Source organism: Thalia democratica, chromosome 6 (assembly GCF_965202585.1).
Source record: "Thalia democratica chromosome 6, ktThaDemo2.hap1.1, whole genome shotgun sequence".
NCBI lineage: Eukaryota > Metazoa > Chordata > Thaliacea > Salpida > Salpidae > Thalia > Thalia democratica.
In genome coordinates this window covers 27,979,171-28,051,259 of record NC_139170.1, presented here as the reverse complement: position 1 = coordinate 28,051,259, position 72,089 = coordinate 27,979,171, and the positions used below count along the sequence as shown (strand labels likewise).

The 72,089-nt window shown below is 25.9% G+C and overlaps 1 protein-coding gene across 1 annotated transcript; it reads right to left on the bottom strand.

The window, feature by feature from the left end:
* Positions 1–25,488: 25,488 nt before the first annotated feature.
* On the bottom strand, positions 25,489–53,152 carry LOC145837737 (uncharacterized). Its single transcript, XM_082945170.1, has 37 exons — positions 53,089–53,152; positions 52,762–52,815; positions 52,249–52,413; positions 50,857–50,946; positions 49,536–49,664; positions 48,735–48,863; positions 47,953–48,057; positions 47,573–47,710; positions 47,101–47,220; positions 46,068–46,205; positions 45,638–45,742; positions 44,999–45,136; positions 43,987–44,091; positions 43,679–43,816; positions 43,155–43,247; positions 42,481–42,612; positions 41,006–41,095; positions 37,994–38,922; positions 37,614–37,782; positions 37,088–37,333; positions 35,924–36,034; positions 35,471–35,618; positions 35,113–35,278; positions 34,575–34,714; positions 34,353–34,451; positions 34,007–34,174; positions 33,635–33,807; positions 33,493–33,573; positions 32,962–33,156; positions 32,479–32,646; positions 32,310–32,418; positions 31,851–31,970; positions 30,870–30,950; positions 30,665–30,785; positions 30,364–30,519; positions 29,957–30,115; positions 25,489–25,776 (listed from the first exon to the last, which is right to left on the bottom strand). The coding sequence occupies exons 1-37, from the start codon at positions 53,116–53,118 to the stop codon at positions 25,770–25,772; spliced, it is 5,445 nt and encodes a 1,814-aa protein (XP_082801296.1). The 5' UTR covers positions 53,119–53,152; the 3' UTR covers positions 25,489–25,769.
* Positions 53,153–72,089: the final 18,937 nt, after the last annotated feature.

Below are 72,089 nucleotides of genomic sequence, written 5' to 3'. Positions count from 1 at the left end.
TTTATGCTAACTAAAAATTTACCTGTTAATTTTATTTATAAATACTAAAGACTATTCTAGACTACTTTATAAATTGAAGTAGTGAGTCTATATTATAAAAGAAGTACAACAAAATTGTGTAAGAACTTGATTTCAAAATGTAAGTTAGTTTTAAAACTTTTATAAATCACTTGGCAAAAGTGCATCCTTATAATAAACCAAGCATAATGAATTAAACTATGAAACAATTAAATAAATGGCTACTGTTTAAATCTATTTCAAAGGATTTTTAACAATTAAGTCAAGCTTAAATAAAACCTTTTAGTGAGCAATAAACTATTAAACATGTAGATGTATCAGAAATATTGTTTAAACTGGTGTTTAATTGCTTAAATGTTTGTGGTACATTTACATGTTTAATAGTTTATTGCTCACTAAAAGGTGTTTGATTGCTGAAATAACTTTATATCTGAACAATATTTACAACTAACATGCTAGCTATCAAATTAGGGATTTTGACTGAGAATCGCAGACTGAAAATAAGCGGCCCTCGATCGTTTTTTAAATTTTAATGGGATCTGGCCAGAAAATGAACATGACCGGCCCGCGAGCAAATTGACAGGCACGCAAAGGGATCTTTTTATTATTATTACATAGATATTACAAAAATTGTAGAACTATGTATCCAATTATACAATAATCTTCCTTTATTGTATCAAAATATGTTTCTGTGTGTTAACGAATCAACACATTTCAACTCGGTTAATTCGTTAACACACAGAAGTATATGTTGGTACAATAAACTAAATTAATTATTTAAATTATTATTAAAATTATAACAAATTAAAACAGAATCTTTTTAGTAGACTCTTCTCTTAGCTACACAAAAACACAACTAACTGCACAAGTCAATGTATTTGTTATGTTCAGTATTTTTCACTTCTCACTAACTCGGTTTTCATTGGCTCATTAGATCGTCGAAAGGTTATGAGTTCACTCCCGAATATGGCCGTTGTTGTCTAGCTCTCATATTCAGGGTTCAAAATAATGAAATCAAATGAAGTACTTCTTAAGGACATATCAAGATACATGAATACAAAAGCAGATAGATGCTGAAGTAGCTATAGTTATTAACAGTCGGAACTAACATTATATAAACCATTAACCTAAAGTATATAATTTATTGAACGACAAAAAAAAGATGCTAAAAATATTTGGTCCTAGGACCTGGTGCACAAAGTACCTTCCGGTTATCGAGTCGCACACCACGGATACCTTTTAACGTCTTGTCCAGGACTTAAAACAGTAAAGTAATAATTCTTATTTTTAGTAAACACATATGTACACCTACTTTAACTTCTATTCTTTCCATACAGTACTTATTTTTCTAGAGCTCCTTTGAATTTTGTTAACTAGTTAACACACAACAACATGTGTTAGTTTAATAAATAAGTACTTATTACGGCCATTATCAACAAAGTTGAGATGCTTCGTGCAATCAATGATAAATATTGAAGCTCACCACACGATCAACAACAACATCTCCCAATATAACCTACGACCGGTTACGTCCTTGTTAGGACTCATAAGGCAGACATAGTCGCGAGATGTCGCTATTAGGCTTTTACCAAGCGGGATTAAGTACAAAACACCAAAGCTACCGTTTGTGGGTAATGTTGAAAAAAATTTTGTTGATCGTGTGGTGAAGTTCAATATTTGTTATTGATGGCGCGAAGCATCTCAACTTTTATGATGATGGTCATAATAAACACTGGTTAAAACTGATCAAACGAGCATAGACTACGATCTCAGAAAAAGCTGACAATGTCAAAGACGTTGAGCTGTGTCAATTATTTTCAATTTCACCCACAAACGGTCGATTCAGTACTTTGTATTTAAGCCCGCTTAGTATAACATCATTAGCGAATCCTGGTGAGTCCTAACAAGGACGAAATCGGTCATATGTTGTCTTTGAAGCTGTTGTCGTTGATCTTGTAATGAAGTTCAATATTTATTAGTATAAGGAAAAAAAAGTATTGTGTATTTTTGTTATTATATCTTTTAAAATTTATTTAAAAATAGGTTTTCCTATTCTCTCATGTAAAATTAGTTTATCGATAGAATACCAAAGACTATTTTTTGCGTGATTATACATTGTAATTTCTGACCATTTTAGATTTTCCATATCATATATTAAAACTTTTGATTCCTTGCTAAAAACATAGAGCTTTTTTCCAAGTGAAAATGCTTCATTTATGAACTTTAAATACTTGTTTAAATAATCTTTAGGTTGTTTTAGCAATACAAACTTATTGTAAAAAGAATCAAAAACTTCACAAGAAGCTCCATCTTCAATAGCTCCATATTCTCTTGTGTAATGACCACTAATTACAAACAGTTTGTTCCTTACAGCAACTAGTTTGTGATCGACTCTACTTTCAATCATACTGGGCATGTTTGACCATGAATCATCTACATGATCATAAGCCTCGACGGTTTTTAAATCCATGTTGTCGTGAAAACCTCCAGAAACAACAATTCTTCCCTTAAATACGCAGCATGAAGGGCAATATCTTGCTGCTTTCATTCTGGCTTTAACACACCACAATTTATTTTTTGTTCTCAACTTAACACATGAACCCAGAGAAATTCCTAAACGCGAAATTCCTCCTATAACAAATATATTCTCCATGAACGAACACGCGCAATAATCTTCACGACCATCCAACATTTCAGTAATAGTTTTCCAAGTTTTAGTTATGGTTGAATATTTTTCAACAGACATTATCGGACTTTCGTTGTGATCACTGCCACCAACTACGTAATATTTACCTTTTATGCGGAATACGTTGTAACGTGAAAAACGTCTTTTACCTTCAAGCTTAGCCAACATACTGACAGTAATAAAATTGTTAGCTCTACTGTTGTATACGTTACTAACAATTTTATCTGTTCTGAAAAGTTGATTGAAAAAATATATGTTACAAAAATTTTCATTGCAGTACCTATTAAAAGTTCTTGAATTGCTGGAGGTCATACTTTTTTCACTTTTTAAAACTTGTTTTATAAGATCAGAACACTCATCATTCTTGCTTAACGACGTTTCTTTATTCAAAATGTAGTTTAAAGTAGGCAATGACAACAATGCAAGACGAATCTTAAGCAGAATCTTTTTTGCGTACTTGGTACGTTTAGTTATATTATAACTCAACCACTTGTCTGCTGCATTAAACACTTGCAGTTCTGAATCAATAAACAACTCTGAACCAGACATGTTAAAAAGCTCTGCTTTGTTTACTCAAGCGTGAAATTACTAACTTAAAACAAACCAAAAATAAAACACTTCATTGCTGAATTACCATAGTAACTTTTAGCATTTTAACATCTCTGCTCTGAACTTGCTAATATTTTTACGAGAGTGGTGAATTCTAGCTGTAAAAAGTTAGGAGAATCAGATATCATTAGAAAAAAACGCTCTACAAAGCACATATATAATTTAAATAAAGTAGAGTGTTTGAAGACTTGTGATGTAGAAATAAGTGTTGAGGCGTTATTAATATTTATTCTCCAACTCATCTTTTCAAACAGGTCTTCTTCAATATCTTCATCTAGCAAAATGTTATTTGTTTTTAGACATTCAATGATCCCCTGTTCTTTGGTTTTCCTCCATCCTATGACTAGTAATATTATGTTTAAAAACTCATAGAACATTTTATCTTAGGCAGTTTAAATAAAACTACTGATACTAAAACTTTTAGATGCAATAAAACTTCTGAATATACAATACATAGATGTATCAAATTTATAAATTTAAAGTTAAATTTGATAATAAGATGAAATACCATTAAAAACTTACACGTTTATAATCTAACAAAAATTTGTAACACGTTATATTAAATTAGGTTAAATTTTGTAAAATTTGTAATTAAATAAAGATTAAAAACTGTAAAATTTTATAATCTAACAAAAATTTGTAACAAGTTATATTAAATTAGGTTAAATTTTGTAAAAAATTTTATTCCTTGAAATGTACATTAACTGACTAATACATAAGTACAGTTAAAGCTATTCATAAGCTAAATATTCTTATTGTTTTAATTTATATTGTTAGTATTTTTTAAAATTTTATCGCTTTAGATCTAAAAATTAATAAACTTTGTATTTTATTCAAAGTACTAATTGGTTTTAATTAAGTTATATAATTTTTTACAAATTTTAGCTTATTTAATAAAAAACGAAATAATAATATCAAAGCCAATTGATTAGACATATCTTACCTTGTCTTGAGAGAGTAAATTTTTCGACAATATTTTCTATTGATGTTAAGACAAAATCATTTACTTCATTAGCTGTGCAAAAAAAATTACTACTGCGTAGACAACTTTGAAAGTCTCTAGTTTTCATTTTCTTTGTATTACAGCTACCATACAAAGTTACGTCTGATGAAATTTTAGTACTTTTTGAACTCCTTTTGTTCATTTTTTTAATTTAAATTTGAAACCTAAAGTTTAAAAGTGTAAATATTTATGGTGTTTTTATCTAGTTACTAAGACAATACAGCACTATTTTGTGTATTTAATACTATTTTGTTAAATGTATTTTATTTAAAAAAAATATTTGAACATAAAAAACTTAAAACCTATTAAAAATAACACTTGACTGAAATATTAAAAAATAAGCATATAAACAACAAAAGTCTTATAAATAAGCTGGTTTGTTCAAAATATCTTCTTGTACTTCTACCAACTACACGATCCAAGTCATCTATTATTTCATTTTTCATTTTATATACACTCGGTTTCTAAAATGTAAAATGCAAACTGCAGCCCGCGAGAATGTTTTTTATTTTTTATGCGATGCTGGCCATAAAGGTAAAACTGCGTTTTGAAATATTTACTACGTATTCTGGAGGAATTTAAATGGTAGCATAGAAAGGTTTGTTAATAATGTATTAGAAAACTTGTCTAACAAAAATTATATAATTGTACAATATTGTAAATCTAATTAAGTGTTTAACAATTGTAAATCTAATAAAAATTTAAGTACAATTCTAAACCTAAAACTTGAAAAAAATAAAGAACTAAAAAATATTCTTAGACTTAAAAATTAAGTTAATCTATAAAACGAGATATGCAATACGTATAGCAGACATAAAAACACTTGAAACATAGGACTCAACATTTTTAAATTAGGTAAAATTGTAAGAAGTTGAAATACTTTTGGGTTGAATTTTGTCAGTATTCTATGCTAAAAGTTTAACTATTTTTTTAAATAATTGAAATAAAAAATAAATTGTATTTGAATAAATAAAAAAATATTATATAAATTCTATTAATTTAATAAAAAATAATTTAATCATAAATCAACTAAATTTTAATATATAATGGTATGAAAATAAGTACTGTAACATTTACACAGTATGCATTAGGGTGCATCTGTTGCCCCGACATTGGAATTTCGCTTAGTCCATTTTTTGTAGGTGGAAAATAACATAAAATAAACAGCACAAAAAAATTAGCTTCCTAGCTTTTACAACCGTCACGCTATTTACATTTTTCTGAAATCCTCCATATGTAAATTGTATGAGAACTTATAATTTCGACCACCGAGTAGTTAGCTGAAAACTTTTTACATGTAGCAATCATCACAAAAAAACATTCTATGCGTTTTCAGACCATTTAAAGAAAGTTTCAGGTATTATAAATTTTCTGTATGTTTCATCATATTTCGTTATTTTCAAGTTTTTTGAAGAAACCAATATATTCCTATAAGAAACTTCTTTAAATTAACTGAATACAAGTAGAATGTGTTTTGTGATGATTGATAGATGTAAAAACAGTTTCAGCCAAAAAGTCGAAGATTTAAGGTCCAGTACAATTTACATAGGGGTTGTTTTCAGAAAAATGTAAATAGCGTGATAAAGGAAAAAGCTAGGAAGCTATTTTTTTTTGTTGCTTATTCGTGTCGTTTGCAACGCACAAAAAGTTAGACTAAGCTCTACTAACAAATTTTAATTTTTAAAATGGCAATAGATGCATCCTACTATGCACTTAATGGGAGAAAAAAACAACAACGAATAATTAAAACAACAGAAAATTACGAGCATAAAGTTATTGTTATAGGAAAATTTATTAATTTTTCAAAAAACATAAAACTTTAATGTCAATTATTTTCCTTATCTTAAAAGCTATCTAAAATTTTTTTTTTTATTTTAGAGAACGCACCTTTGCCTCTAATTTAAAAAAAAAATATTTAATTTGGGGTTGGAACTATTTCATGGGGTCCCTCCAAAAATAAAGGTTTTTTTTCGTTTATTTTCATCAAATGGTATTAGAACCAAAAATAAATATTTTTTTTTAATTTTTTTTTTTGATTTCCCTTAGTTTGCATGTTATAAAAACTCTTAAATAGTTATTTTATAAATAATGTTAATATCTTTTACGATTTGGCCCAAAATCAAAATGTAGTATATTACACTATCATTTGCCTTGGCCATTTCCTAGATAAAAAATTGATAAAAGGAAAACAAAAGTTAATAAGAATGTGAATTACATCAAACTAAATTAAAATAAAATAATTTAATTAAATTTGTTGTAATTCACATTCTTATTAAACGAAAAAAAACCTTTATTTTTGGAGGGACCCCATGAAATAATTTTAACCCCAAATTAAATAATTTTTTTTTAAATTAAAGGCAAAGGTGCGTTCTCTAAAATAAAAAAAAAATTTTAGATAGCTTTTAAGATAAGGAAAATAATTGACATTAAAGTTTTATGTTTTTTGAAAAATTAATAAATTTTCCTATAACAATAACTTTATGCTCGTCAGAAAATTTTCTTCTTTTATTTTTTGTTTTGTAGCCCCAAAAATATCACTACAAAGAAGCAAACAATTTTTGCAAACATAAAAAATAAAACAATTTTTTTAGGTTTGCTCTAAAAATTAGATTAATTTATTATAATTTCACGTGAAACAGTAACCTCAGCTTATCATTTATTTATATGCTTAAGTACCTGTTAAAGGGACTCCTATAACTAAATTTTTATATAGCTATACTAGAGAAATAAATATATATAGAAGTTAGCAAATATAATAAAGTTAGTTCATAATGATAATCTTAATAAACAATCTTAGTCAGATAGAAAATACTACAATTTAGACTGAACCACTGTTATTGTAAATGTAACAAACAAAACAAACAACTTCTGAACTAAAGATTTTGGGTATTATTTGAAAATTATTATCAACTCATTAAACAAAAGTAAATAATTAAGTACAATGATTACTTATGACCTTGGTAATCAGTATTTAATAAATACTTTTTAAGTCCACCTGGAACTTTTCTGAATGACTTAGATTTTTAAACATTATGGTAGTTCAGTCCATAATTTACTACCTTGGTAAGCTAGCAATTTGTGACCACTCTTGTTGTTGAAACTAGGTAGGAAAAAATTTGTTTGTGAAGACCTAGTGTGATTGTTATGGATACTTTTAGAAACTTTTAAAATATATACTTAGCTAGCTGGAAACATATTATTGATAAATTTAAACATAAAAAGACTTAATTCACAAAGACACATACTTTAAAACATTTATTATTTGTTATTTTTATTATTTTCTAATTTTATCGTTATACTTATTTTAGTATTTGTATCTAAGTGCTCTGTTTATAAGAGCATTGATATCATATATTTTTTTTTTATTTGCTCTTCCCCAGAACAACAAAAAAACATATCTAATATTGCTCAAAATTAAAGAATTAAAGATTAAATGCGATGGCTTTTCATTTAAGAAGTAATTTGTTTTTATATTTTCTGACCAACTTAAATTTCGATCTTTAATAATTCTCGAATAATTATAGCTATTTGTCTTTTTCATAATTAATTTAACTAAGTTTACATTAAGATCTATATATTTTCAAAAGCTTTTTTATAATTGCTGTAAAAGCATACTCCTGGTTATATCAAGGATTAGTTTGAGTTTGATAACCATAAAACAATCTGATACCTTACTAAGTTCAGTTCTTAAAGTTTTACTGTCATTTAGGAATGTGTCTTTTATGTTTTGTATAACACTGTATCATCTGCAAAGTTGAGAATGTTAAGACTAGTATTATTCTGTTTATATGTGTTAGGAATAACAACGGTCCGAATACTGTGCATTGTGGTACCCCAACTTCATTTTTTCACATTTTGATTCATATCCTTCGAAGCTAAAAACATATATATAACTGTTTCCTTTAATCTAGATATAAACTAATTCATGGTTGCCACTGATCAAGCTGAGAAAAATTTCCTGACTTTTTCCTGACTTTTTACCAAAATTCTGACTTTTCTAAATTAAACTCTTAAATTATACTTATTCTAAAATACATAACATAACACTTGAAACCATATAAAGCTTTCAATCTAGTTTTAATACAGGTTAAAAACAGTTTTTTGTTGAATTCTATCATCAAACTTCAAGTACTTTACAAAAACCATCTGTGTATGATTGATGTTGGTAATAAACAGCTCTATTTACAAAATACTTGTATTGTTATCTTATAAACACAGCTTGTCTGAAAAGAGACACAATTTTTTAGCATTTCCTAGCAAAAATGTATCTAGATAAACAAACGACATTTTATTCAGAAAAATCTCTTTCAGAAAGCCAAGAATTCTTGAAATATGTAAACTTTGGCATAAATAAAATATAAAAAAAACAATTAAATGCTGATCTGAAAAAAATAACAATGGTTAGTCTAAGTTTGAAAACCCAATACATAAAGTTATAGTTTTCTGTACAAATAATTCTAATCTAACACCTTAATAGGAAAAAAAAATTTACTCCCTACCAGTAATAAGCTATTTATCTAACTAAAAAAGTAAACTTTAGTCAGACTTAGCATATAAGTTCTAAAACAACCTAGAATTTAAAATATCTAATAATGAAAAGTATTTACTTAAAACATGTTTTACTTATATAAATTGTTCACTTAGTTTAATAAAATACTACCCAAACTATTTACTTTAAAATCTTTAAATTAAAAATCAGTTGAAAAAGAATATACTTAAGTAACTATAAAAAAAGACATAAAAAAGTAAACTATATATTTGTTGTATAAAATATTTCCTCTTATCATTTAGTATAAAATTTGTAATAAATAAATATACTCCTATTTTCTTTAAAAACTTAAGTTACTCTACAAAAAATACAAATTCTAAGTAAACTTTATCTTGGCATATACCTCTCTTTATAAATTTAAACAACTTGGAAAGAATTATAAAGAGGTTAAGTATACACATTAACTTGTTACATAAAATACTAAACTAACTGCTTAGTTATAAAGCACTCAATTATTTACTTAAACAAAAAACACTTTAATTCTAAAATTATGCAAGATAAACTTTTGTGTACATATCAGTTTCACTATGGAAGTGTCCTTGCTACAGATCATCAATACTAAAAAGCTTCAATCTGCTTGTTCAAGTAGGGTACTTGTTAAATATGTTAATAGAAAATTTTGGCAGTTTTATAAAGTTTTACTAATTTATACCAGATGAAGGCATTGGAAATAAAATTAAACATTTTTGTAAATTTCTAGGAAAATTTAGGAATTTTTTCTGATATTAAAGGACTTTTAATTAATTTTTGCCATTTAAAGGCTTTGGAAAAGAAAGAATTTTGTAAATTTAAACTGACAAAATCTGAATTTTTTTTTAATTTTATCAAATTTCCTGACTTTTTTTCAAAACCCCCCATTTTTACTGACTTTTCCTGACTTTTGTAATTTTTTTAAATTTTTCCAGACTTTTCCTGATTTCCTGACTTTTCCTGACCGAGTGGCAACACTGCTAATTAAAAGATGCATACTGCCTCTTACACCCCAGCATTCAATTTACTTAGCAAAATATTTCTATCCATAGTCTATACCAGGGTTCCCCAAAGTGGGCTATTTAGGGGTTAAGAGGTCATAATTTAAAACTTACACTAGATATTCTGAAGTTGCTAAAAAATAAAGTTGCTAGGTCTTTTTATGGTAGTTTTGATACTTACACTAGATACCTTGTAGTGCTGATGAAGAGCGAAAAAAAAAAACTAAAACTTCTAAGGTGGTTTATATGGTATTTTAGAAACTTACCTTACACTAGACTAGATACTCTGGAGAGTTGCTTATCAATAGCCAAAAAGTCTTAAGTGTTTGTTATGGTATTTATTGAGTAATCTTGGTAGAAGGGGGCTTAAGCTTTTTTAACTTCTTTGAAGGAAGTCATTTAAAAAAAAACTTGCAAAAACTGGTGTACACTATCAAATGCTTTATTTAAATCAATAGTATCCCTTCAACAAATTCTGACAAAGCCAAATTGGTAGAATGGTCTTGTCTAAAAACAAACTTAGAAATATTCAAAACATTGTTTTTAGAGAAAAACTTTACAGGCGATTGTAAACTACTTTTTCAATTACTTTTTTTGAACTAGATATAAGTCAAACGGGTCTATGATTTCCTGGTAAAGTTTTTGACTTTTATTTAAAATATTGTTATTATTTTTGAAAGTTTTTAGCTACTTGGATATACGCCTTCACAAAATGCTTGGTTAAGTAATTCACTTTGTATCGGAGATACAAAATTGTTTACTTTCTTAATGATCTTTAGATATAATATCCTCTCAACTGGCTTTTTTTGGATCTAACCTCATAATCTTAGAGTGATCTACAATTATTACAAACTTCAGCTTCTGTAACATCAAAACAAGTAAAAACTATTACTAACATTTTTCAGATTATCATTAAAACCCACTAGGGAGTTATCTATGTTTGTTAAGGTCTGCTTCCCAATGTTAGAAAAATGAGTGTTTTGTTTGATTACTATATCTATTGGTTTTGTATGAGATTTTTGATTTACATCTAGCAAAAGTGAAAATAGTTCTTTTTTCTGTCTATTAATGATGTTATTTATTACTTTTCAAACTTTAGATGCATTTTTATAAGAATTTTCTAGCATGTTTTCATAGTATGCTTTTTTTATTATTTATTAGGAACTGAGTGAAATTGAAACTCAATCAGCTAAATCTCATTTAAAATCTAAAAAAAAAAATCTTTTGATATATTTAAAAATTTAATAACTACCCTAAGACTTTATTAACAAAATTATAACTGCCCTGAGATATTTATGAAAAAATTTAAACTGCCCTAAGTCACCTTGTGTTTTTAAAACAAATAAATATAGCCTTGGATTTCCAGAGAATTTTAAGAAATTAAAAATTTCCTAAGTTTGCCTGAGTACCTTGAGTGTCAAGGCAACCTTTAATTTAGCCAAAAAACTGTTTAAAATATTTTCAACTAACATAAAATTAACTTTATCTAAAACTATATTGGGTATTAAGATGTTTATGTTACAGATAGATTTTTACCATCAAGTTTAAAAACAACTGAACATTTGCTATTACTGAAGATAAAAACTTTTAACATCTACTTCAGTATAATTTTGCTGAGCTTATTTTATACAGTTTAAATTTAGGTACAAATTTTCTTTTACTAAAGTATTAAGTTTATATAAACTTTTGATAAATGGTAATTCATAGGCAACTAAAAAACAAAACAAAAAGACTAAATCAAAAAACAACTAAGAATACTAAAAACATATCTTCTAATTTATTTTGTAAGTTAGGCTTCTAAAATCTCTAGGAGATGTTTGTTTTATAATAAAAAAAATTCTTAAGTATATTTTTAAAACAATAATAACAAAAAAAATTACAAAGTTTAAGAGTTTTTTAAATTTTTTTTCTGAATTTTTTTATTTTTTGTTGATATTTTTTAACTCAATAGTTTTATAGAGGTTCAATATTTTTTTGTAGTATTTCTATTAGTCTCTTTTTCTGAATTTGATTATTTTTTGATGTTAGTCATTTTCTCAGGAACTCAACTTTTTTAACTTTAGTTAGTGAAGCTGTTGAATTTTTCAATAAAATTAAAGAGAACTTATAAACTTGATGTAACCATTATACAGGGGCTAAATATTCTACACATGTTTTGCTGATTGGCTGAACTATTTTCATAGAGATAAAACAATCCAACCGTGAATTTTGGTGCTCACTATCATATTTTAGCACCACAAGTTGTTAAAAGTTAGCAAAACACTTGGTTTAAAATTTAAAAGTCTGTTCTCAAATATTAAACCTTACTAGTTTCAGAAATTTGTATACAATTTAACTGTAATACATCTGTTGCTGGAGAAAAACTTATTAAATAATAATTTAACTTAGGATTGTTTTTTTACTGCTAATATAAGGTTATGAGTGGTGGGGTCCATTATTTTTGTATAAAAATTCAAAGTAATTACCTAGGTACTAGGACAAAGTTGCACCAATGTCAAGCTAAAATTGTATTGAATATAATGTCTTTCTAACCATTATTTTAGGTTTAGGGCCTAAACTTTAGGCTAACAATCAATGTTTTATTTAAGATTATTTGCAGAAAATTTTTCCTATTAAATATGGTATTCAATATATATTCACTACCAGGTCTAATTTTGTACAATGTTGTTTGTAAAAAAAGTTAAGATATCCATAAAGTACGCTTTTTAAGAGGTACGCACTAATTTTCATAATTTTTGAAACTATTTAGTATTAGTTTTAGGAAACTTAATTAAAACTAAAAATTTATAATTTTTTTACATGTTTCATCAGAGACAAAGACAAGCACTTTAAAGCAAAGATAGAAAACTGTAACTACAAGTGACATTTCAACTACGTTCAACAATTTAAATATAATAAAAATTTGTCAAATACAAATCATACTGAAATTTTTATTTTTATTTTTTATATTTGCTCTAAAGTGCTTGTCTTTGTCTCTGATGAAACCTGTAAAAAAATTGTAAATTTTTAGCATTAAGTAAGTTTCCTAAAACTAACACTAAATAGTTTTAAAAATTATAAAAATAAGTGCGTACCTCTCAAAAGGCGTACTTTACGGATGTCTTTACTATTTTACAAACAGCATTGTACAAATTTGGACCTGGTAGTAAATATATATTGAATACCATTTTTACAGGAAAAAAAATCCTGCAAGTAATCTTAAATAATGTGTGCCCCGATTCGTGCGTTTAACCCAAGTTTTATTAGTATAGCATAGTTGTTTAGTATTATTCAGGGTTGCCACTTTACCTGTAAACCTGGAAAAATCTGGAATTTGACTATTTAGGCTAAAATAACCTGAAAAAACCTAGAATGTGAGAAATTTTGAAAAAAAAAACTGGAAAAACCTGGAACTTTGATCAAAAAACCTAGAAAAACCTGGAATTTTTAATAATTTTAACATTTTCAGTTGTAAAATTTTGATTTGACACAAAAAATCTATCATATAATTAAGATTTTTTGTCATCATCAAAATTTTTTTTTATTAAAAAACACATTTAAAGTAATTTTATAGTATCTTCTCAATATTTTTATACAATTTAACACAGTTTTTTAAATAGAAATTAACTTAGAACTAAAAATAAACTCAAAAATGTTTACTTTTATAAACCTGGAAGAAATTTGGAAAACCTAGAAAAAAATTTGAAAAAATGAGTGGCAACCCTGATTATTATTTACTTAATTTTAACACTTGATTATTAGTTCATTTTAGTTTTTTCAAGTTTAAAGTAAAAACTAAATTATAGTTCTATTCAATTTCAATTCAGTTTTAATTAGTAAGACACAATTTTTGACAAGACTTACTTGGAAGTACTCAAATAAAATTAAGAAAAATGAGATATTTTTGTTAGAACAATTTATTCACAAAAAAAAGTATTTTTTTAACATAAAACATATTTAAAATAGCTTTACGGTATCTTTTCGACGTTTTTATACAGTTTTTTAACGTTAAACATAACTAAAAATTTAAAATAGATACAAAAATGTGTACTTTTAAAAATCAAAATACGTTTTTAAAATCTGAAGAGAATTTGTCAAAAACCATTTAGCAACCCTGTATAATATACAGTTAAGTACTATTTTTCAAAGTTCAACTTAAACTAATCAAAGACAATATATAAGCTAATAAGTCAATTGAGCAACAAAAAAAAAGTGAATAACAAAATATAGTTAATTTTCGAACTTACTAAAAAAGGTATGTAAACAAAATATAAATAAGCTACTAAACTAAAAAAATAATAACTACAAAAAATGTTTAATCTTTTACTTTAAATTTTTAATTGTAAAAACAAATACGTATAATGTATATGTCTTACAAAATAATTAATTTACTAAGTTTTCTATTTATTTTTCTATGTTGTTATAAATAGAATTTTTGTTTTTTTAACTTATTGAATAAGATACTGTAAGTCAGGTAATAATTTTTTTCGAATCTTTTTGTTGATAAATTACGTTTAAATTAAAACACTTTAATTTGATTTTTTAAAACTAAACTAAGTTATAAATAAACTTTTAATTATTTATAATATTTTCATTTGGTAAACGAGAATAAGCGAACTTATAATTTATTTTGTAAATAGTTACTCGAACGATCAAAACATAACTCAAACTAATTAATTTAAAAAACATATGCGTTTAAATTTTTACGATTTTTTATAAAGTAGATATTATTTTAAACAAAATTTGTGTAAGATAATAAGTTTCAGGGGCGAGTTTTGACTGCTTTCCTATTTCCTGTGAACCCCTGGAAAAAAGACAAAAAAAAAGATTCTTAGAATATTACTAAAAACGTTATTATTGACTTTGTTTTGGTTATTTGATAAACCTTGAACAATTAATGTTGAATTTATAACACTGAAAGATTATAAGTTGCAGTAACAAAAATGCTAGTTCTTGCCCCGCTGAAATAGAGATTAAATAAAATTTTAACTTTGAGATTAAAATAGATAAAACATTTAAAGTAGCATTTTTTTCTGGGAAAATTTTTACTAAGCTGCTCTTAGTTTCCATTATACATTTTTACTTAATGTAAACAACTTTTGATTAAGTATTGTTTTTCAAGTAGTAAGTACAATTTTACTTAAAAGATGTCCAATAAAATCACTAAAGTTTTATTTTTCTTAGTTGATTTTATATAATGATTTTGTGTGAAGCTTTTGTACTTTAACATTTATAGTTTTTATATATATGTCAACTAACTGGGTTTAAACCTTGAAAAGTTCAATTCAGAGAGTTTTTAGACCATTACACCACCTCGAAATTTATTCTTTTATTATTCAATAGTATTTAAATAATTTTATTTAAGTTGTTTTATTTTTGTATCTATGTTGGCCACAAAGTTAATTCTTGATTTTTTGAGATTTAACTCAGAGAGATTTCAAAACCATCATTAGAATTCCTGCACCATCAGACAAACATTTAATTTTAATTTAAAGTATTTTAATTTAGTTGTATATGTCTAAACATTTTATTTAATTAAATTTTGACTTTTATAGATTAATTTACTTGAAAAAAATATTTTCATTAAAAATAGTTATATAAACGTAACAAGTATAAGAATTAAAAGAAAAGTTTGTAAGAACTCCATCTATATCAGGGTTTCCCAAAGTGGGCCAAGTGGCCCCCTAGGGGGCCATGACAGATACTCAGGGGGCCATGAGCAGCAAAGGGGGAAGAGGGGGGCCATGAGCAGTAAAGGAGCCACAGGGGGGCCATGGCCATGAGGCCATAACTTGAAACTTACACTAGATATTCTTGAGTTGCAGATGAAGAGCAAAAAAAAAAGCTCTCATGTGTATTTTATGGCAGTTTAGAAACTTACACTAGATATTCTTGAGTTCCAGATGAAGAGCAAAAAAAAAAAAAAAAAAAAAAAAAGCTCTTATGTGTATTTTATCGTAGTTTTTGAGTAATCTATATGTTGAAGGGGGCCATTACTTTTTTAAACTCTTTAAAGGGGGCCATTAGCAAAAAAGTTTGGGAAACCCTGATCTATATTAACATTTAAATCAAAATTTAAATTCTCTTTATAAAAACTTATTCTAGTTTTAATTATTCTATAATGTTGTTTCTTGATTAAAAGGTTAATTTTTTATAGAATAAGTTAGTTACGTCTGTAACATTTGAAGAAATAAAAAACATTTTTTTTTCAAACTTTTCATTGGATGAGAGGAAGAGCAACTCCTGATGTTAAAATTACCTATACAACCAAAGAAAAAGGTAAGTATATTTTTATAACCGTTTTCAGTATGATTGAATACTAAAATAAAAATAAACACATTTCATTAATTCATAAATAAAAATGTGTATAATAAAAACAAGTTAATCAAAATATTAGGAAATTTTTGTTTATAGTGTTTTAAAAAATGATTAAGTATAAAACAAAAACTTTTTCTAAAAGTTTGTAGTTTAAGTCAAGGTTTCAACTAATTGGCTTATAAAGTCTAATAAAAAAAGTTTTAAATTATCTATAGAAATAATCTTTATTTCTTTTAAAGATGAATCATTTTAACTGTCGTGATTTTTATTAAAACTTTTTTTAAAGTCTTTAGAATATCTCATAAAAATATATATAAAATAAAATATAAGACTATTTATTAATACAATTTTCTCTGATATAAATAAATTATATAGATATATAGTTTGCACAGTTAGATAGTTTCTATCTACTGCTAATGTAACAATTTTAGAATTGAATATTCAGTTAAAACAGTAACAAACTTTTTCAATATAAAATTGAATAAAATAACCTAGTAAAAAAACAGATAAACTCAAGGTAATAAAACTCGACAACTATTGGTATGACAAAAAAAAGGCTAGTTGACAGCTTGCATATCAGAACAAGCTTTTCTGCTTCCCATGTTTCTGTTTAAAGGTCAAAGTATTTGGTCAAAAAGTTGGTTTTGTTGCTGAGGTTTAAGTATTTAAGTAGGTTTTTTTTTATCTTGAAACAAGCAATTTACTATATGAATACAATTAGGTTTATATATAAAGTTTAATTGTAAGGTTTTTTGTTTGAGGTTTTTATTTTTATATAGATAATACAGTGAATTAAAAATATTGTAGTTTAACTAAAACAAATTTTATAAAAATAACTATTTACAGAAAAAAGTAAGATATTCTAAAGAATTTAAAGAATAACACAAAGAAATTTTATTTACTATTTCTCTGTGTTATTAAAGAATATACTCATTTTACAACTACAACTAATTTTTATGTAAATTAGATTTGAATCTCTTTCCGAGTTAACTGATGCAACAAAAAGATATAAATGTACAGATAAGCACATAGGGAACTTAGCTTCGTTGGCACTCTTAGGAAAAGTAAACATTTGTAAAGTTTTCAGTAATTTTAATTTTTTCAATTTCAAATATTTTAAATAATAAATTGTGTATGACTTTTTTGTTATGGTTAAAACATTTAAAAAGTTTTATACGTTAAACTATTTGTTTTATTTTTTATTGCAGTAGCTTTGCCACGCAGTAAACACTTTATATCATTTTACAGATAAGCATCAGGACTCATTTGAGTGAAGCTTATAAAAAAAGTATAAAAGAACACAATACAGAAGTTAAAAAAAACAGAAAGGTATTATACATTATTTTTAATGCAATACTTCTATGCGGTTGTCAAGAGCTTTCATTAAGAGTTCATGACGAATTTAATGAATCAGCCAACCCAGGAGTATTTAGAAGCTTGCTGGAATTTGCTTCAATTATGGATGAAGATATGCAAAAGAGAGCAATCAAGATGCACAGCAATACAAGATGATTTGCTTTCAAGCCGTTTAAATATTTATAAAAATTTGATTATTAATAAAATAAATAAAACATCATTTGTATGTGTTTTATCAGATGATACAACTGATTTTCCAGGAAGTGTGCATACTGTCATTGTGTTAAGGTATTTAGTAAAAGATAAAATTAAGGAAAGATTTTGGGTTTTTTTTTTCTTCTCAGAAAACCAGAAAGCTTAGGGAATTTCAGGTTGTATACTTTAAGAGTTAGATTTAGTTTTAGGTAACAATGTAAATAAATCAATTTGTCAGATATATGATGGAGCATCAGTGATGTCTGGAAAAACCAAGGTGTACAGGCAAAGATTAAGGAAAAATATCATTGTGCTTGTTTGTTGATTGGCATGCTTACATCTTATAGTAGCTAGTTCTTGTAATTGTAATAAAAATGCTTGTATATTCTTTTCTTATGTAGAAGGATTAAGTAACTTTTTTTATAAGTCACCACAAAGATTAAATGTTCTACATTAAAGTTTTGTTGAACGGTTGCCTTGAAATTCTGAAACAAGATAAAGTTTTAAGCACCATTCAATTAAAAAAATTAAGGATAACTATAAGGAAGTTATTTTAGCTCTGTCAAAGCTTGAAACTGGAAGTTTTTCTCAAGTAGTAATATCAAGAGCTTCAGGATTTTTAGAAATATTAAAATCTAATGAATTTACTTTTTGGTTAAGTTTGTTTTTTTTTTTAATTTGAGCTAAGTAAAAATTGATAAATAACTCATTTTTTCTAAGGGGCCCAACACTAAAAGTCAAACTTAATCCAATGGATTTTGTTTATTAAACGCAAAGGACCGTTCTCTAGAATAAAAAAAGAAAGTTTTTATGTAGCTATTAAGATTAGAAAATAATTAGACCTGAAGTTTTGACATTTTTTAAGAATTCTTGAAAAACGTTAGCAAGCTAACTTCACACTCGTGTTTTAATTTCAGTAAATGTTTTTTTCTTGAAAATGCAAAAACTTAATTTAAGCGTTGATGAAACAACAAGTTGCATTGAAAGTTTTAAGTGTTAAATGCAGACAATTAGAAACTCCAATTACTTTTTCTTAACAATATTATTTGTCTCAACAGGCTAAAGAGGTTAACGACAATATAGTGGTGAGAGTTTCTTCAAGATTTTTGTTTACAGGGAATTTGTTAACACACCAGCTTCTTGATAGAGAAAAAATTAGTTTGTATTAAAACAGTTTTCAAAAAAGTTTGGTAGGCAGTGTTAAAGCTGCTTATCCTTTTATAAATAGTTAAAAATTAGTAATCGAGTAAACTGCATTTTACCCAAGGGTAGATATTCTTGATTCAAATAACTTTAAGGAAATACTTTCAGTTCAGTTAGCTTATGATTTAGATAAAATATTTGAGAAAATTACAGTAGTTGTTAAAATCAGTGGTCGGCACGGTGTACACTGGTGCACACTAATGTACATGAAATTTCTTTTAGGGTGCACGAGACTTTTGGGGTGCATGAAACTTATTTTGGGGTACATGAATTCTTTTTTCGCGCAGAAACTAAATTTAAGTTTTTTTTAAAATCGTTTTACATTTAAGACATATTCAACCTTGATATCTAATTGACCACTTTGTTGTTATAAAACGACCATTTTTGTACTCTCCTAGTTTTATTCTGTTACCTTATGTAAAAATTCTTCCACCCTTAGCCGCCTAAAGAAAAACCGAAGTGAGCAAATCTCATAGATTCTTAAAAAAAAAAAAACGGTTAGTATTATATTAATGTTTAATTTTATTAACTATTATTGTTTAAAAGCGTTTTTCTACATTAAAAATCACTACATTAATCAGCTTAATCAACTGATTTTTGACAAAAAATTAGTTAGGTCAAAAAAATACAATTATGTTTTAATTATAATAAGATTAAAGTAAAGGAAGGGTCAATAATATCAGGGCTGTCACATACTTAGCTCTCTAAGAACAATTAAGTCTAGTTTTAATTCATGAAAAACCTAGACCAACTGAGGCTAGTTTTAATATACTTACAAAAACTCAGCTTGACTGAGAATGATTATAAATTTATTAAAAATCTTGGGTTTATTTTGATATCTTTTAAAAATCTTCAACTGTTGCTTTACTTGAATTTTTAAATTTGTAATTGATTGTTAATATTTAAATAATTCAAGATCTATAAATGTCTAGTTTTCATTGTAGTTTAAATTAGTTTTTTGCTTATATATACCACTCTTTAAGATTAGCTTGTGTACTAAGTCTAGTCTTTAGTCACTCAGGCTTATTTTCTGACTCAAAAAGTGGTTATCATGTAATAGTGTCAAACTTACTTGTTAAACTTTAAGTACCAAAACTCTGGTTGTTGTAAAAATTAGATCATCGATATTAAAAGTTTATTGAAATGGATAGGGTAAACTGGTAAATTTAAAGTTAGCGTGTAAAAATAAACTGGGTGTTACCGAATTATTAGTAAAAAAAACGATTAAAAGTATTTACATTTTCTTAAACACTAGCGGCGCTAAAGAATGCAAATTGGGGTGAACAGAATTTTAATTTTGTGATTTAGGGTTCACGGATTCGAAATAGCGTGCCGACCACTGGTTAAAATTATGAACACATTATTGTTAACAAGCTGTATTGGTAAAAGATGTTTCTTATCTTTAAGAAGAATTAAAGATTATTTAAGAAATACCTTGAATCAAAATAAGTTAAATAGTTTAGCTGTTCATTCTTTTAACAAAAAATTACACAATAATTTACATCATTTAAAGATGGAGTAATTAACCGTTTTTTTAATTTTAAAAACTTAAATTGAAGTTTAAATAAAAGTAGTTAATCTTTTGAGAAGCTTTAAGTAGCATTAAGTTAAAACTTATACATAAATTTGTATATATATACTTCAGAATATTACTTTGTGTTTGTTACTTAACTTAGTTTAACTAAAAAGTGTAACTGCTCTTATTTCTGATATGTTAATTGAGTTTATTTTACAAGTTTTATTAAGTTTTAATATTAAAACGTTTTTAAGAACTTTTGTTTTTTTACTGATGCATTTTTGTAAAATACATCGTTAAGTAGTAACAAATTTAGAACTTTGCTTAGTTTGTTAATGTTAATTTTTATTCATTTTTTATTTGCTCTCGTTATAATTATTAGCTTGACTGTTTTGACTTGAATTATTTGACTATGTAATTTGTTTACATATCATTGAGCATATTTTTCTAATAATAAGACAAGTTTATTACTAGTTTTAAATAATTCTTTGATTTTAGTATCTTAAGTAAAAAAGTCTTCAATTCACATGTTACCTCCACAATGTAAGAAAATTTTTTACATTTTATTTAATAACAGCACAGAACTTAGGTTTATATTTTACTAAAAACTATGAAAAATGATTTATTATCAAGATTTTACATTCTATCTACTGGTATTTTTAGATTGTTTAAAGTTCAAAACATTTTATTTAACTTAGAAAATTTTATTCCAGCTGTGCTTTTTATTAATTCTGTTCCAAATAAATATGAAAATTAATGATAATGCCCGTAAAAATTATGCTCTCAATTGTTTTATTTAACTGACATGCAATTTTCTTTTCGACAACTTCTAAAGGTTTTTTATTGAGTTTTTTATTATACAATTGATTTATTAAGTTTTTTTTCAAAGTTTAAATTAATGATTATAATGTAATCAGACTACCTGCAAGTTTTGGCCTTTAATTACCTATATTAGTCATAATACAATGTTAGTTATTTTCGTTAATCAAATAAACTCTATCTAATATATTTGTTTTGAATAACATAAATGAATTTTTATATACAGTTTGTAAGTTCATATTTTTTTCTTGTTCTTTGAGTTTTAATTCATCTAAAATTAATACAGCATAATAAATAAATGAAATAATATTTTCTATTACTACTTATAAGTTTTTTTTTACTTCTATGCAGAAAAATAACATTTTAAACACAGTGTTTTTCGGCTAAATATTGCGTACTTAACTGGCAGTGCATACATAAGAAATGCGTACTAAAGCGGCGTACAAAAAAAATTGTGAACCTCCTTTGAAAAAATTCTAGACACGCCCCTGCTAAGAATGTATTATCTTATGAACTAAGTTTGTTTTTTATAGTAATTTTATTACCACTAATTTTTTTTTGAATGTTTTAACAGCTAAAATCCCATTACGTACTTATTGTGCTTGAAAGCGTTTTTGTTTATTGAAGGTATTTTAAGCAAGTTAGAAAAAATATACTTATACCAGCTATAGGTTTTATTTTTTATAAAAACTTTTAGGTCATCAAGTTAGTTTTTAAAAGTTTTTAGAAAGTTTATTTCAATTTCATTAAAAGTATCTTATTCAATATATTCAAATAAGTTGTTGCTGACAATGTTTCCAGTAACATAAAGTTACATCCGAACACTAAAAATTTTAGTTAAGTTTACTTCTTTATTATGTTTAAATATGTTTTTTAAAAACATAGATTTTTTTAGAGGAGTAAGAGCTAACAGCTTGTTTTTGAAATTTAAAAAAGTTTATAAGTTTTTTTACATGTCAAAAAAAAACTTAGAATAATTTGATAAATGTATAATTCAAAAATATTAATCAACAGTCTGATTATAACTTTTTTCCTTTTTTAAAATGTTTCAATTATAGTTTAGTTCATTGTACACGATAAAAAATCAAAGCTCAAATTTTTTTGTGAAAGGACCTGTCGTATAGAAAGACCTTTGGAGGATCACCGAATTACACACCAACTAAAGTTTTATATTTTTTTTGTTCTATACAACAAACAGAGAAAAAAATATTGTCAATTTGTAATTTTTACAAAAAAAGTATTTAAAAAGAAGTAAAACACATGTTTAAATAAAGAAAATAAAGTAGCACACTTTACACACAACATAAGCTTCTAGTTTTAGAGTAGCGTCTTCTTTAATTAGATTTTCAAAGCAACATTTCGTTGACCAATAAAAAACAATCTAATACCGCTCGACTTTTATTCATTTATTTTCAAACATAAACAACTAAAACTTTACAAATATGTTTTGTTGTGTTAAATCCTTTGTTTACTTTTAGTTTCGTTTTAATTTGTTTGTTTTTAAAATTATGACCACTTAACTTAAAAAAAAATATATATAAAAAAAGTGTGAGAGCGACAAAAAGAATTTTAAGAAGTAATGGCTAGTCATTTATCGAGCAATAGTTTGTTCTTTTGTTACCAACTAAAGGTGTTTTTTATGGCAAAGTTTAATTTAAAAAAAAAATAATTATAATAAAAAGACATAGGTATATGCAAAGACTATTCCTTGGGCACAACAGTTCTCAACATTTATAATTTCAAAGACAAAGTTAATATTAAACTTATTTATTCACTTTAAGGCAACAATGTTTTACCTCTAAGGGATCTTCAGGCCTGCAAAATAAAATAAAATTTAACGAAGGGTATAACCATGCAAACATATCTGCAAAGTTCTATTTGCTTATGTTCAGAAATAATTGAATAAAAAGTTTAGCAGTAATAAAATGTTTTTTAATAAACTGATTGTGGTTAATTTCAAACGATCATTCAAGAACATATGCATACTATTTTAAACATCACTACTTACAATACAAAGCTAAAACATTTAAGCTTATTTAAAATTTTTAATAATAAAATGGTATAAACTATCATTAAATCGTAAACATTTAGTTTAATATGATTTGCATTATTTTATTTTATAGATGTTTAAAATACTTTTTAAACTAAAACTTTAAATAATACTTTTATTGTAAAATTTGTATATTTTTAATTTCGCTTTTTGAAACTTTTATGTAAAGTCTTTTTGTAAACTTTTTTTTTGCTACTTTGTTTCTAAAAATAGTACTTGTTAAATTGAACTTTAGTTATCTTTTGATTAGCTTATCACAGTAATCTATAAAATTTTAGTCTAGAAAAGTTTTATTTACAAAAAAGTAGTCGAGAAAAATTTGATCGTTTCTAAAAGACGCTAACACAATTTTATTACATGACCACGATCCACGGTAAACAGTATATTTCATGTGCGTGTAATTTACAAATGAACGCTCAGTCAAAAGCAAATAATTCTAAAAACATAAAAACCCAAACTTTCCATCATTTTACATATTTGTGCATACAAAGATTAATAAAACACAAGCGTGTACTTGGCTTGAATGGCTTCTTTTTGTAACTTTTTTATTTTACCAAACTGTAAAACCTATCATTTTCAATTTCTTTAATGCTAACTTTGAACTTTTTTTATTCTAAAGAACGTTCTTTTGCTTTGCTTTTCACTACAATTTCTATCGAATTAAGGTTTTACTTTTGTAGTGGGGCCCTTTTAAAAATTTATCGTTTTTTTTGCAATTTTTAATTTTCACCTATTTTCTCCAAAAATATAATTTTTTTTATCAATTTTTATGATTGTTATATTTCGTTTCAACTTTCTACTTAACCTTAATTTTTTAATAATTAAAACTTTTAGTGTACAACTTGGTTTTGTAAATATTTAAAAACAACTGTTCATAAAAAAGTTTCCTTATTGTAAATAATAAGTTGTGAATCACTAATTTGCTTTAATTTGTCGTTTGCCAAAACAAAAAAAAATTAATACCTGAAAAAAAAAGTGTGCAAATAATGAAAAATAATTAAGTAAAGCAGTGTTGAAAACTCTTGTTGACAAATTATTAAACTAAATTTCTTCTAGTAAATATAAATTATAATAAAAATTACGTATTTGTAAAACCTTTAAATTTAACTATTTATATTTAGTATTGAAAAAGTTTCAAAAAATAAGATATATAAAATTACTGTTTCAAGCTTTTTAACTGTTTCGTTGCTTTAAACTTACAGAAATTAAGTTTATTGACTTAAAATACTATGCAGTGAGTTTTGTTTTATTTGTGCTTCGGTTTAGTAGTTAATATTTATTGCTTAATTTATAGAACTTATATAAAAAACCTAATTTACTTTAAACCTTTTATCTTACACAGTTTTCATATAATAGATTCTGTTTTGTAATTAATATTTACTGTTTAAATTAAGAAACTTTTAGTAGATAGCTTATAAAACTTAGACTAAAATAAACAGTTATCATCAAAAAGTTTAGCACAAATAATAATTTCAAATCTTATACACTTAGACTGTTTTATTTTTGTTACAATCTAAGTTTTAATCGTAAATAAAATTGTTAAGTAATTATAGTTGAGTTTTTGTTAAACTTTGTATCTTTTGTTTCTTATAACTATCTGACTTAAAGATACAAACTTCAGTTAGTTGTCAGTTATAATACCTAGTTAGTTAAAGATAGTTTTTGATAGTTTAATGCTTAATAATAGGTAGCAATAGAGTAAGTAATCAAACTAATTCATTCTCTGCCCTCGAAAAAACAATTAAGTGTTTTGTGCGTCTAATAAACAATCATTAGCCTTTGATTGTTTTAGAAAACCCTACAGACCAAACTAGTAATTTGGACGTCTCCCTATGTACATAATTTTAATATTTGCACACTTACTGTTAATTTTTGTTCACTTTTTAAGCAAAAGTTGAACAAAAAGAAATAAATAAAAAAACCCAAAAGAGGTGAAAATTAAACTGTAAATTAAAAAGTATTGAATTTAATAGTCTCAACAATTTTTTTTTCATATACAAACTGATTACTTAAAATGGTTTCTATTAGTGACCTACCGGATACGCCCAGATTTACCTTTTTCACCACTATCCGGTTCCGCCCGGATCCTAATTTGAGAATCTAGTAGATTACTAGTTACAAAAATTAAAAGTATGATTTTATAATTTTTTGTCGTCTTTATTGATCTAAAAAAAACTAATAATTTAAGAAAAATAAGAAGCATTCAATCGTTCAACATCAAAATTGAAAAATAAAGACTACATCAAATAAAAAAGCAGATGTTAAATTAAACAAATGTATGAAAATATTTTTAAAACAAATATATAGAATTTTTAAGGAATTATACATTTGAAGTTTAAACATTTTAAACTCACTGTTAAGAATAATAGAGTCATTTTGTAGAAAAAAAACACAAAGATGATTGAAAGTTTTTTTAAATGTGCAAGAAAAAATATCCAAATTTTTACAGTTAATTTGTAGGATTGCCAGTTGTTGGGTTTAGTTCAAAGATTTTTGTTCAATGCCTAAAAATTAAATTATCATAAAAGTTAGTTAATAATTTTTTATTATTCTACAATAAATAAATAAAAAAACTTATTTTAACTACTAAAAAAGTAAGTTTGTCGGACAAAGTTAATAAAAATCTATAACAAAAGTAAGAATATATATTCAGGGTTCGTGCGCGAAATTCCTTTTCATTTAGCCTGACAGAGACCTATTTAGCCTGACATTTTTTCAAAGTAGAAAAAATCACCTTCATAAGGCATTTTGGGTATCGGGGGGTCTTAAATAGCAAATTAACGCAATAAAAGTATTCACAAAACTACTTTTAAAGAAAATAAAAATTTAAATGAATAATTTTTCAACATCTATCAATCGCTTACCCAGAAACTTGAATATTTTTAACTGGTCATTATAATTTCTGCTTCAATGAATTCAAAACTTTATTAAATTTTGGGGCTTAGTTACATCCACCACTTATCACCCATATACAGGGTTCGTGTCAATTAGTACTTAAATTCGTCAATTATAAGTTACATGACTGGACCAGAAGCTTTTATTAAAACAGAAATGTGAATAAGTCTGTAAAAGAAATACAAAATGTAATTAAACACATCTCTCAAAAACTTTATGTTATCATTAAAGCATCTTAATTTTTAAAATAACTAATTAAACTAATCATGATATTACATACGTTATTTCAAAGAATCCTTTTAAACGAATACATAAAAATAAGTATTAAACACATGATCTGGACTCTAAAACTTATCTTTTCATTAACAACATAATTTTTAAAATAACTACTCAAACTAAAAAAAACAGTTTAAGCTTTTTATGTTAACACATAAACTATTCAAAAAAATCTTTATAAACGAATGAATGAAAAACATTTATATTAAAAATAATTTTATATTTAAAACTGTTATAATAAATAAATGTCTTTGAACGAAAAATAAACTTTAAACAAACACTTTTGGATAGACAAAAATTCAAAAAAGTTCTAATCATTTTGTCACTTTTTTAATTTTTGTAAGCAATCCAATCTCTTTATCTAAACTTGCTAATTGACGCTTAGCTTTTTCACGCTTGTTTTGTAAGTCCTGCAGTTCTCTTTTCCTAACTTCTCGATCTTCTCCCTCTTGCTTTTCTAAAACTAAGTCATCTCTTTTTTTTGTCTCCAACCAAGCACGATAGCGCTCTCGTGCAAACGAAACCGAGTTCTTTAATTCTTTTGTGATTTTTACTTCATATGGCTTTAGGTTTTGTGTTTGCATGAAGTCTTTCACTAAGCGTCTATTAACTACAGTTTTTTCCTGCATGTTATCGTTCAGGAGAGCCTTATTGACACTAAAACCTCTTTCAACTTGACTTTGACCGTGAAAGAGAACTAAAATGCACTTTATGACGTGAGAAAGCGACTCGTATACTTGTACATTTAACTTGTTAAAAAAAAAGCTGTCTAACCTCTCTGTAGAACTATCATAACTATTAAACATTAAAATATTGGCTTGTTTGGTTATTAGCTGCTCGAACTCAAACAAACTTTTGTCTCCAACATGACAATTGATAATTTTCTGCTGTGATAACTGTTGTACTAAATGTTGAAAGCGCAATAAAACAGTGTCTTTCCCCAAAGTTGACAACATTAATGGGTTTAAACAAGTCGTTTTATGAAGAAAAGACGATCCAACTAGCAATCTTGACTTCAATTTTTCCATAATGTTGATAACAAAAGTTTTTGCCGATTCATTAATACCTAAATAAGCGTTTTCGTCAATTTGATTGGTTTTTTTTAGTTGGTCTAATTCAAATTGGCCAGAACAACCAAAAAAGATAGTACGCTTCTTGGCACTGGGTTCATTAAAATTGAATTTTTTTAGATGTTTCAAGGTGAAAACGCCAGTAATATGGCCTGCTTTATAGACAATACCCATTAAAGTTTTGATTATATCAAGAGCATGATCTGCCATTATTGGCACCAACGGATCACTGCTCTGATACTTACTTAAATAAGGCTTCAACACAGAGGCAATATAACTAAAAAATTTAAGTTTTACTGTTACTGATGGGTCTTCAATTGCACTTGCAATAACTTTAAAGTTGTTGCCTTGCGGCCTTTTACTTGGGACTCGTGTCTTCCAATGTTTAATCATGAATACTACACTTGGCCAAATATCAATTGCCCGATCAGCTACTTGCTGGCTTTTAATCCAACGATGGGGACAAAACTTTAATGGGAATTTGGTCGTTTTAGTTTGGGCAATATAATCACTCCTGCGTGATGGGGCATTAAAAAAAAGTGAATGCAAATTTTTCAATAGTTCTTTTATGTGCCATTTTGTTTTAGTACATCCAAATTGGAAGGCTCCATGAAAAATATGGAGGCTACAACTGCCAATATTTATTAGTGCAGGCAAATCTCTTTCTTCTCTACTAGAAGAAATAGTCTCATAAATAGACCAATTAACATTTGGTCCATCCATGGAAAGTTGGACCATTTTGCCTGGATCAAAATCTTCCATTGCCTCGTTTAAACATATATTTAATTCTTCTGAAGTGCAGTACTTGGGAAACTTGGAAGTCAAGTACTGTACACAAGATTTCTGCGTAGAAGAGTCCCAGTATGACACAACAACATCCATTTGTTGTTTTTTAACAACTTCATTGAGACTTTCATCAAAGGATATTGAATAGAAAGGCGACTTTTTTACACGCTCAACTAATTCATTGTGGAAAAATGGACCAAGTCCAAAATTAATGACATAAGAGCACTTTTGAGCTCCCATGGTAAAGTAGCGATGAACTTTGCTGTCTGGAAACATCGTTTTGAAAGTTTCACTCATGTCATCGCAGGAATTTGCTGAAAAATTCTTTTGTGCCACGGTCAATGCCCAAGTAATTTCAGAACAAACAGCATCAGCAGGAACATTAATAGTGCTAGTCTTGCTGGAGCTTGGTTGGCTGCTTGAAGAAAAAAAAGAATTGATGCTTCTGGTGCTCTTTATCCGCTTCAAAGCATTCTTGTGGCTATCTCGCTTCATATGGTTCCTTACTGCTTTCTCACCCATATTAGAGAGCATGATTTTTTTGCAACACCAGTTGCAGTAGAAAGCTAATTTACTGTTATCACATTTTTTTATCCATTCAGAATACTCTTGATTTATCAACCAACTATCATTGAAATAAGTTTGTCTCAAATTAACTTTTGACATAATGCTATCACTTAACTAACTATAGTAAATTAACTAAATCTGAAAAATATTAATGTTAAATTTACAATAAGTTTATCATATACCTGTTTTTAAAATACATGCTTTTATCACTTATTTTGAACTTTTTAAATAAAAAACTAAATTTTAAAATAAGCTTCATTTTGCTAAGTAAAATTATCTAAGCGTTATAATAAACTGAAACATTTAAAAAGAGTAAAATAAAAATTACTATCAACTCATTAACTTGCAAAATATGATTCTACTAATTATGAAACTTATATCTTTAAGCTAAGTTTTAGTCTTGTGAATATTTCTAATAACTTTGAATAAACAGAAAATAAAATATATGAACAAACTGCTAAGAGTATTAATCTAAAAAGTATTTGTTATAAAGCCTTTATATTAGATATTAAAACAGTTTAACCAACTAAGCTCTGAAAAACAAAGCTCATGTAAACAAATTCAGACAAACAGCTAAGTTGTTGAACTAAACTGTAATGTTTAAACTGTACTTTTTTATGAAATTTTATAAATATGACGTATATAATCTACTAAAAATAAAATAATGAAGATTCTTAAAATTATTTTAGAGATTCAACAAAAGGTTTTAAGCACTTATTTTTACAAATACTAACTGATTTTGTCTTTAATAACTAAATCTTTATTTAGAAATAAATTCACATCTCAATTTGATCTTAATTAAAAAAATTTCATGCATTTGAACTGACAAAAACTGAGATTCTCAAGTTTTTAAACGTAAAAACTGATTTAGCCTGACGTTTTTCAACTTTTTTCAAAAAAACTGATTTAGCCTGACTTAGCCTGACGCGCACGAACCCTGTATATTACAACTAAATTCGAATACCATTATATTACTTTTTCTATAACATTTCAAAGCTTGATGAGTTTGTATTATATTATTTGTATATTTGTTTAAACAAATTTAAATTTTGTGTAAATAAAAAAAATTATAAAAAAAAATTCTCCTCACTTGCTCACGGTCGAGTTGGTCCACGAGCTCGTGTCATAATCGGTGGTGACATCATCGCGACGCATGCGCTTCTCGCTTGCTGACGACATCGTGACGTCATCTTCGTCCGAACAGTCGTCCAATGACATCCGTTTGTTGCTGCTTACAGTGGGCACGTGACTAAATCAGTTTACTTAACATTAAATTAAATAATAGTTACAGTAAATTTTAATAACAAAACGTAATTTCAATACACAAGACATTGTGTTAAAATTAAACAGTACTAATTTTTAGCTTTTTAATAAAAAATTTCATTAAAAAATATATAACTAAAGTAAAAATGTTAACACAATGACGTTTTTTTAACTTTAGGCTAGTACACATTAAGATTAAAACTTTCTTCCAAAAAAACGAAGACTCAAGCTTACTTTTGTGCGTCTTTCTGCATCTTCAAAGTCAACTTTTCAGCCTTTTCAACAGTGTGCTTCATATTTCCTATGAAGCAAAACAGAGATGTGGACAGTTTTTCCTTGGACAAAACGTAATTTGCTCCATTGGTGATGGCTCGTCCTAAGTACCTCGGCCTGAATAAAAAACATTTGATGGTTGGTAAAGAATTTCACACTAAACTTTTGTAAGATTATATCTAAGAAAAGTTTAAACATGTATTACTTAGTCAAAACAATAAAACTTGGTAGTGAAAATTAATCCGGGTGATATATAAAAAACCTGGGAAGCATTAGGACAGATCTGTCCACAACGGAGTTAGCAGCCGACTTGCAGTGCTTGTTTATTCCCAGTATTTCAATGGAGTTAAACTGTATTATGGTCACGTACGGTTCTTGGTACACTGCAAAGATTTAATTTAGTTGCACAAAGGTAAGCAAGAAAACATGATAGTAGTAAAAGTTTGATACTTAATAGCTGCACCCACTTATACTTATAGGTAGTTTAGTCCAGCTAATGACGCCGTCGCGACTCTGCTGGCCGTATCCGTCCACAAAAATCCCCATGTCTGAAAAAAAAGACAAATTGTATTATTAACTTCTAAGTAATGAAACGAGGTATTAAAAGTTAAAGATAACAATTTTACATAACATGTATGCAATTACTTTTAAAAGAAAGTTATTTTATTGTTAGGTAAAGATATGGTCATCTAAACCAGTGGACTTTAAGTTAGTCAAAATCTGTGCACCCTAAATTGAAAATAAAAATTCTGTGTACTCCAAGTGCGAATGTATAGTATAACTTTCAAAATTCCCATAATACTAGTGCAGGGTTTCCCAACTTTTTATCAAAAGTCCCTCGTTAAAAAAACTAAAAAAAATATGGTTCCTCCAACAATATTTTTCTTAAAACGCCCAATATCTTTTTTTGCTCTTCATCATAGACTCCAGAACAAGATTAAGTTTCAACTTTTTTTTATAAATTCTAGTATAAGTTTTAAAACTACAACTAAAACCGCCTAAGCCTTTTTTTGCTCTTCATCATTAACTCCAGAATATCTGGTGTAAGTTTCAAATTATGGCCTTGTGGCTCCCCCTTTTACAGCTTATGGCCCCCTAGATTTCCTAAAATTTATTCCATATTATCTACAACAGATTTTAAAAATACCACTAAAATGCCTTTCTATTTTTATTTTTTCCTCTTCATTATAATTTCTAGAATATCTAATGTAAGTTTCCAAATTTTTGATTATTTTTCAAGTTACCATTCATGCACCCCAAAATAAATTTCGTGTACACTAGTGTGCCCTGGTGCACACTTTAAAGACCAATGATCTAAAAAGTTGAAAATAAAAACAGAAAAGCAGTAAAGTAAAACAGTTTTGTAAACGAGAAACTAAGCAGACAGTATAAATAAAGATTATTGAGTCGAACATAAAAAATCAAAAAAAAGCATTACAAATGCAAACCGTTAAAGCACAACAAGAATTCTTCTTTGCCATCATCTATTTTGATTGGTAGTATTGAAATGGGAAAATTCTTTTCAGGACTTGCCCCATTCGTCAAATAGCAGTCAGTTGTCATAAACTCTGTAAAAAATCCTAGTAAGAATGTATTGCAACAGCAACTGTTTTAAAAAGTTTAAACTAACTTTTAATATATATATTTAGCACTTATTCAAAAAATATTTTAAGTACAGACGTGCTAGTAAACTATTTATTGTAATGTATTTTTTACTGTCTAAATTAGACATTTTATTCCTGGTAAATAGCTAGTTATTTTTAGATCAATTAGACTTACATATATTTAGCACTAAAATTGTTAACACTGCCATAAGTTGAAAAAATAATGAAAATAAATTAAGTTTGAATTAAACCAAAGTTAAACAATGCCTTTGCAAAAGCTAAAATACATCAACAAAAACGAACCGTCTATTTTATAGTCGTTCAGAACAACTTCGTAGAACTTGTCAGTTCCGATGATCAAACTGCACGTGGTGAAAAGAAGGCAGGAGCACGGTTCAGCAGTGTGCGTGCTCTGCAAACAATTTCAATTATAAGAAACTCACAAAAAACATAAAACACAAAAAGCACCAACCCATTGCTGCACGAACTTGTTACCTTCCTTGTCAAACACAAACACGACTAGTTGGAACGACTTGGCAACAGCGAGGTACCTGACGGAACCGATCAGTTTGGTGGCGAACAAGTGGCACCCTTCCGTGTCGCAAACCTCACTGACACAACAACTCAACTTTTCTGCTATCTGATGATTTTGACGGTTATGTTGTTTTACAGTTAAATATTATGTTATTAAAAGTTTAATGATTTACGAATCTATTTATAAAACTATGTTTCACTAATTGATTTAATTAATAAGATTAATTAGATTCTCAATTACAATAATTATCTGAAAATCAAATAAACATTATGTTATTTTTAAGCTAGGGTTTTTCAGCGAAATAATTTGAGACCTCAACTTAGTTGTAATGGAACTTTATAAAAATTAAAGTTTTCAAACCAGAAGAGCACATCAGTCAAACAACTTCTAATCAATCCCGTCAGTAAACTAAACACCAACCTTTTCAGTATCGAGCACAACGAGGTTGGTGGTGGAATTTTTTTCTTCCACGGCAACGCACTGGTGGCGGCCGATGTTTTCAATCTGCAGTATTTTTCCCACGCCTGCCACCAGCTTCACGCTCGACTGATCACAAGTTTGCGTTCTGTTCGGAGTGAACACGTGCAAACCAGCATCACTTCCCAGCAAGATTTTCTGGGACAAAATATTGAAATTTGAGCAATTAAGTGGATTCGCTCGTTGTGTTGATATATAAATGTATAAAGACCTTACCAAGAAAAAAAAATTAATATATTATCAAAAACATTTTGATTTTTATTTAAAAAAAATTATTGATTTAGTAAAAGTGATTACCGTAAGAAAAACGAAATTAAATAATAATGGCGTCATTCAGTATCATTTACTTTTAAACAACTAAACTTTGAGATAATCATGTAACAATACATATTAATTTTTTGATGAAAAGAGTATAATTGAGATTGAGTTTTTTAATCATTTAAGCTAAATTAAATATATTAAAAATAAAGTTACTTCGTTCAATATAGGCGTCGAACACGTAAAATCGGTTTCCAAATTTCGCCCAAGCTTCAATATTTCAAATCCTTTTATTTTCTGAAGAAAAAAAGTTATCAAAACAAAAACAAACTTAGGTTTAATTTTAAGGCGTACTTACAGGATTGCATGTTTGCGACGGAGCTTTATTTTTTGCATGCTCGGAAATTTCAACCTGGAGCTTTTCAGCCCAAGTTCTTTTATCGGAAAAAGTTGAAGCTAGAAAGTAAATGTCTCTGACAGGCCAACACGAGTTTTGAGCACCAGTTTGCAGCTTGAAGCAGTAAGCGAGATCTAGAATTGACATTAATAATTGAAAAATAAATAGTAAAAAAGCTAAAAACATCGATTGCCTGCAGTAAATGTAAGACAAAAAAAGCTTTTAGGTATGATTTTTATATACAGTAAGTTTCATTATAAACTATAAATTAGAAGGTTCTTTCTACAAACAATTTAAGTAGATATAATTCACTTATTAGGTTATTTTATTTACCTTTTTTATCAACGGTCGGCAGTTCCTGACTGCAAACATGAGTGTGAATTAATGTTGATTGAGACAAGTCTACCACGTCATCATTGCTGGCTTGCGCTGATATTATTTTCAATTTGCAGTTTTCAATCACAACTTTCCGCTCACTCCAACTTCCGTTTCCACACAAAACTGAAACGAATTAGTTGGTTAGCATCGTTTATTTCAAAAGAACAATTTAACACAATTTCTTAATCATGTTTTACAAATGTGCGCACCAAACAACCCTTCTTCAAGAAAATGCTAAGTGTAAACAACAAAAATTGTACATTGAAAAAAAACTTAATATTAGAAAAGTTGAAATAAAAACCTTTTAGTTGTCGTTGCATTTCGTTTCCTTTCTTATTAGTCAAGAACCTATTTGAGAAGGCTACTATTTTAGTACCACTCTTGGTTTGATGATTCATACCTAACACAACAAAATACTTAAAGTTGAAACGAATACCATTGTGTAATGAAAAATATTTAAACATTTACTATTCTATAAACAAGACTTCATTGATTATTCAGTTTATGTTAAGATGAAACAAACCAGTACTAGTTAGGTGACTCCTGCATTCAGCGTGACACACCACACCACTTTCACTGCATTTATACGCAACAGTGGCGAATCTGATGTAGTTGAGGCAAACTGAGCACTTTACAGACTTGTTGCACAGCCATGTATTCATTCTGTTTATATAAATTTAATTAAATAAATACATGATGAATTTCCTACTTTTTAACTAAAAACTAAATCAAATACTACCTTGTTTTATATGAAGATCAAATTTTAGATTATCAACTAATGATACTGTTTTATCTAATGCCTTAAAAATTAACATAATAATGATAGGCCTAAAGTCCAATTTTCATTTTAACAATAACTAAATTAAATCAAAGAGAATTTAAATAATTATTTTTTTAGTATTATAAATTCTTAACTATAAGTTTGAGGTAAAGCAATCATCTAATTGTTTTAAAACTAATACAAAAAATTTAAAATAATGAAGTCAAAGTTTTATTTGTAAACTTACAATTTATAACGAAAAACTATAAATACTAGGTTAACTTAACAAAATGATTCTAACTTATGTGGCGTTTTACAATTCGTGGGAGTTTTGTTCACTTTAGATTGGGGTTGAGAAAGTGGTGGCTTCACAATGTCAAGAACAGCCGACTGAGAGGATGGGCTTAGAACCTTGTAATTTACGTGAGCTGCTGCTGAGCTTCTACGGGATGACTTGAGTCGTTTCACTGATAAGTTTCAAGCAGTTAGTTTGACTGTTTATATTTTCAAACAAAGACTTGATCCGAAAAATTAAGCAGAATTAATAAAAGCATGATATTTCAGGACAATACTTGACGTCCAAAAAGTAGACTTAATAGTTTATATATATTAAAATACTGAAGCAAGTACTAAAATTTGTACAAAAAGTAGTAACAAACCTTTAGAACTTAAGTCGTGGATCTCAGATCTCATTTCATTGACTTTCTGTTGCAGTTTAACGTTAGCGGCTTTTTCTTCTTCCAACAACACGTTGAGCTCTCTGTACTGCATTGGGGCTTTGTACAGCAGTTCCTTGTCTTTCTTTTTCTGCATCAGTTTGTAAAAAAACTAAACAAAAGTAGACAAAAAGATATACGATATAAGTTATTTTTTAAAGCACAATGAAGTTTTAACAAGCTTTAAACGAAAATTAGATTGCCAACGTCGAGAAATAATTAAATTAGTCTTAAATTTTTGATTTACAGTTATATTTATCTTAAATTAACATAAAAACATATTCTAGAGGTTTGAATGTTGAAAAAGCAATTATAGGTCTTTACTTAGTTTGAGCGAAACATAGTTTGCCAAATAAACTTTTGAAAAGATAAAATATATAAAAAGTTTATACTTACTTTTTTCTTTTTAGGTTCAATTTCCTCAATTCTCGATTGAAGGAAGTCAATGGCTTTATTTTGCTGTTCACAAGTTCCGTTCAACCGAATAATGGCGTGATTATGTTCCAGCTGTCGAAATTAGACTGGTTTACTAAAAATTGGAAAACAAATAACACTTCATTAAAAAGAAATACTGCAAACGTTTTATCGGTTTTAAAAACTGGTCAAAAAATTCATCAAAGTCATAATAATCAAAAACTTTAAACTTTGTTAAGGACATACGGGGGTAAAACACTTTATGTCAAACTTAGTTTACTTTTTTACATAATTAGATAAGCTAACTTTTGAGATATAAGCAATCAAATTTAGAGCAGTAATAGGTTTTTTATGGGAGGCGTTAACTAAAAGGGCAAAAATAAACTATTTAACTAAAAATCTATCTCCTGCTTCGTTTTTGAGCAATTGTTTTTAAAAATTTAAGAGTAACCTTTAATAAATTTTAAACAACTTATAGGAAAAAGATTATTCAATTTTTGTAAAAAAAAAATTTTTGAAAACAAACAAAAAAAAAATTCTACTTTGGTCATAAACTATTTTTTGGCTTTTTTTCAAAAATCCGCGTCTTACAAGTTGTTGGCAATACTGAAAAGTACATTTCCTGAAAATTTGAATCAAATTGCCTCGAAAATGAAGGTAGAGATATATTTTTAGTAAAATTTTCAAAATCCTGAGAAAATTGACCTTGAAAGTTTCGATTCCATATGGTTGTCCGGAATTTTTTTTTATAAAACTTGTTATATCTCAAACATTAATGAAAAGTATTGTTTAGTATATACTCTAAGCTAGGATTTCCAAAACTTTTTTTTTTTAATTCCCCCTTTAAAAAAATAAAAATTAATCTGCTAATCCGACATGATTTCTCAAAAAACTCCCCTTAAGTACACCTAACACCTGATTGTTTTTTGCAGTTTACCATTAACTCGAGAATATCTAGTATAAAATTCAAATTATGGCCTCATTGCCCCCTGTGATTCTTTACTAATCATGACCCTCCTTTGGCCCCTAGGACCATATGGCGCACTTTGATAAACCCTGCTTTAAGCTTTGAAATAAGATCCAGTTTTATTTTTTGTAAAAAAAATTGTTGGACTCCCCTATGCCCTTTTATAAAACACCACAAACCTTTTCAGTTTCGAACTTGTTGAGAAAATCGATCCTAATCTTCTCCAGCTCGTCGCACCGCTCCATCTCGTCTTCCAGCTCCTGCTCCAGCTTCTGCAGGTCTCCGTACAGGGAATTCACCTCCAGCTTCAGGTCCTCCCGCTCCTTCTCGCACAGCAGCCGCGCCTCCTTCTCATTGGCCAGCTTTCGGCCAATTGCTGCCGCGTTCAGCTCTAGCATCCGGTACTGACGCTCCTTGTCGCGCAACTGGACAAAATTTATTGGATCATACCGACTCAAATATTTTACTTATATTCAAAACTGTACATTAGCAAATATAAGTGTAAATTCATACTTAGTTTTGTAAACATACTAACAGACTTGTTTTAATCAATATTTTAGAAATTAATAAACTAGTTTTTTTCAACCGTTACAACTCATTTTTCTTAAAAGTTTGTGAGATAAAAATATTCAACCTAAACATATGTACAGATAAACATTCATACAAAAATATCTAACAATCTAAAAACGTTAAATTTCATCTAACCTGTTCGTCGGCCTCGTGAACCTTCTGCATCGTTTCTCGCATCTTCTGATCAATTTCGCGAATTTTATCCGCCGTAGTTTCGTCCATTTCTTTCAGATTGTTGCTCATTTGTTGCTTGGAAGTCTGCAATTCCATCTCAAGCTCGGAAATTTTTGATAATGCTTCGTCCCTGTCATAAAAAACTTTAATTTGGATTTTTGAAAGCTTAAAATATTCATTTTAATTTAATAAATCGACCATTTAAGGAGTAACAAAGCTTATAACGCGCTGTATTTAACGATTACAGGAATAAAATTTAAGGCATAATTAAAAATTTTTGGGTAATGTTTTCTAAATCTTTTGTAATTAAAATGTTTCATGTTTATTTTTAATTGGTTTACCTTGATTTAATAACTTCATTTTGGTTTTCGATGAGGTCGTTGTTAAAACTTTCCAGCTCTTCAGCTTGTTTTTCTTGCATTTTACACGCTTCTTTTAGTAAACTCAAGTCCTTTTCCAATTGCTGATTCTTGTTTTCAGAAGCTTGCAGCGACTCTTCAACATCCATACACATCTTTTCAAAGTCTTCATTTTGACTCTGTAACTCCTTATTTTCGTTTTTAAGAACTTCTAGTTCTTCAACTTGCTCTTCTTGTATTCTACATTCTTCTTTCAGCGAGCTCAATTCATTTTCTAACTGCTGGCTCTGGCTTTGAGAAACTTGTAGCGATTGTTCCAACTTTTTGCACTTAAGTTCAAAATCTTGATTTTGTCTTAGTAATTCATTCTTTTCACCTGTGGCTTTTTTAACTTGTATTTCATGCTCGTTACACGTGTCTCTTAGTAAAACAAGGTCTTTTTCTAACTGTTGGCTCTTACTTTTAGACTCCTTTAGTGATTCTTCCAAACTCGTGCACTTCGTTTCAAAGTCTCTGTTTTGTTTTAATAAATACTTATTTTCATTTCTCAGTTCTTCTATTTCTTCACACTGCTTTTCTTGTACTTTGCACGATTCCTTTACAAAATTTAAATCGTTTTCTAATTCTCTTTTCTTGTTTTCAGAAAATTGCAGTGACTCTTCCAAGCTTTTCGACGTAAGTTCAACTTCTCTACATTGTTTCAACAGCTCCTCCTTTTCGTTTGCAAGCCTGTCCAACTCTTCAGCTTGTTTTTCTTGTGCTTCTCTCAGCAGGTTCAAGTCTTCTTCCAACCGTCGATTTTTACTTTCAGAAGCTTGCAGTGAGTCTTGTAATTTTGCGCACATACTTTTGGAGTCTTGATGCTGTCTCAACAAATTCTTCCTTTCATCTGTGATTTTGTCCATTTCAACCTGTAAGTATAAAATTATTTAATATCTATTCAGGACAAAGTTTAATACTGCTACTTTTCAGTAAATTATTAAAGAACAAAGTTTTAATTTTAGATAGAAGAGTTTACTTAAAATTACAAAATAAACATTTTGTAACTTAATTAGATTCATTATATTTAAAACAGTTTATACAAAGTTAAAGAAACATGGTGGGGACTCCAATTACTTACAAAATTTCAACTTTAATAACCATACATCTCATAAATCAGGAGTCGGCAAACTGCGGCCCGCGGGCTAAATGCGGCCCTCAAAGTCAAAATCTGCGGCCCGCGAGGTCCTTTTCAGTCAAAGATATACTTTTTAAAATGAATAAAAATTTTATTTTTGTAATAAAAACTTACAGTAAGGCTCTTAATTGAATAGTTACTGTTTATTAGAGCTTAAATACTGCTTAAACTATTATATTTTTGGTCTTAAATAATATCTTTCTACTGATTACTAGAACTTTTTTCAAATAAATGCGGCTCTCACAGGTTTTTTTCTAAATTAAGCGGCCCGCGAGCAATTTTTCCTTGGATAATTGGTTCGCGAGTTACATAAGGCTGCCAACCACGGTCATAAATTATAATCTTAAATTTTTTAATGATAATTTGTTTTTTTATTTTTAGCAATCTATTGGATTTAAATACTAGTAGCCGGCAGGATCCAGACCAATTTTATTTTCAAAATAGTTAAGAACTTTTTTAAGATATAAAAAAAAACTTTAATATCACATCGATGATATCTTTTTATTTAGTTCATATCTATTATTATGTCCTAAATAACTAAATGAAACATATCTGATAAATTTATTTTTAATTTTACCAAACTTATTATAGAATAGGGATGGGCTACATAGGTATTACGGGTAGGACCCGAATGCAATTGATTATAAAATTTAAATAGTTGTACTAAAACTAAAAAAATATTGTTTGAATAAATATTTACGAACACGATATATGAGTTAAATTGCGCGCAAAATTAGTGCCTAACCATGACTATATTGTTACAATTTGGTGCTTAGCCCAATCAAAAACTTATTTACAGTACAGTTTTAGAGTTTAATTAATTAGCGTACAAAAGTAAATGTATAATAAATCTGGCCCGTGGTGTACACAAGGCTACTAAATCTGTACTTGAATTTGTAAAACTTTTAGAGACTAGTATGGTACAGAACAGGGGTCGGCAAACTGCGGCCCGCGGGCCAAATGCGGCCCTTGAATACAAAATCTGCGGCCCGCGAGGTACATTTCAGCTAAGATATTCTTTTTAAAACAAATTAAAATAAGTTTTTATGGTGAAACTTACAACTAGGGTTTAATTCAAATAATTACTCATTGCCAGTACTGTTTTATGGCTTGTTTTGTCTAAATTTTTAGTTTAAATAGTATTTTTGTATCATTTATTACAATAATTTTCTATAAACTGCAACCCGCGAAGACTATTTCTGTATAGAGCGGCCCGCGAGCCAATTTTTGTATAAAATTACGCTACTTATACAAGGCTGCCGACCATGGTATAGAACATTGAATGAAGTATAAAAAGGTTGATAATAGAAATAAAAATAAAGTTTAAAACACTAACAAAAAATTATTAAATAAATAAATATTGGTGTGTCACGAAAAGAAAGTTACAAAATAACTGTGTTTTAGTCAATAAACATGCTTTTATATATCCTAATCTATAAAATCATACGCCAATAAAGTACAAAATCTTTTGGATGTTACATTACACATTTTTCAAAATTTTAAAGCAACATTAATAAATTTTAAAAATATTCAAATATCGTTTTTATGTAGATCAATTAAAATTTGTAAATTTATCTAATATTGTTGACTTGTTTATGATTGATGGTTTACTTATGACTATTCAGAAACTTCATGGTACAAATTTAATGTGACTATTTTTATATATAGACGCTGAATTTAGAAAAAAAATACTCACTTCAATAAATTGGACCAGGATCTTATTAAAAAAGGTTAGATCCGGTAGATCACTAGTCTCCTGTTACCAAACAAGTGCTAACAGAAATCAAATTAACAACTACTTAATTATTAAAACTAACGTTAGCAGAACTTAAAGCTGATGTTTTTGTTTTTTCAGCTGCAATCAGCTCCTCATTTAGTTTTTCAATTTGCGTTGTTTTGTTTAGGCTCTGTAATTAAAATAAATATTATTAAAAGCTAGCCCCCTAATAATTTTACAAATCATTTAAATACCGTAGAACTGCGATAATTAAATAAATTATTTAACAAAACAATTGATTAGTATTTAGAAACTTAATATTTTTTTAAAGTAAATAAACTTTTTTTTAAAGTTCTAACTTAGTTCGTTTAGTGATGAAATATCTAAAACAAGGTGTTTGTAAAATAAGAAAAAAAAATTCAAATTTCTATAATTGTTTACAAAAATTAAGGTTATTGTAATTATTATTTTTAAACTTGACTATAATTTGTAGAGTTTTAACTAGGCTAAAAGTTTCCTTTCAAAACTTTTCAAAAAATCAAACTGTTATTGAAATATAAATGCTTAAAAGTTGAAGAGTACTGTAGGTTCCTTATTGGAGCATAAAACTTAAACGATAAATAATAAATAAAAATAACTGAAAAATGATCTCCTTCTACTTTTTTTATGATATATAACTTAAAATTTCAGGAAATAATCCTTAGAGTAATTATAAAAATATGTGGAATGAACTTTTTTTCAACAAGAAAATATACATTTTAAGACCAAAAAAACAAAAAATAATTAATTAAAAAAAACAAGTTCGAAGATTTTAAAGCTGTAAAAATCAACTTTTAACTTAGTTAAAACTCTACAAATTAAGTTTAAGTTGTAATAAAGTTATTTACCCCCTCCCCCATGTCTTTAAACATTATGACATACAATACAATTCATATCTAATTATACTAAATTCGTTTATAATTTTATAACCGACTTGCAAAAAAAAACTTTAACTGAATATAAGTTTGATTTATTGTAAAACAAACTATAAAACACGAAAAGTAAACTTTTTTTTAATAAACAAGTTCTAATAAAATAGATAAGTTTATGGAAATAGTTACAGACAATTCTTAATTATTTACAATACTTTAATAATAATAACAATAAAAATAATAACAACTGGGTTGCCAAACTTAAAAATAAAAAGTGTTCCAGGTTTAAATTAAAGGTTAAGAACTGTCTTAAAAGAAATATAAAAACATTGAAAGATACTTAAAATTACAATAAATGTGTTTTTAAATAAAAAATAACAATGATATTAAAAACAAAAATATCTATATGATAGACTTTCGTATCTAATCCAAATTTCATTACTTTACATATTTTTTTTTTTTTGCGACCCTGTAATAATGGTAATAATAATAGTACAATGACAAAACGTGCAGTAATTTAAGTTTTAATTTTTTAAACCAAAAACATCAAATAATGTTAAAGTAAAAGAATAGCAAAAAAAAAAAAAGTAACTGTAAAATTGCACAAAAATAATTATTCAAGGTTGTTAAAAATTACATCAAAAAATAAAGCATATAGATATACCTGTTTTTTGAAAAGGTTTATACTTTTTTCGTTTTCAGATATGTTTTGTAACAAAACTTCGACTCTTCTTTCTTTCATCTTAAGGCTATTTTTCAGTTCAGTTATAGTGCTATCTTTTTGAAACTCAATGTTCTATGTAACAAATAAAAATTTATATAAAAACTTTAGTACAGCTGAGGTACTAAAAACTAGCTTATCATTATAAAATTATATACTTTTATTATTTTTTTAGATTATAATATTAAAGGTGTTGTAGTTCAACTCGAGACGGAAACTCAAGCCAGAAACTTTAAACCAATATTAGTTTTCTCAAACTAAATACGTTTTAATACAAAAAAAATCATCTAAAAACTATGTATAAAAGTTTTTACATATAAATTAATAACAAAAATTTTAAACTTATTCTAACGTCTGTTTGAATAAAGTTAAATTCAATTAAAAGTGCATATAAATGTTATAGTACAGGAAACTAGTAGGCACAGAACTAAGGTTTGAAGTACATTTTTAAAAATATAACTTTTTTATATTAGCTATGCTACGTATGTTTTATACTTAAAGGCTTAAAAAAAGTGATAATAATATTTTTCTAAACTTGTTAATAAACATATTTCTTATATACTGATTGGTTTAAACAGTCGTTCTATAGCAGCAACAATTAAACACAAAAAACAAACTTCAATTTTGGATGATAACTTTTTATTCTGTTCCGTGAGTGCAATGACTTCGTTACTAATATATTCTTCCTTTTCTTTTCTTTGTGTGCGAAGCTAAAAATTTATATTATATTTACAATAAAATACTTTGAAACATATATTTAAGTATGATGCTTATAAACACTTTTTGCAGGCATACTTTTATTTTAAGTTACTTTCCTTAAATAAGACTTTGTTAAGGAAATTTCATGAATAAAAGGGGAGATAATGAAGGATTTTCATTTTAATAAATAAAACTCATCATTAGATGTTTTATTTTTTTACAGAACTATCAGTTATCAGTTTTCAATAAATGTTGCTAATTTAAGGAAAGATAATGGTTTTAAACACTATGGTTCGTACTTTATAGGCATGTACTCGTGAGAACTTTTAAATGTTTATTAAACAAAAATATTAAAAATTTAGTTAGTTTTAAATAAAACGTTTAAATAAGTTTTTTTAGTAAATATGATATTTGTTAGTGTACGAAAAATTGCATAAAATACTTGTTCAATTAGCTTTGTTTTATCAGAAAGTTTTTCTTCGTAGGCATGTACTTTTTTTTGGAATTTTATAATGTTTGCATTTACATCGGACTCATTTGTATCCACAGACTGACGAAGTTTATCAACTTCAGAAGTTAGCTGCATAAGTTTTTTAATTATTAAACAACAGCTATTTAAATATAATGAAACACAAAACAACTGAAAAAGCACTTACATCACATTGTTTAATACTTTTTTTTAACTTTTGAAATAAAAGCCTTTTTACAGCATTTATGTAAAAAACACAAAAAATTGAAAAATGTTTATACCTGAAAAATAGTTTTATCTTTAGTTTCACACCTTTTTTCTAGGACTTTTACATTTTCGTTTACATAACTTAACTTTGTATCTAAGTTTGACGCATTCCTCTTTACCTTAAAATATAAAAAATAATAATAAAAATAAGTAATATAATGCTTACATCAAAGTTTATCAACTTATTACACAACATAAAAACACGTATTAATAAGATTATCATGAAATTAAGTATTACATATACAATTGTAACGACTAATACACATATTAGGATAAAATATTAAACTTTATACTTACTTTATTTGATAACTATTACAAAATCATTTTAATTACTTATTTTATAAATATAAATATTTGAACCAGCTTTTAAAACTTATAAATAAACAAAAATTATACTTCTACATAATGTAAATTTCTAACACGGTTTCCACCATTTGAGGCAAAAAAATAGCTTGAGTGACCAAAAACTATTCTGAGTGAATATAATATAACTAGAGTCAGCCTGAGTTTATTAAAAAAATAACGTAAAAAATTATTTTGCGCTTTAGAAACAGCTATTTTCAAGCCAGTGTGCATTTTGCACAGAAGTATTCATATAATACAGTTATGTGTGCACAGAAAAATAATTGAGGTAAAAAATATCTTTAAGTATATTCAAAATCAACGTTGTTCTATTTTTCAAAGTTATTACCAAGTTTTAATGTGTCATGTAACTATTAAATCACTTAAACCTTAATTTTATTTTATTAATAAAAAAGTTTTCCTTCTACTGTGCACAAAATTTTAAGATGTTGAGTATATTTGCTTTCGGATTTTATATACAGGGTTGCCAAAGGTATTTTGAAAAAAAATTCAGGTATTTGAAAGTACAGGTTTTTTTGTAAATCTTTAGTGAAAACTAAATTTACTGTAAAACATTGTCTTAAATTGTCTTTTTTAGGTTGGTTTTGAACTATTATTTTATCTTTACCATTTGACTGAACTATAATGCGAACTAATAAGTTTTACAATACAAAAAAATCTAACTTCACTGAGTTCTTCTCTATTTTTTGATAGTTGATCATGTAGCTTTTCGTTTTGTTTCTTAAACACATCGCAACTTTTTTTATTTGTATCTATAGTTTGCTTCTTTTCATTTTCTAAAAACTTCAACTGAAGCTCCAACTGTATTTTTAAAGTATATCAGTTATTAGTTTATTTTTTGACTTTTTAATTTACACATATAATACTAAATCACAAGGAAAATCGAATACTAATTTCACGCAATAAAAAGCTATGCAGCACTAAAAAATAAATATTGTGCAATATAATAATAAAAATAATAATAACTTGTAACAACTAAGTTATTAATTTAAAATATAAATACTAAATAATCAAAATTTTTTGTTTTAATATCAAGCGAACAAAAGATTGTTTGAAAAATAATTTTGTAATTTTTACTAAACTATAACAACTTAAGTTATAAAATTATATACTAGGTTCTGTAACATAATCTATTTTTTTAAATGTAACCAATACAAAAAAGGATCTACAAAGTTGAGTAAATTAAGGACAAATTAACTTGCTTTTGCAACAATAATGGTATATGATTTTTAAACGCAGATCTTTTTTGTAATATCACAAAAAGCTTAGCCTTCTTTTTATACTGTTATCATAAAAGCTAACCTTTTTATTGTTGTTTTCTATTTCAAATAGCTTTTCTTCGGCTAAGTCCAAATCCCCTTGTAAAACGAATATTCTGTTGTCTTTTTCTAACAAAACTTGTTCGTTCTGTAGAATATTAAATATTTAAGAACAAAGGTAATTGTTTTATTTTATACTTTGAGCATCAAAGTATCTTGATTTTGAACACTACTTTTTAATTGCCAACTATCATACTAATATGAAACACGGTATAGATAAATATTTTAGTATCAAATCAAGTGTATAGATAAATTTAGTAAAAAAAGTATATTTACTTAAAAGCTTTCCATACTAACGTGACAAAAGCTATACATGATACCCAACATATACATTCAAAAAATGTATCTAAAAAATAACACGTAGACACTTATTAACAACTACAACAAATTATATTATTAAACTTTAGACTTACTTGTTTTAGTAGTTTACGATTTTCATTTAAAATGTTACCTTCATTTTTAATTTTACTTGCAAAAAAGCAATTTTGTTTTTCAACTTGAGATTCCAAGTTCTTTTTTTCTTTTTTTAATTCATCTATGTTTACCTTTAACTGATAAATAATTTAAATCAATAAAAGGTATAATTTTACGTATTCACATCATGAATTTAAAAGGTAATTGAGATATTTTACTTTGGCAACAAAATAGTAAAACCAGTATATCATAATTTACTACAATAATTATATTTAATTGCCAAATTTAAAAACAACAAATAATATAAATACTTGTTAGTTTCTGTCTTAAAAAGCAACAACAAAAAATCAGCTTAAAATGTTTATACCAAAATAAAAGTTGTCTTAAATTTTTTTAATCCAAAATTTTTAATAGAAACTTTTTTCAAATATACAATTTTATAGGGTAGCTGTCAAATTTGCATGAGCGTTCAAAATTGCACAAATGGTCACTTTTGCACGGAGCCATTTTTGCACGGGTTGATTTTTTTTTGTTTATGACCAATTTCAATATTTTTTTATTATCACTATTACCCCTAACCCTTACCCTTGGTCGGTAACTTAGTTCTTTTTTTTTACTATCACTGTTACCCCTAAACCTTACTCTCGGAAAGTAGTTTTTTATTAATTTATCTTTTTTTTTTCGTTTTTTTTTACTCTCGTGCAAAAATGTAACTCGTGCAAAATTGACCCTTGGTGTTAAATTTTTTTTGTGCAATTTTGTGCCCTCATGCAAATTCGTCTTCGTGCAAAAGTATCTTCGTGCAATTTTGTGCACTCATGCAATTTTGTTCTTGTGCAATTTAGTAACCTCGTGCAATTTCGTCTTCGTGCTATTTTGACCCGTTCCCAATTTTATAAGCCTACTGAACAGGAATAATATATATTTTTTTTCAGTTTAAAATAAAGCAATCAAAAAAAGAGGCAATATGTAGTTAAAGTATAGTAACTTTTATTTAAAAGTATGTATAAGTGTAAAAACAAAAAAGTATACCTTTAAAATTTCGTTTTTGTTCTTATTTTCATTTATCTTACTTTCATTTTCTAATTGTAGTAATTTATTGTTTTGTCTTTCAGTTATTGTTCGCAGTTCGTTTTCTTGTGATGATTTTAACTGCAAAATTATATTTATCAAAAGTTTTACAAAAAATAGATAAAAGTTGTCAATTACAAAATTTACTTTTATCCCTACTACATAAAATTTTGGCTAAATTATTAATAAACCAACAAATTTAAACCTGAATTTTATGTAGTAGGTATAAAAGTAAATTTTGTGAATTTTTCATGTTTTTGCCTTTTAAGCTAAAATTTCTTTTTACAAATTTCAGTAATGACTCTCACCATTTTTTCATAAGTTTCAGATTTTAATTGAAACATATTAAGTCAATAAATCCTTAGTTGAATTGTCTTTTCAGATACTGACAGCTATACTAAATATTGTGAATATGCATAATCTAACAAAAAACCTTTACAAGAATACTTGTTTTTTCTTGTAATTTGGCGGACAAGCTTTCGCTTCGTTGTTTGTAAAAATCTACTTTATCTTGACATTCATTATCCCTTGTACTTAAATTTTCTTTTAACATGTTTGTGTCCTTTATTTTCTGTGTTCATTTGTTAATAACTACTGAAATTGTTCAAAACTTCTCACTTTATATTTACAAAATGACTTTACTGTCCAAACAGTAACTTTGTACTGATATAAATTTAAGATAATTAACTTTAAACACGTTTTTTAGTGTAATAAATAAACTTAAATTTAATAAACTTTTAGTATATGCAACTTAAAAAAACACATTTATAATGGAAATAAGTTTAAAAAAACAGGATTAAAAAATATCTATACCTTTTTTAAAAGCATATCCTTAGCTTTAAGCTCCTCATCTAAAGATGTTTTTGTCTTGATGGAATCTTGTAAATCTTGTGATAACTTTTTAATAACATCATCTTTCTGTATGAAAAAAACATCATTTTAAAACATTAAATATAATAATTTTTTACATATTATAAAAATAATTTGTATATGGAAGTTAGGAATAAAATAAATAGTATCAGTTTATTTAGTTTACTAGATACAAATGCACAAAAACTGTTTGTTCTTAATTAAAACTTTATTTTTTTCAATTGTTGCTATGTTAACAGACTTATACAACTTTTTATTGCGTAGAATTTTTTTCTAACATTCTAAGGGGTAAAAATTTAAAATTGAACTTTTTTCATAACTAAATATTAAATTGGAAACAAAAAGTGCTAATAATTTCTTTTGTGGTAACTATTTCTTTAAATAAAAACTAAGACGATACATATACATTTTATCTAAAAAATGTTTTTTAATGAATCATGAATTTAAACAATAAATATGTAAAAAAGCAAGGTCTATTAAAAATAAAAATAATAAGTTTGTTTAAAGAATTTACCTAGCATTTTGGTTTTAAAGTTAAAAAGATTTAACAAGTAATTACATAGATTTTCAATGATTTTGCTCAATTGTTTTGCCATTGTATATATAAAAAAACTTTACTAAAAATAAATTATTTCATTAACTAAATAAGCATTTACTACAATGGTCAACATTTAAAAAAAAGGTAAGTAACATCTGACTTAAAATAAATAATAAAAATTAACTACTTCTTTCAAAACATTTTCTTTTTCCTTAAGGTTTGTCGCAGCACACTTGAACTTGTCTTTATAGTACACTATTTCAGTCATTTCACTCTTTTTTCTATTTTCTTCTAACGTTTTAATTTGCGCTTGAAGCTGAAAAAAGCGTCATAGAATTATACAGCTGTATAGTTTGGGTTTAGGAATAAACAAAACAATAATAAAAAGTGAACATGTTGTTATATATTTCAACTATGCAACATATTCAATTTGACTTAATATCTACAAAAAGGTAATGACAAAAATATTTCAAAAGTAGAGAGCAAAGTAAAACCCTTAAAAGAAGTAAATTATAGCAAATTAAACAAAAAAAAATCGTGTTTAGAATCTTTAAACAAGTATTTTATATACAGATTTTAATTATTTTAAACATAAGCTGCAAGCGTATTTCTTAAAAACTTTACAGACTATTGAGAAATTTAGTAAAAATAAAACTCCTACTTCACATTTTTTCTGTTATATTATGTCTTTACTATTACTAACTTTAAAATTTAAAATGTTATTAATTATTGTTTTTTGACTAAGCTAGTATTTTGTTGAGTTTAAAGCACACTAAAATTATAATGATAGTTTAGAAGATAAAATCAGACAAAATCAAAAAAGTTAAAAATCCGTTTTATTAAAAACCATCACATATTTATAAAATGATATATTTTAATTCAAACAGCTAAATAAAAACATAAAATTTGAATAACAAATCCTAAATTTATGATACTTTTAAAAATTAGTATCTAGTTTTACTGGTCAGGTATGAATTTAAAAACATACATTGAATAAATTTTGTTTTGTTTCACTTATGCTATGGTCTTTATCTGCAATTTCTCTCTCTAATCTTTTTATTATAATTTTCAGTTTAGATGTCGATATTTGATTTTCATTTTCTACTTGTTGTTTGACCTATAATTTTAAATATTATAAAAACTCTTTAACTTTTCATTACACTTCATTCTAATAATGAACTGAAAGACAAAGCATATATTCTCTGATTCAAGTTAAAAAAATAAACAAATAAACAAGATGTTTTTGCCAATAATAGTACTATAAAACGGATCAAACAAAACTAATGATCACCAATGTTATATTACGTAAAAAAAAGTTGTTACCCCACTATGCTCTTAAAGATGAAATTTAAATGATTAAAACTAATTAATGTAGTAGTAGAAGTGGAAACAGGAGAGTAAAACTCAAAATTAAAATTTAGCACTATTAAATGAGCATAGACATAATAACTAAATTAATAGAATTATAAATACTTTAAAGATAAAAGTTAATTTTGAAGACAGTATTGACTTACAACATGCTGGAACAGAAGAATAGTCTGAAACTTACAAACAAAAATTTAAAAATTAAACTTGACTATATCAGTCAGGGTATAATACTAAAAACTAAAATTAGCCCGGGCTTACCTGAGTTTTTTATATTCAAATTAATGAAAATTTTGATTTCAACTTAACTGAGGCAAAATGGATTTAATAAATATGTTAATAGCTAAATTATAAACTTTAACATTTCATTATTTATTTTTTAAATGTATAATCCACATTTTAGTCCTAACTGAAAAGTACAAAGTATTTTTTTTTTAAGGCGATTTAAAATATTTTATTATTAAATATTGGTAAACAAAACTATTTTATTTAGTTGTGAAAAACTTATAAAAGTGTCATACTATATTTATAACCTACTTTAAAATTTAAGCCAAAATAAGCAAAATGTTTTTATCACAAGACTAAAAAAAGCATGATAAGAAACAATTTTAGTAAATACATACTGCTAAAATGTGTATATTTCACAAGAAACTTACAAAGTATCATATTTTATTACTCGATATTTTAGAAATCATTCTAATTTTAAACTTGTTAAACGCCTCTGAAAACATTATAGCTCTAAATTGATCAGTCTTTGAGTTTGCAAAAAAAAAATTAATATTTTTATAACAAAGCTTATTTGGATAAAAAGTAAATGCAGTAAAAAAATCGAACTAAAGTAGATAAATGTTTTATAAATCCTTGACAACTAGTATAAATATACCCAAAACGGGTACAGCAAAACTTATTTATGAAATAGCTTTAAGGTTAAGTATTTTTAAAACCTTAAAAGTTTCTATTTCATTTTCAAGGAGCTTGATTTTGTTCTTGTAATTGTTAGTTTGTTCTTCATTACAATTAGCATTTTGAGACACCTGTAAAATGAAATTAAAAATTAAAAAACATATTTTATTTTTCAACAATAAAATAAACTTTTAAATTATAACATACTAAACTTGAAAAACTTATAATTCTAAACCTTATTATTCTTTTTAATTTTAATATATGCTATATCAGTATTTCCGTTTAGAAAAACATAATTCTAAAAACTTGTGTAATAGTAATATAGTTGTAACACTGAAAATCTAAGCATAAAGTTTTGAATGTATATTTTTAACTTGCTTTCTGTATTTTGTAAACTACTGTGTTTTCATTATTTAAAAATGATGATTTTTTAAATTGATACATGTCAACTATAAACTAGTTTTATTAAAGCATATTCTGATTAAAAACAAAAGACTCACTAAAAATTTAATATTTATTAAAATGTTAGCATCCATTAATACAAATTTTAAACAAATACTTTTATATTTATATTAGTTTCTGTTGAACTCATTTAAAAGTAGCCTTTAAATAAAACAAAAAATGGGGTTTGTAAAATTTTTAACTTGACACATGACTTTATAATTAATTAAGTTGCAACAGCTAGTTTTTGTAATTATTGTTTAAAGAGTTTTTATTTTCAGTAACTAGTAAGTAAAAAAATAACCAAGTAACTAGCTACTTAGTTTTAAACAACTAAGTGAATAAAATGTTGTCATTACAAGACTAGTTTATTTTATTAAATACTTAGTAAGTTCAGGTAGATAGCTTCGAAAAGTGCTGGCATTCTGTCTCGCTATACCAACATATAGTATTATGTTCTTTTCTTATAATTAAAATATAGTTATAAACTTAATTGAATACTTAACACTACAGTAACTAGCTTGTATATAAATATTCTGTAGAAAGTATAACTAAATTTAACAATTTTAAAATCCGATTGTTTTAAATTATCTATTTTTTATTAGTGGCTTTAACATTATTTATTAAAATAAGTTTAAACTAAAATAGCTAATTTAAGGAACTTTTTGCATATTAATTATTTAACATTTTCAAGCCTTAGATTTTGTTTAAAATATTAAAATTATTTATCTATCAAAAACTTTTACATAAAATTAAAACTTGTATTTAATAAATGTTATCTGAACTTGTAGCTACAGGATTTACGTACTGATACGATTGTTATACAAATTCTAAATAATTTCATATAGAAAAAGAAAGCTATTTTATATTTTGAATTATAATTTTTTGATAATCAATTTATTTCCTATAAATTTTTTTTAAATGGACAAATACCAAGTTTGTTATTAAGACTTTTCAGAGTAAAATAATAAAAAGTAATAAAAAATTTTGACCTTATTTATCTTTTGCAGTAAATTGTAATTTTCTTTTCTCAATTTGTCTCTTTCAGAACGTGTTATTTCCAATTTTTTGTGCTCATGTGAATATTTCTTTTGTAGATTTTTTAGAGAAACATTTTTACTGTGTAATTGACTTTCCCATTCTTCTTTAGTTAAATCCTAAAAATAAAAATATATATAAAAAAATCATACAAAAGTAAGTTTTGTACTTTTGAAATTTTTAAGTAAAAAAATTAACTTAAAAAACAAAAAATATTTTGTAGAGGCATGTAAGAATTTAACTGAAAAATATTACTTACATACTATTTACTTTTGCTTTATAAATAAGTTTGCTTTATAAATAACCTAACTTATTGACTAAAAAAAGTTTATTTAATAAAAACAATAAAGTCAGTAAATGTTAAAACTTATACTGGGGTGTAGAGTAGGAAAATGAAAAAAAAAAATTATGGGCTCAAGAACATCTTCTATGTATAAAAAAATGCAGAAAATCATATTTTAACTAACTTCATACTTGACACGATGTTCGTGTATGCTGTCCAAGAAACTGTTGGTTGCATCCTATAAAAACAGTAAATTTTACTTATTATTAAATTCATGTTACATAAAAAAATATTTTAAGTTAAGTTAGACAAACTTTGCAAAACCCTCTTTTAAAGAAACTTGTGTTTCATATACAAGCAAGTATAATCTTTTTTGGATTAACTTAAAAAAATAAAATTTAACTTTTTGTGAAAATGTACTAAATTAATATTAATAACTATTAAAATGTGATTTAACTTCTTAGAAAGATATTTTTTATCAATAAAGCTTAGATATAGACAATAAATTTACCTCATTAATAAACTGTGAGCTATCGTTCATTTTGATACATTTGTCTAAAGTTTCTTTAAATTCTAACCTGTACTTTTAATTTTGTTACTTAAATCAGGATATCATTTGATGAAATAAAACAGCAAATGATAACTGATAACTTAATTATAACGTAACAAAAAAAAAATTATAATAAAAAAGTAAAAAAATTATATTAAAATGTGTTAACTTTAACACACTTTTTATAAGTTGACCTAATTTCATTAACAGCATTTATTAATATAATTATATAAAATTTTTATGTAAAAACTTTAACATAATGAATCTTTGTTTGTTATTTGGTTAAAATTTTTACAATTAAGCAAAATAAGAGCTTTAATTCGATGACAAAACAATAAACAGGGCTGCTACTTTGTGAGGCAAAAAAGAGAGTTATGTCAAACAAGCCTGAGTGAACTTGAGTTAACAAGATATTCAAAAATTTAAAAATAAAAACTTAAAAGCAAAACAAATTTGGATCGACCTTGAAAACTAAAAAAAAAACATTATAATACATTACTTAACATTTAGAAGAAAAAAAATTAAATATAGACATAAAAACTAATTTGAAAATTAAAAAAATCTGTACTAGCTTGCTTTGGCAATTATAACTTCAAACAAGCTGGAGTTTTAGAAAATTCCTGAAAAATTTTTAAACTAGCCTGAACCAAACTGAATTCCTTTTTCATATTTAAGCTAGCAAGAATAGGTGGCAAACCTGAACAAACTAAACTTATAATTGTGATTTTTAGTTCTATTCGGACTATTGAGACCATTTTAAAGTTATTATCAAGTGTTTTTTATATAACTATAAAAAAGCTGATATTTGAAACTGTACAACACTTAATTTTTTTTTTTTCTTCTTTTAAAAGCAATAATAAGTTTAAGTATTTGCCACCTCTACTTTATTTAGTAAATACTTTGAGAAATTCAGGTTGCATTAAAAATTTTCTGATACACTAAAAACTAGCAAACAGATGGTATTATAAACTTTTTGTTACTTTCAGAAAACTTATAAGTTTAAGTTTGATATAATTTTATAAAAATCAAACTTTTTCATAAACGACATTATTTTTATTTTACTTTAGAGCTGCTTTAAACACAAGCTATGGAAAACTAATACTAACATAAATTAGATATTTCTAAAGCTTTCATATACTAATTGGATAATGTTCAAATATTCCTAGCTAATGTTTTTTTTTTTATTACAAATTTTAAGTTTACTTTCATAGAGAATAAAGTTTGTATTAAAACTCTGTAAGTATTATACTTTACTTTATTAAATTTATACAAGTTAATAAATAGTTTTGATTTATACCAATCCATAATCAAATTATAAACTTAATTTACCATGACAACTATAAATTTCTCTAACATACTTATTAAAAATATATTTACTTTTTTGCAAAATATACATAAAAACTTTGTCAGCCCTAGTGAAATAGTAATGTATAAAAAGCTACATAACCTAGAAAAAAGCCTTGACTATAGTGCACGCTCATAAGTGGGCTTTAAGGCTACTTCAAGAGAAACGCAGAAAAAAGTTATAGTTAAGAGTGGCCACTATTTTACAAAAAAAAGCTGGATTTTCTGATTTATTTAGGATTTTGAAATAAAAAAATTCTTTGTCTCTTAAAAGAAGAAAATTTAAAGTTAAAAATTTATGTAATAGAACTAAACTACTGAAAAGATACTGTAATGCTACTTTTGATGTGTTGTACTATTAATAAAGTTCTAAATGGAATGTATCTATTTAGATATAACATTTATGTTTTATGATATCTGTAAAATAAATAATTTAAATTAAAAAATTTTTATATATTTTAATGATTTTTATTAAAATATCAAGTTTTTTCAGATTATTTTCCCCAGATTTACTAACTTTAAGTTATTTTAGATTAAATATCTACTCCATTTAGTTATTATTGTCATATATAAATCTGTACAAAAGTGACACTCAGTGAAAAATTGATATCTACCAGTATACAAGTACATCTATAAATTTTTGAAATTATCAGTAGCATTGCCAAAAATACTAAGAATCTTAGCTAAAAACTAGTTTTACTATATATTATAACTACTGAGTTTATGAACAGTTAGACAATTGAGGTTGGCGTTGAGTGGAGATTAAAGGTTTTTAAAATTACATATGCATATTTTCAGAACTTAATAAGCAGTAACTTTTTTTTACTTTGTCAAAACAGAGTTCTATACAGAACTGCACTTTAACTGTATTTGAAAACTTATTTATCACTAAGCAAAAAGATAAAAATATGTGTTTTTTTTATGTAAGAATTATTGTAAGTTAATAATGTTTTAGAAGTTATCCACAATTTAGCTCTTAATTACACACAAATGTTTTCTTTTAAAATTAAAAATAAGTTGTTTAAAAATTATATTTTTAGCATAAATCACCAAATTCAACAAATAGTTTAAACATTTTCTTTCCAGAAATTTTACAATACTTAATTAATGAATGATTTTAAATTACTATATTTTCAAAAAGTTTGTTTTATGCACTTAACAATGGTCTTTGTATACAAGCGCTTTAAATTTCAAATATAAATTTACCTAAGCTAAAACTTGCGTACTTTATACTTTAAAGGTGGCAGTTAAAGTTCTCAACTTAAATAAAATAAAAAGAGATTGATCAATAATTAATTTTAAATTTTATTAAACAAAACAATGTTTCACTCGTTTTAAGACGAGATCTTCAGTTGTTTAAAATCTGTAAAAATGTATGTAATAACATGTAGGAAGACATTATGCTTAACTTGAAACAAAAGAAATAAGAAAATATAAATAAAAATATAACAAAAAACTGAAAAAAATCTAATTAAAACTTATAGCTCAAAGTTACTAGTATACGAAGATTATGTTGTTAGGCTAGATTTAGATAAATGTAAGTTACTTAATAATTATATAATCTTAAAGCTTAAACTATTAGATAAAGAAACAAAATAAATAAAAATATCTATACTAACATTTAGTAATCTTTCGAAATTTGTAGATAACTAACAAAGAAAACAAAACAACTCTTCAACTAAAGCATTATGTTAAATATTGAAATTTACTCGTTTAAAAAAAAATTAGTTTGTTCTTGTGTACATTTTAAAAGCTATATTTTAAAGATAGCATTTTGATAAGAAATCACTATTTTAATTTGTACAAGTAAATGTTTAGACCAATATATAGTTACGTCACAACACGGTAGTAAAAATTTTTTTAAACGAGTAAAATTCAATATTTAAGATTAAGATTTTTTTTACTTTTAAGTTAAATACTAAGTTTTAGTTTTTTATTTAGAGTCGTAAAGTTTACAAATGAAAAGATAAAAGTTAATTAAGAATTTAGTTATTTTAATTTTTTATGTTTTTGCTTTCTTAAAAGCATAATTTTCAACTGTTGAAATCTATATTTTGGCTTTTTTTTTTGATATTCCTAAGTTTCTGTTTTCTAATTAGTTCAACTTAGTACTGTCTAGTTTACTGTTGTACTGATGTAATTTTATACCAAAATGAAGTTCGCATTAAGTCTTTTGTTTTATTTCTATAATGTGTTTTTCATCTTTAAATTCTAAACTTTGATTTGAACAAAAAAATAATTTTAGCTTATTCTAATTAATTTAAGCAAATGGTGTTTGACTCAATAACGAAGAGATCTTTTAGTACACCTTTTTTGTAAAATATACAATTTGTCGTTTTATTTATAAAAACTAAATACAAATGAAAATAATTCAAAATTTGTTAAAACAATTAGAATTTCTTATCTTTTGTAATATAATAAAACGAATAGATATAAATGTTTGCTAGCGTAAACAGCTTGGGTTAGCGTAATAATTTAAGAAAACAAACTTTTAGGTCAGCTTCGCGGCTTAAAGGCTTTTAAAAACAAATAGAAATAACAAAAGTCAAGTATAAACCACTGATTGTGTACTATTTCTAAAGTTATAAAAATAAAAGTAGTTTTTATTTACTCGTTTGGCAAAACCTCAGATTGGGAGCTATCAAATTTTGACTTGCAATATACTTAAAAGATTAAAGTTTTCCATAAAAATAGTTTTTTTTTAATGCAAAAACATATTTAAAAAAAAAAGTTACTTATTTTTTTAAGTGTGGGTTAGCAATCTTATAAATTTAAAGTTTAAAAAAATAAAAATTAACGTTGAATATAAATAATTTGATTTTGACTATTTACATAAAAAAAGCAATTAACCAAAAAAATTTATGTTGATTTTGGCTATCAACTTTATTTAAGCTATTAAACCTTGTACTAGACTAGAGCATATGCTAATAACAAAAACTAAATTAAAAAAAAAACTAAATACAAATATTTTTTTAAACTATGGGTCTTAGTATAAATATATGATATTTTGCTTTAAATATAGGATCAACTTATTAAGAAAAACATTAGATTTATGGCGACTTGTTTTTTTCTGAAATTCAACAAAAAAACTAAACATATTGTTTGTTGAACAAAAAAAAGCGCTCAAATATTCGGTCCAAGGACCTGGTGTACGAAAAAACCTTTCGGTTATCGAGTCATACACCAGGATACAGTTTAAAGTCATGTCCATGACAAACAGGTGAGCTAAATTATTTTAAACCTATGTACTTTCTAGTCTTTTGCTCACTTATTTATTTTTAGAGGCTTGCGACTAAAAGAATATAAAACGAGCTTATTTAGACGAATACATTATTACTTATCATACGACTGTGCAAAGTTATAGCTTAAGTTGAGTGAGTGTTTAGTGCATTTATCTCAATAAACAAAAAGTGCTTTTTGAGAAAAATTGTAAAAAAAAAAAAAAAAAAATTACTTTTTCAGCAAGTCTTAAAACAAAATTACGAAGAAAATATTACAAAAATGGATGTAACTCGTGGAAAAATTTTGCTAAGATTAAACACTGCCGTAATTTAATTACTTTATCTACTTCAAACAAGTTTGAAAGTAGAACTAACTTAGCTCTGTGTGACGTTTAAACATAATAAAGTTTGTAAACATAAATTTTCTAGTTGTCTATTTTTAATTCTGTGTAATTTTAAAGAATTTTTATTTTCGAGAAGTGTCAAAACACTCTATAAAATACAAACGAATAAACAATATTATAAGTTATGCTGTAAATATTTACTAGTAATAAAAAGTACAGACAGTTACAGGACAGTTTTATTGCATCTGCATTAGTTGACAAGATTAACAAGCGTTTTACAAGTACCTTTATCTAACATTAAATTTAAAACAGACTGCTTTGTTTAAATGGATGAAACCTTAATTTGTGAAACTAAACATTTTCTTTACTAAACAAGAGTAATTACTTTGTTTATTTCACACAAATTACAAAGCATTTTAACTTTAATTGACTTTTTTGTTTTTTTTAAATAACTTACTCAACTTGAATACTCATAGAATTTTTATTAAAGATTTGTTTCAAAGGTTGCAGCATAGTTTGTGATTAATGGTAGAAATTAGTTGATACAATATTTAATCATAAGAAGTTCTTATTAGTATTTTTTGTAAAAACATTTGTACCATGATGTTGTAAAATAAAGTACAAGTTTATTTTTGAACAAATAACAAAATGTTAATAGTTTTACATTAGTTTCGTGAACTTAACAACTAATCAAAATTATCGAAATAATAACTAAAACTGAAACCATTTATGGCATTTAGTTAATTAAAATTTAGGTTATCCCTTATATAGCATTTATTAATATGAATATACTTTTATTGTATTTTAATTTCTTTAACCAAGAGTTAAAAACTTTAGTCTAAAGTATAACTTAAAAATGAAAACACTTATCAAAATGTATGTTACCTTTATATAGAGTTTGAAATTAATTATAAGACTTAAAAAAATACCTCAAATGGTTTTTATATTCAAATCAAAAAAAAGAAAGACAAATAAGTTCTAAAAGTTTCTAACCATTCTGAAAATAAACACCATAGTCTACAACAGTTTTTTTTTGGTTTCCTGTTTCCTGGGCAACCCCTAAAAAAAATTGTAACAAACGTAATAAAAAAGAGGATGAATATGGTTTTCTTTTGAAATATTTTGTTAACAATTCATGCCTATATGTTAAAGTTTTGATATCGAGTAAACTTTAGTTAGTGCATATTGCTTAAAGAACTACGTCAAGATTTACGTAGTTTTATAAGTATTTTTTCTAGAAAAAACTGTATAAATAAACTATAAAGAGATTGATGAAAGTTTCAAATTTGGATGTTAAAATTTTCATTTAAAATTAGCCAATCAAAAGTGTTAAAAAAAATTTTCGAACGATCAAAGTGTTTAATTTTTAATTTTGGAAACTTTTGACCAAAACACATATTGTATTTATTTTTACAACATTAGAAAAACCCGTAGTGTTAAAACTTGTTTGTTTTTAATCATTTTTCTTTTCATTGAATTTTAGAATAACTGATTACGTCTGCTATTAGTTTTCTTTAAAAAGCATAATTTGTTTATGATTTAAGCTTGATTTTTAGCTATGCAATTTTTGATGGGTTTATTTGTTGAAGTATTCTTATACTTATCCTTGATTATGTTTTTCCATTATTATGAAAGTAAATTACTAATTTTATTAGTACTTCGTTTTTAGTTTCTTATATATAAAATATTTCGTTATTCACCTCATCTTAGCTTCACAATGGAACAGGGGCGTGTTTTGACTGGTTTTCTGTTTCCAGTGAACCCCCTGAAAAAAAAAAGAAAAGAAAAAAAGATTCTTAGAATATCACTAAAAACGTTCTTTATTGACTTTGTTTTGGTTATTTGATAAACCTTGAATAATGAATGTTTAATTTATAAAACTGAAAGATTAAAAAGTTGCAGTAACAAAAAATGCTCGTTTTTGCCCAGCTGAAATACATTTTAATTAAAATTTTGATTGTAATGTCATAATAGGTAATAGTTTTAAAAAAGCATTTTTTTTAGCAAACTTTTTAGTAAGTTGCTCTTAGTTTCCATCATAAATTGTTAATTAGTGTAAATAACTGTCGAACAAGTATTGTTTTTGAACTAGTAAGTACAATTTTACTTAAAAAACGTCCAATATAATCACTAAAGTTTTATTTTACTTAGTTTATTGTATAAAATAATGTTGTGTGAAGCTTTTGTGTTATGTTGTTATATAATAATGTTGTGTTTGTACTTTAACAGTTAAATTATTTGTTTATGTGTCAACCAACTGGGTTTAAACCTAAGAAAGTTCAATTTCAGAGAGTTTTAAAATCATCTTTAGACAACTACACCACCTGGCAACTTATTCTTTTATCATTTAATGGTATTTTAATATTTTTATTTAAGTTGTTTTATTTTTGTATATCTGTTAGCCACAAAGTTGATTCTTGATTTTTGAAATTTTCAACTCAAACAGATTTCAAAATCATCATTAGAATCCCTGCACTATCAGACAAACATTTAAATAAAGTTTAAAGATATTTTAATTTAATTGTATAAGTCTAAAAAAATTTTTTATTCAAATTTTAATTTTTGTTGATTAAATTACTTGAAAATAAATATTTTTATTATAAATAGATATATAAATGTAAAGAGTTTAAAATTAAAAAAAAAAATTGTAAGAACTCCATCTATACTAACATTTAAATCAAAATTGAAATTCTCTTTAAATTTTATGAACTTACAAATTGTATATCAAAAGTCAAATCTGTGATTTAAAACAAAATTACTACAGACATAACTAACTTACTCTATAAAAAATTAACTTTTTTATCAGGAAACAATAGTATAAAATAATTAAAACTAGAATAAATTTTTATAAAGATATTTTAATTTAATTGTATAATTTTCATATACAATTTGTAAGTTCATAACTTTTTTTCTGGTTCTTTTAGTTTTAATTTATCTTCATTTAATACAGTATATTAAATAAAAAAATATAATAGTTTTTTTCTACTATTTGTATTTATTTCTAACCAGAAAAAGAGCGTTTTAAATACAGAGTTTTTCGGCTAAATATTGGGTGTTTACCTGGCAGTGCATACCTAAGAAATGCGTACTTAAGCGGCAAATTAAGAACAAAAAAAATTGTAAACCCCCTTTGAAAAAAGTCTAAACACGCCTCTACAATGGAAGGCAAAAGTTTTACGTTGTCTATAAGAAAAAGACTTTCGTTTATGTTTAAATTAATTTACTAAAAATTAAAGAAATGAATTACTTGTTAAGATATTGCATTCTGTTTACTAATATTTTAAAGTTGTTTAAAGTTTAAACGTTTTTATGTACCTACAAAATTTTAGAGAGATATGTAGTAGACAGTTAAGTGGTTTTCTAAAGTGTATAATTAAAGGTACCACACAAAATACTCTCAACTCAAAATATTTAATAAAAGAATATTAGAAATAATTGTGCAACCGCCCTGAAAAAAGTCTAGACACGCCCCTGGTCTACAAATAATGGTAAAAAAAAAGTTCTATAATACTCTACTTTTACTTAAATAAAAATATATAAGTTCTGTTTTTAACAAGGTTGTATGGTAAACATTTGTGTATGCAAGTTTATTCTATATTAAGTTTTAATAAAGATTGTAGTAAACTTTAAAAAGTATATGTATAAAAATTTTGAAAAAGTTGTAACTTCATTAACCAAAGACAATAACCAGTACTAAAAAGTTATAGAGTCTTATTTTTTTTTGTAAAAATCGAATTATGGCCAGCACTTTATATAACTGAAATTTAGATTATCGAAACTAGGAATATTTTTTGTTTTTTAAAATGATAAAGAAACCAAAATTCCTCAGCAAAAAACAATACAAAGACTGTAATAAATCTCATCACTTTATTTCTTTCTTCTAAATTTTTGACAACATTCTTCAGTAGTTAGAACTTAGAAGTCACTTGATCTTAGAAATGACTCATCCTTTAAACTCCTTTGATAATTTGTAATATATTTATTTAAATTAGTATAATAAGTTGCTGAAAATTTATAGTATAGTATAACATCTGATAAACTGATTTCCACTGCTAACCAATTAACTGATAAATTTTAAATTCGTATACCTCAAGCTTTCGAGTAAACCTAAAATACTGGTATTGTCCGATTTTTTACAGTTTATAACTGTCTAGAAAAAAAAAAAAGTAGATTAAACTTTCTGAGTGCAAAAGTCTATGATTTTTGATTATTATTTTCTAAAGTAAAGATATTGAAGACAAACGTCAAGCAAAATATTATTTCTTCTCATCTTATTTCGTCATTGCTTTATCTGCTTTTGAGCTTGCTGTTTCACTTTCTGTAATTGCAAAAAGAACAAGAAATTACAGTGTTTTTGATTTAGTTGTTTTAATAAAACTAAAATGCTACTACAGTATGAAGTACAAAGTTAAAAAAGTAGAATATGTTTGCAAAGGAAACGTTACAAAGTTTCAATTAAACTTAAAAAAATTCAACATTAAGTAGAAATATTCTAGTTTTTCTTTTTTTTTTGATACTTGCTACACAGTTTTAATTATACTTTTATAAAGTGTATATAAGCGTAGTTACATTTAAACACAGAGAAAAGATCTAGTAAAAAGTATTTTCACAAAACTACTGAACATATTAACAACAAGTTGGTTATTTCAAAGACATTAATGATATACCACAGACAGTATAAAGTTTTAGTTGAAAAAGTCTTCTGTTTTTTATGTTTTTTTTAAATTTTTTACTTAGCTTATATTTTTGTGATTATGAAGCAGTTTCATATAACTTTGTGTTGACTTCTTTACAAAGCTTACACTTCAAAAACTCTAAATTTCTACTATTGATACTTGAATTTCTACTATTTTGAAAAAATTGGTAGTTTTAAACGCCTACATGATATGTAAATTTTACAGATAATAAATCTTCCTAGATAAGAAAGAATGAATCTTAAATATACTGTTGCGTTTTCTGAAAGTTAGTTACTATATTTTATATGAAAAATTAAACAAGTTCTGTGTACATTTAGATGAGCCAAAGAATAAACTATAAGTACTCATGTGAGTAAAACGAGTATAAAACTTACATTTAAACAACTTGTACATACACTTTTTGTTAATTTAAGAAAACTGTACTATATTTTGATTTTTTAAATTAAAGTTTTAGAAACAAAAACATAATATACAATAAATTACACAAGACACACAATTTCAAAAACACTAAACATATTTCGAGCAATTCTCTTCAGTAGAGTACAAAGCTAACAAGTAATAAGATTTTAAAAACTTATATAGTAACCAAGTAATTAAGTAATCATAAAGTAATCAAGAGATTAATAAAAGACAAAGAAATTAGTAAAGTTAATATCAAATAAGTCCATTTACGTTATAATTGATCTACAGTAAAACTAAGCATAAATAAAATAAAAAAAATCCTTATAAAGTGTTACGAAAATAAAGAAACAGTATAGTCAAAATCTTTTTGCTTAAATAAAACAGGTTTCCTTAATTAAATACGAATGGCATCTAATTTAATCAAATCGAAAACATTACTACATTATTTTTAATAATTTCAAATATATTTATATTAAAGCTGTTTGCACAAGTTGGATTATTAATTAATTGTTCTGCAATAGATGAACGTTTAGATGAATTTAAAACCTTGACCAGTATATCATCTTTTTTGTCTGCAACGTGAAATTTCTCTATACTTTTTGGTATATGCTTTTTAATTCTTTTTCTCAGATGCCTAGTCGTTAATCCAATATAACATGTTGTACAACAGCAGCTGTTTTGGTAGATTGCCATAGTTTTATCTAATTTTGATACTGGATCCTTACCACCTGGTGTTAATAGTGGCTTCGAGGTGAAAACGATTCTAGGGTTTGCTGCATAATAAGTTTTTCTTATTAATTGTCTAATTTTCTTTTCTAACATCTCTGAGCTTTTATTAATGAATGGAACTTTTAAAGTAACTACGCATTTTTCCGGACCTATTGTCTTTATTCTATCCAAATTTTTCAAATGTAGATGAATTGTTTTGTTAACTAGCTCTTGTGGGTATCCGTTTTTGTTTAATAGTATTTTGATTTGTTTGATTTCACTTAGTAGCAACTCAGGGGAACAAATTTTTGTGTGCACGATGACACAAAGTTCTTATTAGATTTACTTTCCTTTTTAAACTACAATTTGATTGAAAATTTAAATAACACCCTGTGAAAGTTTTCTTTCTGTAAACCGAAGTTAAAAGTCTATTTTCTTTTCGTTTAAGTAGTACGTCCAAAAATGCAAGTTCGTCATTGTTTTCTTTTTATATTGTGAAATTTATAGAATCATGAGCATTATCCAAAATATTAAAAAATTCATCCATAATTTTCTCGCTACTAACTAAAACAAAACAATCACCAACATACCTTAGATACAATAAATTATTTTTGAAAGAGGAACAACTTTCAATTCAATAAAACCCATGAATATATTCGCCAATGTTGGTCCCAAGGGGGATCCCATGGCTATTTTACTTGTTGTGAATAAATTAAGGAGTCAAAACTAAACTTGAGTTAATATGATATTTAAATCTACTTTGTTTATCGCATTTTTTTTCTCAAAATCGTTTGCTGAAGTAATTTTTAAGTATGTAAAACAATTTATTGTTAATACTCTCATATCAAAAACTGGTTTTATAATTTAATTTGATACTAAGTGTTAAAAATGCTGGTATTAAAAGATTTACAGTAATTAAGAATTAATGTATAATTACTCGATAACCGAAAGGTTCTTCGTGCACCAGGTCCTAAGACCAAATTTTTTGAGCGTTTTTTTTTGTCGTTCAATAAACTATGTACTCATTATAAAGTATTTTAAGGTTACAAAAATTTATAAATCATTCTCATTTAATAAATTTGAATTATCTGTATATTTACTAATTTATATTGTTTGAATCAAAAGTTTAGTTTTGTTATATTATGAATATTTCTATAGTTTTTACTTTACTAAAACGCAAACCAAGTTTTACTAAAGACTAACTTTTTCACAAAGTTGTGGTTTTTTTATTTTGTTATGTAATGAATTCTTAGTCGAGTGGTTCAATTTTTTTTTAATTTGGAGATCACAAAAAGTGGTCATTAATGATACGCTGTCAGACCCTTTAACGATATACAGTGGAGTACAACAAGGTGGTGCAATTGTCCCCCTTTTTTAAAAATTTATATTAACGATACTAATTCAAACATTGACATTAAAAGTGATATGAGTTTATTTTCAGATTATACAAAAAACTTTCGTGAGTCAGATATCTCTTTACAATATATTCTAGATAATTTCTACAGGTGGCCAAAAACAAGAAAACTCGACTTAAATCCTAAGCAATGTAAAATTCTAATATTTAAGAAACGACAAACCATTTGACCAGATTGACCTATCAATCAATAACACTAAGATACCAACACTCAGAGTTTTTTAAATATTTAGGAATATATATCTCTGAAAATTTGAACACATAAACTATTTATATAATGTTGCACAAGTTTCATTCTATCAAATAGTCTAAAAACTAATTTAGCTACTATTCTGACAAAACTGTTTAAAATATACGTTCGTCCTAAGCTTGAATACAATACCCAAATTGGTCAACCTATTTAAAAAAAAGACATTAACAAAACTGATTCTGTGCAAAGAAATTTTACCCGTTTTATTTGTAGTCGTTGTAACATATCCAATACATCATATAATGATAGATTGGTTAAACTTAGATTGAAGTCTTCAGGTTATAGAAAATGGGAATTCGATTTATTTACGCTTTATAAAATTATTAATGGCAAATAAGGTTTTTTTCAGTCAATTTTTCATTTTTCCCATAAAAAACATCAATTAAGAAGAAATATTAGAAAACAAAATGTAAATATAATTTCAACAACAGTCAGTGGCAAGGTTAATTTTTTTCACAGAGCAAAAACCATATGGAACAAGTTACCACAGGATCTGGTATCGTGTGAGAAGGTGGAACATTTTCGCTTAAAAGTAAAAACATTTAATTTAAAAAGTATAAATATCAGTAAAATTCAGTAACTTTCCACAAAAACAATAGAGAAAAAAAAAATATATATAATGTTTATCTCATCTAAATAAACTACTGATTTCTTCATTTTTCTATTTTTACTAATAATTGGTTTTATTTCCTTACGCCTCCCCCCTAACAGACTATTAATTTACTTTAATTAATTTTTTACAAACATGTTTGTATCTACTAAATTATCGCCTTTTATACCAAGCAAATTAGTTTAAACTTATTAATGAGCTCTTTATAATTTTTACTCTGTTTAATACTTTGTTTAAGTTTATTTTTTGTTGAATATAAAAGTATTCTATTTTTCCTATTGTGTGTCTTGTTGAAGTGGCTAAGGTTTTGATGCCTGATTCCAACATTGCACAATAAACAATATAATATTAATAACTTAACAAAGAAATTCTCTATTTTTATATATATTCTCAACTTCTATTATTCTACTAAAACTTAAGTTTACATAAGTATTTTAAACTTTTTTTAATACATATTAGCACTATCTAAGTTACTAAAAAGTCACTTCATGATAAGTTCATAGTAGTATATAAGTAAATAATTTTTTCTAAAAAAAATAATTTTTGTTGAATTTATACTCACTTAAACTTTAAGAGTAGTTATTACAAAGCAAAAAAAAAAATAAACAAACATTGAATGCAGTACTTTATGCAACCTAGGTTTATATTGTAAAAAAATGTTTTGGCTAATTTAATTTATAATTTTTCAGAAAGTGTATTTTATTGATATATTACATATAACCTAGTAAAAAATAATTACAGTTTTTAGTAAGATCAGGCTTGTTATAGTAGTTATAGTTTAAAACTTTTTTTTTACTGCTCGAAGATTTTTTTTAGTTTTAAACATTTATCATACTATTTTATAAAAAACTAAAACACACATTAGCTTGACATGTATTAAAGTCTTATTAAAAAAAACGTGCTAACAAAATATTTTGAGACGCTTATATCATCCTTTAGCTTTTTAAAGAATAGCTTTTATGTTACTGAAATATTTTAAACAATACAACAGCACAGGAAACAAAAAGATGGTTTTAATGAAATCATTACAATTTCCTAAGATATTCAAATATTTCAATGTGAGTATAGTAGCTTTATTAAAAAAAACAAATTCTTTAATACTTTAAGAAATAGTTTTAGTTGCTATTTGTTAATTACTGTATTACCGATAAAGAGTTAACAACGAAATTCTAAAAATAAAGCATTTTGGTTTGAAGCTAAAAAGTTTGTGCAAATTTTTGGTATGTAAGTCATAATAAAGTTTCAAAACTTTACATTTTTTATAAATTTAACCAAATGTTTGTTAATAAATACTTTAGTTTCCATTAATGGACTCAATTTACTAATAACCCCAGTATAAAAAAATAGACCAGATATATCTAACAAGTTAAGAGTAAATGTTACAACTAATAAATATAAGAATTTGCAATAAATAGTTTCAAAAAATAATTATAAATCTTAACTTTAAATGACCAATGACCATTTGTGGAAATTATTGCGTTGTGATCTGAATGAATAAAAAAAGACAACCAAGCAGAGTTTAAAAAATATTTGTTATTTTTTATATATCAAGTGAATAGTTTAATTACAATACAAAGTATTAAAAAACTTTTAGGTTTTGCCAAGTTTAAGCTAGAAGCTATAAAAATTCTACAAAAGATTTATTTTTTAACAATAATTTTTGTATGTTTTAGTTTTTATCTTTTTTTCAAGTAGTATTAACAAAAAAAAATTTAATGTCATAATTTTTGATGAATAAAAAAACCTAACAAACTTTAAGTGTTTTATACAGTTATATAATAATAACTGTAAACATTTCTAGTATAGTATATTTAGCTTCAGAATACTCTGCTAACATTATAAAACTACCGTTTTAAACACCCTTATTTATAAAGTAAAAATCACACTTAAATAACCTGAAACATTTTGAAAAATTGAGCTACAGTAGCTTTTTTACGATTGCTTATGTATTATAACCATAAAATATATCCGAAACTTGTTTGTTTCATTAATTAAATGTTAGAGCAAAACTGTTTTTTTGTAAATAAGAAAACTAATAGATGTTTCTTTTATTAAAAACAAACGAAACTTTTTTTAAGTCGAAAAACAACATCTTTCTATAAATAATTCTTTGATGCTTCTCTATCAATTTAGTTTTAGTGATGAAAAGTGTTTTTACAAATTTTGGCTCATAAAAACTAGTTCAATAAATTGTTTTATTTAGAAAATAAAGCAGGATAATGTAATTAGCAAATAATCCTATTAAAAAAATATTTTTCCAGTGATTTGTAAAACAAAGTATAAAAAACACACATAAAACCTTAAATAAAGGTCTCAGTAGACAAGATTCTACTTAAAAAGCTTTATACTAAACATACCAACTTATTCAATTAATTATAGTACGTTTTCAACATTATAATAAAACAACAATTCAGTTTTTAAACGATGTGCTTCAATGTTTTACATAGTTTAATATCATACATTTTTTTAGTGTATGTTTTTTGTTTAGTTCTCTTTTGTTTAAATATACTCGATTTTAGTGTATATAAAGTTTATAAATTATGAAAAAATTTTGTAGTTTTAGCTTACAATTTAAACATCTATTGTTAAAAGTTTTTTTTAACAATAACGACAAATTTAATTTATTATTTTAGTGTTCAGAAAACAAAACTAAAATTTTTATTTAAAGATAAAGAAATAGAACAAAAAACATCTACTGAATTAAAGATTCTTAAACGTCGGAATTATATATTTTATAAGTAATAAAAATATTTAGTAACAACTTTAACATTAATATTTCTTATAAATTTGTTAAAAAATGTTTAAATTAATTTTAGCCGTCAAACTAGTTAAAAAGTTTTTTTAACTACATTTTACTCGATAATTTTTATATAAAAAACTTTCTTTTAAGCAGACAACGGCTCTTTGCAAAAATTTAAAACTAGTTTTCACTACAACGTATTCATACACTAAAACCTAAGACTAGTTTTAAACACATACCTATAAAGCTATGAACACAAAGAAAAAGTTTTAAACGACGTTACCAGCTAAGTCAGAAAAACGAACAATCCCTAAATATCCAATTGAAAATTTCAATCACGAGTACATTTTCGGCTCGTCTTTCCTGTGGTCTTGCGTCATTTTGATTGGCCAGTGGCTGGTTTGCTGCTCGTTTTCGCCTTCCGAAGATGTTCCGCTCGCCTCCGCACCGCTGCGTTCTGCCGATGAGTCTGTTTAAAATTTTTGTTGTATTGGCTTAATTAGGTAAACATTTTTCAATTTTAGTTTAGATTAAACTTTTTATATAAGAACTTTGTTTTAATAAAAAAGTCTTAAGTTTTTTATTTTTTCAAATTTGTTTTAAATCATAGGGCTCAGCCACACTTTAAAGTAAACGTTACATAAAAACCAAAAAAGAAATGCATGGAAATAGTCTATTTTAAATTAAAACTTAACCCTTAACTTGTTAAACGTTAATATAATAAAAAATATTCTATGAAGAAGTAAGTTATTTATATTTTTATTTGGTGCTGAATATTGACGTTGATTTTTACTAAGAAATACAAAATTTAATTAACATTGCTCGGTACATATAGCATACATTAGTTTTAAAAGTCTTCCAAATTCAACTTCCCTAGTTAAAAAATTAAATCTACCTTCGTTGGATCGGCTCCTGTTGGTTCCGTCTCCCGTGGAATCGTTGCTACCGCTTCCGTTGTTGGGGGAATGCCGCTGCTGGCTGCTCATGTACTGCTGCAGCTTTATGTTGCTTATATACTGCTGCAAGTTGATGAATGGCCTGATGCTGCTGTTGGTTGCTGCCCCGTCCACTTGCTGCTGGTTGTTGCGCTGCAGCTGTTGCTGCTGCAGTTGCAGTAACTGTTTTTTTTTTTTAATTCTTAAAATAAAAGTTTATTTTGTTAAAACAGCATTGTAATTTTCAACATGTTTTTTGATCGATTTAGTTATTTTCTAATGGTTTTTAAAAAGTATTAAAAATATATTGCGTAAGGAAAAAAAAGTTAAGAAATTGATTGACGCATAGACTTAGCTCAGTTTCATATACATGAGAACAGTTTTTCAAACAGAAATAATGACACGTTACAAGACTCGCTGTTATTATATTGTATACACAACAAATTGCCAACCTGACACCACTGTCTTGGGTTGTTTAAGGCATAAGTGTTCTGTTTAAACTGTGAATTTAGAATATTGTTGCTATCACTTTCTTTTTTCCTCTCTGAATCTGCTGGTAGACTTTCGAAATCCATTTTTGAAATATCACCCTGTTTGTTTTCGGTGTTGCCTTTTCCATATCTTGGAAACTAAACAAAAAAAACTAGTTTTAAATTTTGTTATATTTGAAATTTTTTGTCATAAAAAAATTTTGAAAGGTACTTTTTGCCTGCTTAGACTAATAATGTGTAGTTGTGGAACATATGTGTTTATCAATAGCTTGACCTATGATCTAAAGCAGTCAAATGAGTTGTACAAATAATTGATCACAACGCTATTGCTTCAAAACTTAAAAAAAACAAATATTTTTTGTATGAGTTTTAAAAATTAGAATATTAATCTTATATCATTATGTCTAAATCCTGGTATCTAAAACGTTTTTAATTTCACCTTTTAATGTTAACAAAATAAGTATTGTATGTAAAATTATTTTTCAAAGTTCTTTTTAATTTTTTATAATTTAAATTATACCCTCAAATTAGTAATTTAAAATACATCTCAAGTTATACTGCATAAGAGGGTATGCTAATTTATTAGTTTTGTTTTTATATAACAATTAAATAGATTTGTGCAAATTGATTATTTTATTCGCGACCGGTTTCGGTAGTAAAAAATTGCGACCTTTTCAAGCAAAATAAAATAAAATATTAAACTGCACATAACAATGGTAATTATCTATAATTTTATGTGCAGTTTAATGTTTTATTTTATTTTTGCTTGAAAAGGTCGCAATTTTTTGCCACCGATACCGGTCGCGAATAAAACAATCAATTTGCACAACTCTATTTAAATAAGCTCTTTGCATACCAGTAAATTGAGCAGCCTTTTTTAGTTAAGGCAAATAACTATCTATAACAATTAAAAATTAACAAACAAATTTGTGCAAGTTGTTGTTACTTGTTAATTATGATTGACTTTTTAATTTTCTTTGCTGTGTTTACTAATCGAAATTATTTTTAATATTTTTTCAAGTCATATCTTTCAGTTAGTTAATTTGATTCAGTCTGTAAGTAGTTTTTGTTTACAAATACTAAACTTAAAAAAAAGTTTAAAAATTAATAATTAATAATAAATTCCTCAAGCACGGAATCCTTTCAAAAGCATTTTTGCAAAAGCAAACAGCGCATGAATAGTCGAAAAATAAAGAATATTTTCGACTTGCACAAAGTTATAGCTAAGTATCGTACCGCAACCAAAAAGCAATACTGCCTGCTATTAGGTAAATATACGCCTTCTGTAGATTTTTATTTACAGCTAAAAAGACATAAACAACTTCCGATATTGATGTTTGGAGCGATTAAATAAATTTATTTTTTTATATCGACTATGTCATGACGTCAATTTCACCGAAAAAGTTATTCTGTAGGAAAACAAATGTTTCAACGTCTCATCGAAAAACAAATGGATAATTAGATAAATCTATTTTATTCTGCTAACACAATACCATTAATACTACTTTCAGTCACAGATTTTATCAATCATGTGACAACACTTCGCTTCAAAACTTTTTAGGTTTGATCAATAGTTTTTAGGTTAACTTTGAAATAATCATTCACTAAAATGTATGTTGTTTGAGTAAAAATAGATTAAAAACGAAAATGAATCAAACATTATTTTTAAGCTATGCTGTTAGGAGTAAAAGACTGTTTTGTAACAATAATTAATAAAAACCTCGTTTTCTTGCGCGTAAGATGAAATCAAGTCTTCGTTGTGCTTATGAAAATCAAAGTTTTTTTGACTGTCTTGGACGCAGTCCA

Excerpts from the sequence above, each read along its gene's own strand:
- LOC145837737 (XM_082945170.1), bottom strand. The coding sequence starts at position 53,118 with ATGAACGATAGCTCACAGTTTATTAATGAG. Across the intron at positions 34,452-34,574 it reads GAGTCACCTAACTAGTACTG|GTATGAATCATCAAACCAAG; the intron begins GTTTGTTTCATC and ends TTGTTGTGTTAG. Across the intron at positions 31,971-32,309 it reads GAACGACTATAAAATAGACG|AGTTTATGACAACTGACTGC; the intron begins GTTCGTTTTTGT and ends GATTTTTTACAG.